The sequence below is a fragment of the Notechis scutatus genome, chromosome 4 (assembly GCF_049901735.1).
Source record: "Notechis scutatus isolate UNSWTSFEM ecotype Mainland chromosome 4, rNotScu1.2, whole genome shotgun sequence".
NCBI lineage: Eukaryota > Metazoa > Chordata > Lepidosauria > Squamata > Elapidae > Notechis > Notechis scutatus.
Genome location: NC_142012.1, coordinates 26987425 through 27059513, shown reverse-complemented (window position 1 = coordinate 27059513; position 72089 = coordinate 26987425). Strand labels below are relative to the sequence as shown.

The window sequence follows — 72089 nt, the reverse complement described above, 5'->3', positions numbered from 1 at the left end:
GATTTAAAAATCTACTTTCATTGTGACTCATAAACAACCTGTCTAATAAGAAAGGTGGAGCCAATTTTTCATACTCCTTCTTAGGTTATCTTCATAACTGCTTTGCTGAGTGAAATAGCTTTTTTCCCTTTTTGGATAACTGATGACTTTAAGATAATCTACCTTTCTTAGAACAGCATTTATATATTATCTCCATGCCTTTTAACCTTCAGGCTTTCCCTTTCATTTTGTAAGCAAAGTCATCAGGAAAATAAAGCTTAATATATGTTTGGCCCTGACAGCACATTTTTAAAGAATGTTCTTTTAGGGAAGGAAGGAAGGAATGAAGTTCTGAAGGCATCTCCTTATTTCTGTTGCATGGTTTTTAAAAAGAAAAATAAATAAAAGGAATTGGAAAAAAATCCAGTTTAATTTTCTTGAAATGCATGAAAGCAGCATCTTACCTTGATCAAATATCCGTTACTGGTTATCTGTTAAATAGGATTTGAGTTTGGAACCCAGTGTTCCAAAGGGCTATATTAATTGCAAGAACATATAGGAGGGTGTTATCAGTTTATATACCTCAGGGATAATTTCAGATGAGATTTCATGGTTGGATATCTTCTGCATCATTGTAGATAAAATGAAATATTGGGCAGGAAAATAATGAGCATGTTCTGTACTCCATTCCGTTCATAGAGAAATATTCTGTAATGGAATACTAGTGCTTTCAATCAATAATTAAAATTCTTTATATGGCAAGATTCAATATATTTGGTGCTTATTTCGGTTTTTGGGGTTTTTCTCCTCTCTTTATCATTTCACTGAACTAAGGGGAAGGAGGAGGCAACCCTTTGAGGATTTGTGTTTTGTGAAGAGAGGTATAATGTAATATTCATTTCTGAATGTTCAATGCTGGTGGCATAATGATATTATTGCCCATGAAGTGCCCACTAATTCTACTACTGTTTTGTGTAAACTTGTATCGCAGGTTTGTGCCGCACTTTAAAAAAAAAAAACTGCAAAACCTGTTTGACTGGAAGGATAAAAAGTTATATGTAGACCAAGGTGAACACAGCAACCGTTGTGCCAGTGCTATAGTCTATATAGTCTCTTGCTGCAGGTGACACTCTGGATTTCACTGGTTTTGAAATTAGCAGCTGCATGCATAGCACATAAGAAATAATCATTAATCAATGTATTTTGCTTTTATTTAAAGTTTGCTGTTAAAGAATTAAAAGAGCTCGACCATTGGAAACGGGATCTGATGAAAGAAGCACACGCCCTTATAGACTTTTTGTGCGAAGACAAAGAAACTATGAAACTGGAGGAATGCTTTCAGATCTTTCGAGATTTTTGTTTAAGATTCAACAAAGCTGTTAAGGTAACAACAACTCCAAGACTCAGAAATATCTATTGGCTTTGAGTAATAACACTGCTTTATTACTATGTTATCTCAGGTGATCCTTTGAGTCAAATAATGCATGATACCCTTTGGGTTATACTTCTTACCCTTGCCCAATTCCTGAAAGATCTATTTCTACAAAACTTAAGATCATAAAGTTCTTGGAGTACATAATCAAATATGTGTCCATACAAGTATGTGCGGCTATGATTATGGTTCCTGACAAAACCCATCAGGTGCACAGAAAGCTATATATATAAAAGTGAAATAACACTCACTCATCATCATAAAATCTCCAGAACCGTAAAGCCTACAAACTTGAACTTTGGCATGTATGTTCTGCTTGGCTTCTAGGTGCTCACTAAGAAAGGATTTTTCGAAATGACCATCAGAGCATTAGTATTTCCTATATTATTATTAACACGCTCTGATGCTAAGGAGTTCTACTCCCCCTCCCCACCTGAAAAGAAATTTGTTCCAAATGCAAAACACAAGCAGAGGAGAGGAGTTTCAGTTTCAATTTCAGAGTGCCAACCAGCTTTAGTACAGAACAGTTGAGCTAAGCCACACCCAGGCTCCTTGCTGTCTCCTTCTTGCTCACACAGCAAATACCATTTTAGTTTCCAAACAGCCCTCAACTCTCTCACACACTGACAGGACGCTAGCCAGATGAATACTGATGGATGCTGGTTGGAGAGGCAGAATTTTTCCCCCCTTATTTTCCTCCCCCAAAACTAAGCCCGATCACATAGTTTTGTAGCGAAGCACGCATATTCAGCTAGTAATGTATATTTTATAAAGTATTGTTATGTTTATTCATTCATTCATTTATTAACTTATATTGCTATCCAGTCATGAAAATCATACACAGAGAAAAACTATTTTTTTTTAAATAAAACATATTGCACATGAGACAATTTTATCCATCCAAAGCAGGAAAAAAAACCAGACAATCTTTGGATGGAATGGTGTAGAGTTTCCTCCAAAGTCCCTCCCAACTCGGTTATTCTGTTATTCAATCACAAAAACTCCCTACCTGGAAGAAAAGTCAGGGATTCATGGCTTTCCAAAAGGCAGGTAGAATTGTGGCTATCTGAATGTCTTGGATGAAGCTGTGCCTTGCAATATGTGCAGCAGTAAACAAGGCAAGATGGGATTCTTACATGATGGGACCTGGAGCATGCCAATCCTATCAAATCTTATCAGGCAGGCAGGAGTAATTGGAGAAAGGTGTTGTAGGTCACAATCAACACCTTCAAACACATGCTGGAAGTATATGATAACCAGCAGGTCATGGACTATTATATGGACATGTTGACTTGAGTAAGACCTTGTGGCCCAGGAATGAGCACAACTGGCATACAAGATACATTTGTGCAAAGGTTTTCACAAGTACAGCTATTGCCTGTTCTTCAAGCAGGACCCATTTTTAAGGAAACCCCCAGATTGCACTTTGTATCTATCTAGGGCAACATAACCCCATCCAGAATCATTCATTCGGTTTTGCTGGGGTTGAACTTGAACCTGTTTCCCCCTATCTAGATTCCCATGACCTCCAGTCACTGAGATGTAAGTTCAGAAGCATTGCTTGAATGGCCAAGCATTTAAATGTATTACTGGGAATTTATATGTATGGCTGATAATACCTAACCACTTGCCAATACCTGGGCAGGTATTAAGAACATTCTAGAGTTTATAGAAATTTGTTTGGTGGTAGCCCTGCAAAAAAATTGTCATGCGGCTGGGCATAGTTCCTGCTGAACACCATTTGTTTATTCTTGACCTCCAGAGCAGTAACACATTCACCTTTGAGTTCCTTGTTCCATCAGACTTGTATTATAATTTTATTGTATTTACTTTATTTCATTGTTACTCATGATCTCAACTCTCATGGATGCAGGGAGATTGGCTGTGTCTTTCATTGATGCGGATATTCAGCCTTAGGGTCTTCTCAGCACTGCAGGAATAATATATTTATACAATTTATGGGCTGCCCAATGACTCTGAGCAGCTTACAATTAAATGTTCTCTTCTAATTGACTGCACTGATGACCCTGCTACCTCAGTTTACCTTCATGTGAACTAGGGAATGACTTGTCTGAAATATTTTCTCAAGGTGTCTTGGAGAAAGGGGCTCATAGCCTATTTATCTCAGCTTTTCATTGGTTAGCTTCTTCCCGTCCTTCAAGGACCTTCTGTCTTCTTACAGCCACACTTCGTAGATTATATCAGACAGTTCTGCAGCAGTCCGGTACAAAAACAATCAAGATAGCACAAAATATGCCCCTTTTCTGTACCTGGTGCTACAGATATACTATGACACATCACTAAATCCATTTTCAATATTTTCCACCCACCTGCCAGGCCAGATCCATATTATATATTTCTGATTATTCTTATGCTGACTAGACTCCTAGTAAAAATCAGCAAGTCAAAATGAATTCTTGCCATACCTTAGTAGTTTAGACAATCTTGGTTCACCCCATTGTTTCGTGTCACCTCTTAAGAGTAGCTCTATCTGCCAAACTGCCCTTGCCTATTCTTCACTGTCAAGATCAAGTCTTCTGCCAGATTTTATTTCCTCCTCTTTTCAGTTTAGAGATTTATTTTATTTCAATCCCTCTTCAGTGAGATTGTACAAGTTATTCTGTCATCTTATAACATTTCCACCAGGGCTTTCTGGGAATTTTTGTAGACATCATTCATAGACAGCAGATCAACCCTTTACAATATCATGGGATATTTTGGCTTTTCTTCTCCAAGTAAAACAGCTGTTTGGCTTTTTCATCAGTAAAATATATATTTGGCTGCTGTTTTTAAAAAATCTGTAAGGAAGTAGTTACCATTTTTTAAACACTCAGATTTAAATGTTTGGTGAAAGGCTTAGCATAGTTCTATCCTCCAGCTACCCCACATGGAGCTGCTCCTTCATTCTCCATGTTAGTGTCAGAACCATCTGATCATATAGCTACCAGTTTATCTTATTTCACACTTGTTATGTTGACAATCAATCCTTAATCCATTTATTTAATGTCTTCCAAAATCAGCTTCTGCTTTTTGGTTAAATTAGACATAACACAGTCTACCTTTTACTAACCTCTAATCTCCTTTGGAAACATAATTTTATTCATCAGAGGTCAGTCGTGCCTTTACTGAATAATATGGAAATGTTCTCACACTTTTTAATGGCACCTAAAAACTGTGACCTTTTGCCTCAGTATTTTTTCAAATGATAATCATAATCAGCTATCCAAAATTGCTTCTTAACAGCATGTCAATATCAGCAGCATTCTTCCAGGGTGTTGGGTGTTCCCTTTATGTTACATGGATATATGGGCTCAGCCTCCTTCATCATCCAGTACTATAGGTTGCATCTTTGATCTCAAGAGTAGCAGTCTCCTGAAAGCAGCCCCTCTTCAGTTACTTTATGGCACCAAACTCCCTTTCAAGAAAGGCACTTGCCTATGTCTGTGTATCACAGACATAATGATGAAGAACTACAATTCTTTGAATGGTTATATATGCATTCACACATTTTATCCTCCAATTGACTTGGTTTCAAAAGATATCTCAGATCTACTGTTTCAGTCTTAGAATCTGAAGAGGTTCAATGGGAGTTTTATGTATGGAATAGAGCATCTATCAGATGTTTTTATAAGATGTAGAATATTTTAAATGTGCAAATATGTACTCACATGTGTGGATAACCCGATGACCACTATCAAACCAGCAGCTACATGAGATCAATTATCAATTCTTTCCAATCTGATTTGTGTGGAGTGTAGACTGGTGAAAGAGCATTGTTTTACTTGCAAGTGATAGTTTTCATTACAGTGTTTTTATGGCACAGAAAACCCAGGGTTTTTTTTAAAGGCAAGAATCACATTGGCATAAAACATTAAAAGAATTTAAATGCTTTATAAAAGAAAACTATATGGAAACAATGCCAAGTATACTGAAGCATTATTATCCTACCTTGTACTTAAAATGTGTTCACATTCATAGAAAACATATTCAAATCTGGACATGAATTTTACTGTTTGCTTTGACTGGTTTGCTTATGTTTTCTTATATATTAAATGACAACTTTAGAATTCTGCAGAATATTATGACTGAGTTGAATGTTTAAATAATGTTTGAGCATAATGGAATAAAATTTGAGGAGCATATAATAACCTTCTTGCAGTTAGGCCTACGAACTTGTAATGAGACATCCACAAAATATGTATTACTCCATTTCATATTCTGACAGAAAATTATTACAGTGCTACTTCGCTTTTTTAAAAAAAATCAAGGATAAAGATGGGGTACAGGTAAGGAAGATTAATATAAGGGAAAATGTAATGTAAGTAAGTAATTAATTCCATGATTATAAATATGTGTTTTCTGTACAGGAAAACAAAGAAAGAGAGGCTCAACAACTTCAGCAGCTACAGCGACTTAAAGAGCTGGAAGACAAACGCCGGTCATGGGTTGCTGCGGATATCAGTGCTTTTGGCAGGAGCAGTAGTGAAAATGATGTTGGTACACTAACAAAGCGAGGACTCGAAGAATTTTTACCCTTTTTGCAACAAAGACCCCAAAGTCCTTCTTATAGAAATACCAGCACAAGACGCTCTCGACATTCCTTGGGCGTGACTGCAGAAAGAGAACTCTTTACATTCCTGGGTACCTCAAAAGGAGAAGATCCGAACAGGTTCAACAGTCTCCCTCGTGAACATCCTTGTCCAACGAGACCAAATGTAGCATGGTCAGAAAATAAGGAGCCTGTGGATGTCAGTTTCACCCATTTGCGCTTAGACCAAGATTCCAGAAACAAGGACCACAGCTACCAGTTTTTCCCATCTCAGGCTCAACATGTGGAAGATACTGCCCATGATAACCTCTATAGCAATCAGGAGGGGTCAAATAATGACAAGTATAGGTTCAATGTGCCTTGTGTGGAATCCAGCGATGCAGTTCCTTGGAACCTATCTATGGAAGAACATGAACATATTCCAAGTTTGCATAAGTTTGACTCTCATGAAACAAATGATGTAGATGATTCATCTCCAATTCATTTTGTGGCTGGAATGCAAGGCTTAGATGCTCAGGGTAGTCCATTACACTCTCCTGGCATTACAGGAAATCCATCCAATAGAGAAAAGACTCATTATAAAACTGAACATTCTGCCAAAATGATGAGTTATGTTAATGAAGCTCTGGAACCTGATAACAATAGCCCCATATCTTCAGACGGTAGCATTTCAGGAACTAAAACTCAAGGACCAGTTTTCTTTGAATCAGATTTTGAATGTTCATTGACACTTGATAGCTCAGAAGAAAACAGTTCAAAGCTAGATGTCAATAAAATAGATAACAAAAGTGGTGCTAACTCCCCTTATATGAATGATCTGCAAACTGGTGATAATGCCATCTTTTCTAATGATAAATCTGACTGTAGCAATAAGCCTAATTTTCCAAAGGAGAAATCGGTAAGAAGCAAAGACACGTTAGGACCAAAGAGAAATTCCTTGAAAGACAAAACTTCAGGTACCACAAAACCTAGCACTGCCTCTCCAAATCATCCCAGACCTGTGAGAACTCTGAATTCATCAGAAAATGCAAGCATGAGGAAAGTTGTACCCATTTCCAGGTCCACTAAACCAGCATCTCCTAGTTGCCCCAAAAAACCAGAGGCTAAGCCTGCATCTCGAGACATGGCTGTTGCTGAAACACGTCTGTCACGTCGTAACTCCGTCCGGGGTATTGTAGACACAGCACCAAAACCTCAGTATCGGCAGAGTATATCAGTAGAAGAGCCAAAATTTCAGCATGGCACTACAAATTCAAGCGGTGGCCATTTTGAGAAGGAGCAGCTTCAGCATAAAGGCTCTTTCAAAAAGCCAAGCTGCAAACCAGTCAGGTATGTTCCCAAGTCAAAAACGGATGAAACCAAAATGTGCCGCTCCTTGAACAAATCTCAGGGCCCTGTGGATGCTAACAAAAGCACATCTGCCATAGCTCCCAAAGCACCAGCCCCTGTTCCGAGTTTTGCAAGAAATACAGTAGCCTCTTCGTCAAAATGTGCAAAGGTGGATTTGCCCCCCTCTTCCAGAGCTCTGCCTCTCACAAGGTCTTTGTCTCAAAGACTACCTAGAATGAAAGTAACAGCCACTTCTGACGATTCTAACCCAAAGGAAAACAATGGAAGCACACTGAAAAGAGCCAACAGTGCTAAAATTATCAAAAGAAACATGGACAACAGCGACCTTCTTAGTGTTAAAGCAGAGACTGTGCCAAGAGAACAAATAATAATGGAAAAATCAGGATCCTTTAAATGCAAAGATGGGAATCAACTTACAATTGGGAAACTATTCAATCACTTCTAAAACATAAAAGCATTTGTATCATCTGGCAATATGGAATGTGAAAATCAGGTTTCTCAGTGCTAACTATTTTTGTTATGAAAGATTCAAAACAGTCATGCTGTATTTTGTTATTGGATAGAAACTGAGGTACCTTGTGCAAATCCTGAGGGATGCCTGAATTGAATGTATTTCAAAACTACTGTGATGGAATAGCTGTAACTAAGACTCCTTGTCTTGGGGAGATGGTGCCTCTTCAGGAATTTTGCATGCTAAAACTGATTTCCTCAACTTAGTGTTCTGCCAGACGAGACCCCATCTCCAAGTTAGCTGGCTTGAGATGAGATGAACTAGAGTTAATTACATGTAAAAAAAAATAAGTTGGGGAAGATTCTGTTAACATTTTTTTTTCATGCAATGAAAGGCAGGGAATTCAGAATTAGGAATTATGGCCAGTTGTTGCATTGTCACTGCTTTTCTGAGAATGCACTCCAGTTTTGTTTTGTTTTTGCAAAAAGTATGAAATATACACACAGATCATTTTAAACACTTGGGTTCAAGAATAATTGTGTGTATTGCAGAGTCCATTGCTGGCAATTGGACACATGGAATTTCTGGCCTACTAAATGATAAAAAATGAACACTGCTGGCTTTGGAAGGGGTGTGAGCATAACTTCATCTAAAGAATATACAGCATGTCTTCAGTTGTATGTGTGTCTTTTGGAAGGAGGGAAAACTCTGCTGGGCAGAACTTTTATTCTCCATGAGTGTAACAGAGCTGAATGATTGGTGTTGAAATTAGTTGGTTTCAACACCAATCATTCTGGCTCTCAGAAACCACAAATAGTAGTTACAAAAATGTTTGTGGTTGATTTGGCTTGTCTCAGTCATGTGCAAACTTGCCAGCTTTAGGTATACATAAGTGCCACATTTATGATACCTATCACAAATGCTGCAGCTTGAAACCTGCAAGGGATGTAACCTTTTGCAGAGCACTTTTCCTATCAGTTCTGGTTTCCACTGATTTTTAACTATGCCACTTACTTGAATTGCTGCTCCAGTTAGGAAAAGCCTTCTGTTTCCTGATGCCATTTTCTTTTAAAAAACAAGTAGGCTTGAAATGTACAAATTTTCTTTAAGTAGGACAAAAGGCTCTTTTGCCTCAAGTGTGGGTTTTAACATTCCTTTTTGAACTTCACTTATAGGGGCGGGCGGGTGTGTTTGTGTGTGTGTGTGTGTGTGTGTGTGTTAGAGAAATAGTTCACTGCATGAGAAATAATATCAGGTCAAGCTAAGATACAGAGAATGAGGAAAAACCTGTTAATGTATATTTTGCATTCTCTTTGGTTGTTTTCCAAATAACTATTGGGCAGTGGGGTGAGGTTTATAGGGAAAGTGGTTATTCAGCCTCTTCATTTAAGCAGCTGCCATTTTATTCATTGATGAAATATTGTGAAAACTCAATAATATTAATATTTGGGCAAATAACATTAGTTATCAAGCCATGCTTTTAGCATTTTTAGCATTCCCTCTTTCTTCTATGTGTACATCAGTCCAATGTAATTTGCCCAGACAACTGAACGATTGAAAAGAATAATTTTACAATTTTAGCTCACGATATTGTGTTTTTCTGTGACTGAATTATTTTTTTCTCCCCAGCTTGTTTGCCAAAATGCCATCAAGTGTATAGTTGAGCCACCACTTCAGTAATGGCTGGCCAAACTTCCTTATGGTAAATGCCCTTTGAATGGTGTCACTACTTTTGATTTTAGCAGGTTCTTGAGTTCTCCTTCCTCCATAGATAAAATGCAGTAATCTTTCCCTTTGGCTTTACTTACATCATTTTATACTCATCTGCAAAAGCAGGTGGTGGATTTTTATTACCTTTTGATGGTAGTGATCTTGAAAAGAGAAAATAATTTAAATGTTACATGTTTGGAAGCTGTAAGTAAATTTCTATATAAAAGTATATGTAAAAATGAACTGGATGTATTTAATGGACCATTTATACATTTCTGAGTTTACCTTGCTAGTTTAATAAAGTTCCCATTTATGGGATTTGTGCTATATGTTTCCATTCTTCCACTGTAATTTTGCTTAGCATTTTGGTTGGTGTTTCAGTTAAGAACCATGGTGGGAAGATTAATCATAAAATGCCTTGAAAAAAATAAATATGATTAAGTGATAAATTGACCATTTTACATTCCGCATTTAAGCTGTTCTGAAACTAGATAAGAGATGTCCAAGGCAAGAGTGCCCAATGCCTGTCTTCTGAGCCTAAGGAACAGCCATCTTAGACTATCCAATGTTCCTGCTTCTTGCAAGCCACCAGTGCTTCTGTGGAAGGATCCCTGGCAGGATATAAGAGCAACTATCCATAACTGAAAACAGAAAATTTAAGAGGTTCTTAAACTTATTTTCTTAAACGGTTCTTATACTATTCAAGACATCATATTCTTTTAGGGAAATTATAGTGTGGATGGGATATTTTCCCTTCTAGTTTGAGGCTTAGGTTGCCTTATGAATATGTAAAAACTGACAGGTCTGAATTTGTCTTTGCATTTGTTTGTATTCACTTAGAATATTTTATCTATTGCTACATAATTTCAAAAAGGGGAATTACACACTTGTTTAGACAGGATTGGGACCAGCATATGACACAGATTTGGTTGCCCTTTTATAAAGAGAAATAATCCGAAATGCAAGTTAAAAACACAATTGTCTTATAAACAAGCACACAGAAAAATGGTATCACAAAGTAACAACAGCCGAATCCAGGGTATCCGGCACAAAAACACTGCAATTGGAAACACCAACAACTGATGAACAAAGTCAAACAGCCACAAGCTCTTTTAAAGAAGGTAGAGTTGTGCTCCAAGACTGCCTTTCTACTGCACATACTGATGTGGTACATACAGTTTGTTAACGCCAAAAAGTTTTTGACATAGAGTGTTACACGGACCCAACCAATTGTCGTTTGTTTTATAAATTATTTTAAGAAATCATGGTTTAATACAGTATGTCAGCCCCACAAATTACTTTGTTAATTAAAACTGATACAGAAATTTAACAGGGTTTTTACAAATTTTATAATAAATAATTATATAGAATAATTATGTAGAAATTATGTCAAAAACTTTAAAATCTATGATATTCAGATATTTTCCTTGTCGTCAGTTGTTTTGGTTTGGAGACATGTCAGTGTTCTCATTGCTAAACTGCTGCATAACAGTGATTACATTTTTAAGAGTTTTGTATTATTTTCTTAAAACATCAAGTCTGCCTTTAACTCTCTAAAGCAGGGGTGTCAAACTCGTATTGTCACAGTGGCGTCACGTGAGGAAGCAAGACTTTTCCCCCCTTGGGTAAACTGGGTGGGGGTGAGGGTGGCATGACATATCTGGCCCGGGGGCTGTGAGTTTGACACCCCTGTTCCAGGGATGGGATTCAAATTTCTTAACAACCGGTTCTGTGTTCTGTGGCCTAATTTGTGGGTGTGCCTTGGTGTTCATGTGACTGGCTAGGGGTGGCTTGCTGACTGGGCATGGTTTGATGGTCATGTGACTGGCTGGGCATGGCTTGTATATAAATATTATAAATATTTATGTTAATATTTAATTTTTTTATTAAAAAAAGAGTAACTTTTACCCAAAAACAGGCAAAGCAGGCAGGCAGATTGAGTTGCTCACAGAATCACAGATTCACTCAGAGATCTATCTTTCTGCAATCTGCTACCTGAGTCTGCACTGAAAAATAGAAGCTTCAATCCTAAGGAAGGTTCAGCTCTGCTTTTAGATTAGCTAGAAAGCAAGAAATACAATGATTTCCTGCTTTCTAGCTAATCTAAATCTCCCGGCACAGCAGAACAGCTGATGGTCAGGGGGAAAAAAAGGAAAAATAGCAACTTAGCAGGCAAGTTTGATGGCATGCAAGCCAAGTAAGGAGTGAGTTGGCGGGGCCAGCCAGTGACACGATTTGCCGGTTCTCCGAAATGGGCAGAATCATAACCGGTTCTATAGAACCAGTCCGACCAGGTAGAATCCCACCCCTGCCTGCTCTAAAGATTTCAGATATTGTTAATATATTTTTGGAAATTTCATGTATTCCATCCTGAGAAATCTGCCACAGAAGATTTCTTGAAATGTTTAACTAGCATCTCCCATATGATGACTGAATGCCATAACAGATTATACATTTTTTAAAATGTTGCTCTTTGGGGGAAAAAAGCCCCAATTATCAACTTTTTACTAATTGCCTAATTGTGTTCTTGTTCTTCGATAACATTTTATAATCCTATGTAAATACATATAGTATAAACATACACACACACACACATTCATATTCTTCTTTGAGTATTTTATTTATATAATTTATATGCTGTCCATCTCATAGATGGGCAGATTAAGACAGCAATATAAAAAATTAAAACATTAAAAGTTAGCAAAAAAAAAAAAAGATTAAAGGAACCAATACATAAACAAGGTAAAATGTGATCTTAGTATGCAGAAATATAGGCCAAAACTGCAACAAAATTAGTCCCATTGATCAGATTTTTTAAGTAGCATTCTTAGCTATTTTTTTAAAACTTTAACTATATGAGAAAATATAAAAGACAGCTGTCACTCACTATAGGAAACAGATTCCAGCAAAAAATAAAAAAGCAAAAAATGTTTCTCTGATCTGCTAACTTCCTTTCATGCACTTAGTTTATTGATTTTACTTCAGAGATAAGATAACCATTAGCATAATGACTTCATTTTGGGAGAGGCCTTGCAGATGCAGAATCATCTTTTAGCAAGGGTAGAGTTTTCAGGTGGATAGCAGTTGCATCAGCTTGTTAGCTAAGATTTACTCCATAGCAAAGAGTGTGGGATAATCCCATTTCAATGCTAATGCATCCTTAGAAGAAACATAACTGCATATTCATCCTTGGAGTGTTGCATAGGCTCCCGATATTGGCCATCCTACCTGTTTTAAGATTATTTTCAAGTAATCTGAGCTAAGTGAGACAGGTGATAAAGCCCAGGCAGTCCTCAACTTAGAATGCAGGTGAGCCCAGAATTTCCACTGCTAAGCAGGACAGTTATTTTTGCCCCCATTTATGCCACTGTTACATGAATCACTACAGTTGTTAAGGTAGTAACACTGTTGTTAGGCTTGCCCATTGACTTTGCTTGTCAGAAGGTCACAAAAGTTGACCACATGACCTAGGATATTGCAACCATCATAAATATGAGCCAGTTGCCAACCTTTTGAACTTTACTCATGGGATGCGACAAAGATCTTGTGAAAAACAATCATTAGTCACTTTTTTCAGCGCTGTTGTAATTACGAACTCTCACTATAAAATGATTGTTGAGTTGAGGACTACCATTTGTCCATTTTAAAGGTACTTTTGAATCCAAGCTAACTCAAACTCTGCATTTGCAAATATTGGGAGAAAATAAAACCCAAATTCAAAACTTCATGATAATGGCAAGATGAACTAATTACAGTTACCTTGTAAAATAAAAACAGAAGGGAGAATATAATTTTGACCAGAATATAATCTATTCTCTTTTGGTGATAAGGATGTTTTGGAACAGAAGATGACACTGACAATCACTTCTAGTCTTCAACTCATTTTCAGTAAAGAAAGAGAAAGATTATTATATAAATGGAAAAGCAACTACACACTGACTTTCTGTGAAGGCTGCATTTTATTTTTATTTATTTATTTGATTTGTCAATTGTTTACAAGATAATAAGTACAAGTGTATACATAGTTGTGAATATATGAAATGGGTACATATAAGAAAAATAAAAGAATAAGAGAAACAATAGGACAGGGACGGTAGGCACGTTGGTGCGCTTATGCACGCCCCCTACAGACCTTTTAGGAAAGGGGTGAGGTCAATAGTAGACAGTCTAAGGTTAAAGTTTTTGGGGTTTGGGGAAGAGACTATAGAGTCGGGTAGAGTATTCCAGACATTGACCACTCTATTGCTGAAGTCGTATTTCCTGCAATCAAGTTTGGTGCGGTTTACTTTGAGTTTGTATCTGTTGTGTGCTCTTGTGTTGTTATGGTTAAAGCTGAAGTATTCATTGACAGGTAGGACATTGCAATGTATGATTTTATATACCATGCTTAAGTCGGACCGAAGACGGCGTAATTCGAGGTTTTCTAGTTTTAGAATTTCGAGTCTGGTGGCGTAAGGTATTCTATAACGGGTAGAAGAGTGGAGAACTCTTCTTGTGAAATACTTCTGGACTTTCTCAATTGTGTTAATATCACGTACGTGATAAGGATTCCAGACTGATGAACTGTATTCGAGTATTGGTCTAGCAAATGTTTTGTATGCTCTGGTTAGTAGTGAGATATTACCAGAGAAAAAGCAACGTAGGATTAGGTTAACAACTCTTAATGCCTTTTGGCTATGTAGTTGCAGTGAGCTCTAGCACTTAGATCATTAGAGGTGAGTATTCCCAGGTCCTTTACAGAGCTTGGGTCATCAACAAGATCTTGACTATTCAGCTTGTATTTTATTTTCTGATTTTTTTACCAATATGTAAGACAGAGCATGACATGCTGGCTCTCACCACAATACTTGCATGACATGCTGGCTCTCACCACAATACTTTTAATTGGATGGGAGGAAACTTTAATATATTGTGGGAGGACCAAAGAAGGGTCATTCAGGAAACTAAATTTAGTCTGACCTATTTCCACATATGATAAAATTGTCCTGTTACAGGAGCACTTAAAGGTAAATTCGTCTGAATGTCACCTAACTGCTAAGGACAACATAGAGATATCCATATTGCTTTCTTGGCAGAAGTACAGAGTTGTATACTATTGCCTCTTTCTGGAATGTTCTTTTCCACTCTCTAGCCTGCAACCCAGGTTTTTTTTTTATCAGTTTCCCATTCCAGTATTAAGCAGATTAGAACTTGTTTGTTTGTTTGTTTTTTCACCTCTACAATCAGCAGAATTAGCTAGGTGCAACCACAAATCAACAACACCCTAACCCAATAGGATTTCAGAGGGAATCTGGGATATTCTTGAAATTGTGGCATAGTTTAGCCAAAGTCTGTTGCTGCTTGGGATGAGCATGCAGCTAGGTACTGGTTATATGAAATTATCTGTGCAGACTGTCTTTGTTTGTGAATCCCAGAGGTTCCCCTCATTTCCAAAGGAACTTCAAGAGATGAGGGGGCACAAGAGATGCTTAGAAAGCTGCTGGAGAAAGCTAGCAAGAATTTATGAAGGGCTGTCTTGGGATAACTATGACTACAACTACTTATTTTTCTGCTTTTGTTACACTCAGGGATACTCAGCTAGTGGACTTTGTTTTGGATCATTCAATCCCTTCTAGACACTGCAGAGTGGGGAAACCCTTGCAAACCACTGTGAGAACGTTTTTGTGTTGCTTGGATCCTCATGGAGTTGGATTCTTGTTGTGCGGGTCCTATCTTGTTTGATTATCTGGAAGGAATTCAAGCCTATTAGTCTTGATAAAGGGTCCTTGGGCTCTGTGTTCTGTCTCTTGTGTCTCAGATTCAGGTTGCACCTGACTGATCAAAGCCACTTGAAAGATGACATGTGGTTGAAAGCAGGTAGTGATGAATAGGTCTCTGATTTGAAAGAAGTGATGATGCACCCTCACCCTCAAAAGGCCATCACTGGATCCAACTGACTTTGGCAATTTTCATTCAGTCTCTATTTTTTTGTTCTTGGAGAAGCTTGCTGAGAAGATAGTAGGCATACAGCTGCTTACAGAAGCAGATTATCTGGAAATATTTCTGCTGGGTTTTAGTCTGGGTTACAATACTAAGATAGCATTGATCACATTTACAGATAGCCTCTGATGGCTTGGATGGAGTAGTGTGCCCTCCTTGATATCGCAATGGCTTTCTATACCATTTATTATGATATGCTCCTAGTGTGGAGGGGAGTGTCGAACACTGTTGTGGTGGGTTTTTTCCCCCCTTACTGTTGTGGTGGGTTCCTATCATTGGTGAGGAAGTCCTGCCCTAGACTCCTTCATTACAGAATGCCTCAGGGTTTAATTCTTTCCCCACTCCTATTTAGCATCTACCCACAGGAAGCTACTAGGTGAGGTCATTCATCAGTGCAGAGTTAAGTACCATTAGTATGCTGATGATTTTGAGCTATACGTTTCTGCCCCGAGGCTGCCTAAATCATGTGGTCAGGCTTCTTTGTCAGTGCCTGAAGGTTGTTGTGGTCTGGATGGGGAAGAAGACTCTGCATGGAGTTGTATTCTCTCAGATACCGTTGATACATAAGGGGTGGGGGGTGGGATTTCCTTCTGGGTTGATGACTCATTCTCCAAGATCAAGTGATGGGTGTAACCAGAAAGGCCTTTACACAAATTATCTAGTGAGTCAATTATGCCCATTCTGGAACTTCTGGTCACAGCACTACCTTGCTGGATTACTTCAATGACTCTTCAGGGGGCAACCCTTGAAGAGATGTACAAATCGCTGCTTGTCTAGGGTGCAGTGGCACTGGCAGATCAATCAGTACATGGGTCTCTAGGACAACTCACCATGGCCAATTCACTGCAGCACAACTCACCATGGCCAACTCGTCATGGGGCAACTCATCATGGGATAAGAGTTACACTAATATCATAGAAATAGCGGAATAGAATAACTAAAGGATTCCGAAGAAGGGATAAAATGAAATGTGAACAACAAAAGTTAAAATAACTTTTTAATTCTTTTAAATAATTAAACACAATTGTTTATTTGTCCCGCGGCGAGTTGGCCATGGCAAGTTATTCCATTCTGTCACTCCATGAGCTACTCTCACTTTCACTCACTTCTGGGTCACTTTAAGGTGCTTATGGTCATCTCTAAAGCCCTGCATGGCACAGGATCAGGTTATTTGCAGAACTATCTGTTCAGTTGTGTCCAACCACCCCACCAAATCCAACAGCAAAGAATAGTCACAGGGACTCTGAAAAAACCACCATTCCCACTATCTAATTATATTAAGACGTTTGGGGCACACAATCCTGCTACAAAGAAGCTCATGCAATTCCAGGGAAATTGAATGAGTATTCTCAAAAATGGTGAGTATTGCCACTGGTAAGGCAATTTCACTGGGCCAGTCAGGTTAAATGGATTATGGGGAAAAAATACAGTGAGCTAATCACATCCCAATGGATTTTAATTCACCCATCTAAATAAAATCATTTAGTGAGATTTCTCACTGAGGCTAATTTAACACATTGACCATTTCTCAAAATAAAAACGTCTTCACAAATAAATTAAGTCAATTAAGGCACTCAAGACTCATGGAACAAGCTATTTCATGACTGGTTTAACTTCCTAAATGTTTCTCCTCCTTCAACCAGGAAAAGGTGTTCCCCCACTAGATACTTATAAATGGGCTGGCTGGTATGAGAAGATTCACTGTTATTTTCCTATATATCCACACCCATGCTAACAAAGCTGCAAATGTTTTCATATTAATTTCCTCTTCCTGTTAAAGAGAGAGGAGTAACTGCAAATGTACATTGTGTGAAAGATACAGATGTCTACTTAATGAAGAACAGAAATAAAATACCAGTAGGATTTTTTTTAGCAGACATGGGAGGGTACAACAATTTGTAAATTAGTGAAATATTAAAATAGCCGTACAATTTACATGGGATCACCTATGAGCCAGTAATTGATTTAGGTTGCCTAGATATACTGTTTCTTTTTTCTTTTTCTCCCTTGTGCTGCTCATTCCTGGTGACGCTACTACTTGATTATGTTATCTCTTGCTTCAAATCCTAATCTATCCTTGCACAACAAATTAGGTCATTCCCTCTACAGGAAATAAAGCTAAATCCATATAAGTGAAATAACTTCATATTGTTCCTTTGGCTTTTTGATGACTATGATTGTGCTGGCTGGAGAAGTTACATTTTCAGGTTGTCAAGGTTGAGAAACATCGGTTTAAACTGCAGTGTGACTAAAGATGCTAACCCAGCAACTAACTGGCAGCTATCATCATCCATCTCACTGCAGGCCTGGATATGAACTTTTCAAATATAAAATTGCTACGTGTTCTATTTAAATATTGTTTTTTCATTCTCAAATTCAGAAATCCTATAGCTATATTTTAGGTTATATTTTTACCCCTCTGATATTTTCATTTACTTTTCTCCTATTCCAACCCTTCCTTTATTTTTGTCTAGAGTAATTTCCTCCCACTCCCATTCCATATATTGTCTTTTCTCCACCCTATCCTAACAAGCTGTGTTATAATTTGTTCTTCCTTTTTTTTTGTTCATATTGGAATGCTGTTTCCATTCCCCTCTCTCCCAACATAGTTAGTTACTCTTCATTTTTTTTTTAAAATTAGTATAGCCAGATCTTCAAATTTCAAATCTCTGAAACTAATTTTCTTCTTATAATCCTAGGGGATGAGAGAATATTGAGAAAATATTTTTAATAATCCTACAGCTGTGACAGAGTTCACTAGTATTGTTAGCATTTTGACAGGAAAAAACTACAAACAAATGGCCAAACCACTCATTTTCACAGGTGTGAATTTCTTTTAAAATTAAGATTATTTGTCATGTTATGTCCGCCTAAGGAAAAATTCCACAGATGCCATGTAGTCATGTAGATGCAGGGATAGAGGAAGCTTTATACATTAAGTATTTCCTTCTGACAGAGCAAAAAGACTTTTGAAAATAACATTCCAAAGAGTTCACATATTTCTTCAAGTGCAGGTTAACTCCCTGAAAAGATACTCAAATGTGTATTTCCTTAAAAGTTCTAGATTTTGTTTAGGACTGTGGAAAAACCACCTTTTGTATCAAAGGAAACTGTTTGCCCATCAAAGAACATTCCTCTCAGGGAAGTGGTTATGGGTCCTCCATGTTTCTTTCTCCCTGAGAATCTTTCCCTATTAATGAATAAAAAGGTTCTCCATCTAACCTTGAGCCTGCCTTGAACAATGTCAGGATAATATTTGCTATCCTGTTACTAATTTCTGTTCAGCTCCATGGTATTATTATTGAATTATTGGTTTTTTAAAAAGTTGCCTAGTTATAAATAAATTGATTTCTTTAGTGGATTCCAGCTGTCACAGCTAGTCACTAGTTGCCAATCAGGTCTGTGCAAGGCTGACTGTTCCCAACACTTATTCTAGGCTGCTTTTTCCTTATATCCTTCTTTCCTTATATCATTAGAACATCTTTCAAATTTAAATAAATGTAAACAAAGGAAATCATATAAAAATGCACCAAATCAGAAATAACACCAAAGTGAAGGAGATGGGTTCTGCCATGATTTACAGCTAGCTAGATATTGTAAGGAAGAAATACAGTAACCTTCTAACAGTTGGACAGCCAGTATCTTATGTTTTGATATGCTAGAATGGGCAGAGGGTGAATAACTGAAGCTAATAAATATAGGAAAAATAGTATGTAAGAAGAAATATGTCCCCTATTCTCCAAATGTAGTAGTAGAGGTCTGTTCTTGTCTTGACTGATTATGTGCCATCAAGCTGAGGTAATCTCTAACTTTCTCCCAGAAGACTTTGACAGTTGAAAGCCTAGGTAGAAGTTGATATCAAAAATGGCCTATGGGGGGAGAGAGATAATAAATCTGAATAGATCTCTTCTCAAAAATGGGACAGGAAATAATAGATCTGAAGGAAACTTGGGAAATAAAGTCCTAATAAGTAAAAACCTGAAGAAAAAACTGTGAGGAGAAAGCTGGCTGGTGAGATGAGAGGATGCCCATCAGTCACCTAATATGTTCAAATACATTTAATGTCATCTATTGAACATCTGACCTCTCTTGTATGTAAGAGCTCCTTTGTGTCCTATGTCTTTGGCATCTGCATAGTTGTAAAAAAAAGTGCAGTGACAATTATGCAGTCAAAGTTGTGTTCCTTTTTTACCTATGCCATAAATGTGCAATAGCATAAAAAGATACAAAATTCAATAACCTAGTTATGGCTACCATCTTGATTTTTCTAACTGCTTTGCTGACATTCCTACCTGTCTCTTCCTATTATCTCATTTCTCTCTCTCTTTCGCACCACCCTGTCTTTACCCCATTTTCCATTCCACCCACCCACTCCCCCCCCCCTCTCTCTCGGCAATTTGACATTACAGATCAGAAGTGCCACCAAAGACAATAAAATGCTCTATATTTTTGTGTGTTATTCTACAATTCTATAGATATTAAAAGTTTGTTTGCTGCCATGTTTTAATGTTATATGGAAATAACCTTGGAAAGCAGAAGAGCTACAGCCTAGACAACTGTCTGATAACAACATCTGAATCTGAAGGAGGGCTGGGGCTGGAGAAAGCACCTCAGAAGGTATACACCCTAGTTTTTAGGCGAGTAAAAGTAAGGCAGGGGAGGTTTGCAAGATTCCATTACTGTAACCATACAATACAATGTTGGTATTTGTTGGCACTTCTTGTCTGGGTTACCTAAAACACCTGACACATATAACCTGTTGTGCTTGATAAAAAAAATCTGCATTTTTATCTCAGGCTACCTAGACAGGTGTTCTATTATGGAATAATAGTATTGCCACAGCTGACTTTCAGCAATACAGATGAATATTAGATAGTAAAAAGGAGAGTTTTCTGTATCACTTTGCTGCCATTGTAATGGTATCCTATAAGAGACTGACAGCTGCCAATTGATACCTGGATTCTGGCCATATTAATAATGGAATAGATTTTTAAGAAATAAAAAATTGTGTACAGTTGGGGAGAATTATTGTTGAAGTGGATAGAAGAATCTAAAACTATAGTAAATAATTGCTAACATGTACGAATAAGTGGGATCATATCCTTGGACATTGTTGTTGTTAGTCGCGAAGTTGTGTCTGACCCATCGCGACCACATGGACAACATTCCTCCAGGCTTCCTGTACACCATCCCCGGAGTTCATTTAAACTCATGCCGACTGCTTCTTCTTGGACATAAGGAGATCTAATTTGATTGGTTATTCTTTTAATTATTGGCATATAATGAAGTCCACAAAACAAACATATTTTATTGCCTAAAACATATTTACCCTCCTCAGTTTATTAACAGTTTAATCAGTTTATCTAACAATAAAAAATAGAAATTTAATGTATAAACTTCTCTATAGTGTCAAAATATCAAAACAATCCTCTAAACAAGATCTCAGGCATTAAAATATTTGCTTAACATTAATATGACAACTATTAACAACAATATTAGCTTTTTATAAGACTCAACTTCATTAATATGATTTCTATGTCTTAATGTTTATTTAGCATAAAACCACTAAACAGAATGCTGTCTTTCACATCACAGTCATTGTCAGGGCTGCTGATTTCTTATATTGTTATTTCTTATGTAGTTGCTACAGTCAGTTTGATTTAGCGGTTAGAGCACCACAGTAGAAAGTGGGAGGCTGTGAGGTGCAGTCCTGCCTTGGTTATGAAAAGCAGTTAAGATGACTTTGGGCCAGCCACACTCTCAGCCCAACTTATCACACAGGGTAGTTGTTTTGTGGAAAATAGGAGGAAATGTGGTGGATATTTTTACTGCCTTGAATTATTTGTAAAAATAACAAAAGTGGGATACAAATAAATAAAAATAATAATGTTTAGCTGCTGCAAGAAGATTGCATAGTCTGACTACAAATAACAGCATGACAAAATAGCAACAATGGTACATTGGAAGATCTATAAGAAATACCATTTGTCTGCAAACAAGAATTGATGGGACCACAAAATAGAGAAAGTAATTGAAAAATGAAAAGGCTGAATTGCTCTGCCTGGCGACAGCAGAACAGAAGAGAAAGAATTGGAGAAGATGACAAAATACCAAGACCTGCAAATGGAAATAGGACAATTGTGGCAAAATAAAACAAAAATAGCACTAGTACTAATAGGGCCTTGGGTACAATCCCAAAACAACCTGAACACTATTAGCATTGACAAAATCACCATTGGTCAATTTCAGAAGGCAGTTTTACTTGGAAACAGCTATAATTTTGTGATAATATCTTTAATACCATCAAACATAAACCTGTCTCATCAACCTATCTCAGATTCTAGGGGAGCACCTATCTCATCAAGCTATCTCAGATCCTAGGGAAGGATTTAACAGGTAGATAGAAATGCCAAATCCAGTCACAATCCCTACTCACAGTCACTCATGTCCTAGTCACTTCCAGTCTTGACTATTGCAACATGCTCTATATGGGGCTTCCCTTGAAGAGCATCATGAAGCTCCAGTTGGTATAAAATGCAGTAGCCCACATGGTTTTGTGAAGACCTTGGTGTGCACATGTATCACCTCTCCTGCAGAAGCTGCATTGGTTGCCGATTTGCTTCCGGGTGAAATTCAAGGTACTGGTAGTCACCTTTAATGCCCTTCATAGCTTGGGATCAGCTTATCTGAGGGACCGTCCCTTGCCAGTCACATCTACCTGACCCACCAGAGTGGGGAGGCAAGGAATGTTGCAGGTCCCTTCCCCGAGGGAGATAAACCTGGTGGGACACCGCCATGATGACACGAGTTTGACACCCCTGCCATAGCACATTGGATTTAGTTCCAAAAATGTGCTTCTGAATACACAGTGACCCAAATAGAGTGCTAATCTACTTCTTAGCTTTATGTTTTTATGAGTTTGCCTGCATGATCCAGGAAAGGATTCAGCTGCTTTAAAGAATTGCAAAGAGTTGAAATATTGATCTTTAGGTACCACACCTTTTTACAATTGTATCCCAAGAGTTTATGACACATGTAAGGAATGGAAAAGATTCCTCTACAAATGTCTTGCCAAGTCTACCCTCCAGATGTGATGATCCACAATTTCAAAGCTTTGCAGCCAACACAGCCAAGGCTCAAATTCCAAGAATGATGAATTTTGGGACTGTAAGAAGGTCATTAAGTTGAAGAAGATCACTTTATAAGTGAAATATAGCCTGTATCTTCAGCATCTTATTTGAAGTATTAGGAAAGAAAATATGTGGATTTCTTCTTAGAGATCATCTTTTATATTGATATGACTTGTTATTAAAATCAATTTTGGATTAAGCTAATTTAAGACATTATGGCAAAAAGTAGACAAAGGTCCATAGATGTTTATGTGAAATGGGTATGTAAAGGGCTTTAAATCTGTTGAAAACAGAAACGTCAAGTAATATGTGGCATTACTAAATGCAGCAGAACCTGGAATAGTCAAATGCAACAGCTGTCAGAATGGAATCTTAACCTGAGGCTGTTCATGTAGAGTGCAAGCCTCTTGTTGTCTTTTTCCTTTCTCTGCTAGGATCAACATGAAGAGTACCTGTTATGTTGCCTCATCTTTCAGAACAAAGTAACTGCAGTTTTGTAAATTCTCCAAGTTTTATAGGCTTCTATAATTAGCAGACACTGTCCAAAAGATGAACTAATTATTATTTTGTTAATAAACCAGATGGATTATCTTATTCTTTCCTGTTATGGGTGAATACATGTAGCATTGAACTATATTGGTTAGGCCCAAGTGAAGGACTTGAAAATTATCTTGTCAGTTTTAACTCTAGCTTCTTGGTACTAATCCCCCACATTGATATTCATATTCTAATAAATTCTAATTTATCTTAGAAAACAACCATTATTAAAAAGTCTTATGTACTAATCAGCATACATTAAAATGAAATTTTGTTGCATTCAGCTTTCAAAAGATAATCATTATGCACATACGCACTTCGTGGTCTGTTTCTATTGAAAGGAGGTTTTGAAGTATCTATAGCAGGACTACCAGATTCTGTAAAAGCTTTGTTCCTTATGCCATCTGTCTTGTAAATTCACAGGATTCTTTTTCCCCACCAAGTATATGTATAAATTTGAATTAGACTGTGATGTTTCTCTGTGTCATATAGAATAAAGTAGAGTAGAGTAGAATAGAAAATATCTCTTCATCCAAATCATTGATGAAGGTATTGAAGAGTATTGGCCCTAAAACAGAGCCTTGGGGTACCCCACTGCATACTTCACTCCATGTAGATGCAGTTCCATTGAGGACTACTTATTGAGTGTGCTTGGTCAACCAGTTATGAATCTATCTGGTGGTGATGTTGTCTAAGCCACATTTTTCTCTTATCAAATGGTAGATTGTAGTCTACTTTGTCAAATGCCTTGCTGAAATCCAAGTAAATTCTATCCACAGCATTCCTCTGGTCCACTAATTTGGTCACCTTGTCAAAGAATGCAATAAGATTTGTCTGTCATGATCTGTTTTTGACACACCCATGTTGGCTTTTCATGCCAACATATGTGGGAGATATGCATCTTTTGAGAGCTGAATACAACAAAAATTCATTTTAATGTATGCTGATTAGGTTTATTTAAAATGACAATAAAGTTCTATTCTATTCTGTTCTGTTCTGTTCTCAACCTCAACCATTTTAAGATGCATAGGTTTCAGCTCCCAGAATTCCCCATCCAGTATGCTGGGGTGAGAACATATTATGTGGCTTCTGACTCAATCTGTTTCCTCAGTTACTGTTTTCTGCAACTCCTCTGGCATGTAAGCAGGACTGGGAGCTCAGGAATGGAATAGCAAAGACGACAAGGAATGATCAGGACACCACACTAATTGCTATTTTGGAATGCCTTGGCTTTGGTAAACATTCTGTACTAGCCCATTTCACTGCTAACACAATTTTATATCCATGTGTTTATTCAAGTGTGCGATGAGTAATAAGGGTGGCTTTCTTCACTAGAACCACACCAGGCATATTCAGAGTGACTCACTGCTGCTTGAGAGGACTTGTACTATTTCCTGGGCTACAAGAAAGATGATATAATTATCACTCAGTGATGGAACACGTGCCTGATCGCATGTATGAGCACTTTGACAAGCGGTATTCCAGAAGTCAGATTTTGCGTGTAATCTAGATAGAATGCAGTCTGCATTTTGCCAAACACCAAGCTAGCCCCATTGTAAGAGAAATTGGATTTGGGTAAGAAATGGAAGAAGTGTGAAATTGGGTAATTGCAGACAGGTATGTATCTTCTACATCACTATGAACAGTGATGGCATTCTACTGGTTCGGCGCCCGGTTCTGCTGAGCCGGAGTGCCAATGAGCAACAAAGACTGAACCAGTTCTATCCACCTCTCTGCTGTTGGCCTACCCATCCACCCAGGCTCCCATACTCACCTTTATTCTCTGCTTTTGAAGTGCAGCTGCTTTGCGCGGCACAGCAGAGTGTTGCACGGCAGCTGCTGAAGTGACAGGGAGAGTGCAGGCTTGCAGGAGGTGAGTTGCAATGCTTCCGCACCTGTGCAAAACGCCTCCACGCCTGCGCAAAGTGCACATTTGGCACATGTGCACTCATACAAAGCGTGTGTATGCACGCAAAGTGCGCCCACCAAGCCACACCCCCTGAACCCGTGGTAAAAATCTTTGAACCCCACCACTGACTATGAAGTATTGCCTGCAATATCCTGAAGAATTGAAACATGTAAGTCCTAGCTGGGTCCCTGGACCAAATTCAATGTATCAAGCTTGATAATATATGGTGTGGTCTCACACACCAACCTGTAAAGTGCTTTTTAAAAGAATTCCAACTTTATTTTGTTTGCAAGAAAATCAGTTCCCATGTTTTGCAGTGACAACTGTAAGTATGCATCTAAGTGAAATAAATAAAAATTTTGGCTGGGTGGAAATCAGGCTGGGGATAAGGAGCTAAATATGTGAATATGGTCTTGCTCATATTAAGGTTTTTCAGTACTGAATGTAAGATTTCCTGTGATAGAGCTAATCCACATAAAGCTTTCAGCGAACTTCCCATATGTCAATCAGCCAATGTCCCATGAATGATAAATAAGTCTTGACACTCAAAATCCTGCTGGGAAGACCTAATAGGCTGGTGCTTCTGGATATTTTAAAACTGGCAGATACGGTGTATCCCAGGTGATTGTGCAGTGCTTATTTCACCAAGTTTTGCAAACTATCCTTGGATGCTAATGAATACCCTGTTTCTCCAACAATATGGCCTCCCCCAATAGGAAGTCCCAGCATGTTTTATAGGCATGAAATGAAATTAAGCCCCTCCCCCCAAATTAAGGCCTATATTAAAACATGTGAAATGGGGGGGGGGAATGGGGGGGCTTGCAACTTTTGTTGCACACCCGGATATGGTGCTGCCTGCATTGACCCCAATATGAAGTGCCCCACCAACGCTGAGGTCAACATCCAAGCCATCGCTGCCCGCCCGCCTGAAGATGCAAGGGGGGGGAATTAAGTCACTCCCCCAAAAGACGGCCTAGCCATTTTTTCGGGGCTAAAAAAAAAAAAAAGACCCGGCCTTATTATATGAGAAACACGGTATCTATTATCCTAACTGCAGAATCTAGCTCTGCAAAACCTCCTAAAATTATGTTTTCATATTCCCTTGCTGTAATAGTTGCACAGGAAGTGGGTCCTATTTCCACAGATGTTAGCAAGATGATAATCTCACATTGTTCATGAAGTAGATCAGCATTTCTCATATTTGGCAACTTTAAGATGTGAGGACTTCAGTTCCCATGCTGACTAGGGAATTTTGAAAGCTAAAATCTGCACATCTTGAATTTGCCTGTTCGAGAGATACTGAAGTAAATTATAAATACTACTACACTGGAGTGTTTACTTCTGGTTCGTTCTAATGCTTTTGATATAAAGTATTAGGTCCTTCACTTAGAATAAGATTAGGACCAACTGTATCTTAACCATCAAATCAAGTTCTTTCTGAAATTCTAATAAAAAGTAAATATGCTGCAAAAATATCTAAGGAGATTCTAAGTCATCCAGGTCATGGTTGTCCCAATGATTAGAGCTGAAGAAGCTTCTTGGATGAGAAGCAAAATGTCTTCAAAGAAAAAAATAGAAAGTCCAGTTGCCTCTTGAAAAAGCACCTTTGCTGCAAAGTACAATTGTACCTCAACCATATTATGTTACAAAAGAGAAAATTCTGTTCCAGATATGTTGAAATAATTTATTTCCTATCTGGTCTAAAGTTCAGTAGTAAATCAGTGGTCTAAAGCTGATCTTCTGCCAAGACAAGAGGAAACATCCTGACTGAGTGCAACAAAATATTGAGAAGTTTGGGTGGAGTCCAGCAAGACAGAAGTGGAGATCAAGAATATCAGGAATGGAGTCCTCCCATTTTTCTGCCTATGCTTCAGATTGCAGTGCTATGCTCACTGTAATATCCAATGGGCTTTATTCCTACTCTGGTTCTTCCGCTACTTGGCCTGAGTTTGAGATTTAGGCATAGACTCGATCTCTTTTAAAGGAACTTCCAAGAAGAGGCTTGGTCAGGTCTCCAACTTCCTATCAGGTCATGACGACATTATTACTCATAATCTAGCTAAATGTTGCCTTGTTGCCGTGAGGATAGGCAGCAAGAAAATTGCATTTGTTTGATATTCAAAATGTTATTCTTTCCCATCCCTTGTTCTGTTTAACACCTTTAATAAATATTTTTATGATCTATATAGAACCTTATGTACACATCCAAACTTGTCCATTTAGTTACTGACCTTAGTAAAGGTTACCTACCAAGCAAAGTTGGAATATTTTTAATAAGCACCCTGTAGATTCCAGAACACTAAATGAAAATGTCTATTGTCTTATGATTTATGATTATTTAAACAATAGTCTTCTTGGTTTACCTTTGTTAATACAGGTAGTCTTCAACTTATGTCAACAATTGAACCCCAAATTTCGGTTGCTGTGAAACAGTTAAGTGGCCCTTGCCCCACATTACGATCTTTCTTATCATAGTTGTGAAATGAATCACTGTACTTATTAAGTTGCTAAGTAAATCAGGCTTCCCCACCGATTTTGCTTTTCATACGGTCACTTGGCCCAAGGACAGTGAAACTATCATAAATATAAGTCAGTTGCCAACTGTATGAATTCTGCTCACATGTCCATAGGGATGCTGCAACAGTCAAAAGTGTGAAAAATGGTCATAGTCACTTTTTAAGTGCCATTATAACTTTGAATGGTCACTAAATGAACTTTTGTAAGTCGGGCACTAACTCTGTTATGTTTAGTTGCAAAATCCTTGTGTACAGAAACCCACAGTTTGGCAGTAACCCATATTTACAAAGTTTGCATTACTATTATTATTAATCCTGCCATCCTTCCTTTCACCCACCTCCTCCCACTTATGACTGTATGATTGTAACCTTGTTGCTTGTATCCTTACAATTATATTGACTGTTTCTTAGTATGATTTGATTGCTTATTGTACCCTATGACTATTATTAAGTGTTGTACCTTATGATTCTTGACTCTCTGATTCTTGACTCTCTGATTCTTGACAAATGTATCTTTTTTTTTTATGTACACGGAGAGCATATGCATCAAGACAAATTCCTTGTGTGTCCAATCACACTTGGCCAATAAAGAATTCTTCATATTGTCCTGGGCTAGAACACAGCACAACCTTCTACAAGCTATTCTTATTTAAACTACATATTGTTAGTATTTCCAGCACACTTTAGTATAAAGACTATGGAAGCCTTTTCTAATTACTGTTTAATTTGGTTTATAAAGGAGTGAATTAAGGTAAATCAGGTTTAAACACAGACTCAAGTTTGAATATTTGAATGTGGACTTTAACAACATTTGAGTTTAAATTATTTATTGTACAAACTTAAGCAAATAAACATTGACCAGCCCTGACGTGCATGATACTAAATTCATCTTCAGTGGCAGAATGGATTATTCAGAATATTTAATAAATCAGTTCTTGTTTTTCTATTCATTTTTATGGCTGCCGGAAAAAAGATAGAATAAATAAAATGAAATCACAAGTTCTTAGTTCAGGTGTGTATTGAGTGACTTCAGCTTGTGTTTTGTTAGCTTCAGCATGCAGAGGGAATGCAATGTAGGCGTGTCTTAAAGACTCATTATGAAGAATATTTAAATAATATATATGCACTATTTTAATTTGTTAAAGAAAAGCGTGAAAGTTGATTGTATAGAACATGGGTGCCAAACTCATCATGTCACATTGCCGTAATGTGACATTTTGCAACGTTTTCCCCCTTCGTGGAGCTAGGGTGGGCATGGCCTGTGACGCATCTGGCCAGCAGGCCGCCAGTTTGACACCCCTGGTATAGAACTTCTGTCTGTTGAATCTTTGACAATCTCATTCCACATTAAAAAACTACTTTCCTAAAATTGTGAATGAGTTACAAAATCTGATGTTCCCTTCCATAATTCTTAATTTTATGTGAAAGGAGAAATTGCTCAATATCTGTCTCCAGAACAGTAATCTTAAAAGAATTATAAGGGCTGTCAAAATAGAGAAATATGTGAAAAAACAAATTATGATTTTCATTTTCCTGAGATAAAACAGAATTTCAGTTATAGAAAAATAAGATAGAGAGCTTTTCAGGAATTCTAAATTTCATTTTATGTTTGAATTATCTATTTTAATCCTTCCCACAGTCTTTATAAGACCATTTGTAGCTCTGTTTCTGTAGGCAATTAGAAGTTCTTCCATACAGATAGTCTCTGTATTATTCCTTATTGACCATTCAAGAGAGTATTGGCATAAAAACGTGAGCCATTATGTATCCACTCGCATCTTGGGTCAACCTTGCTGATAGGATTAGTTTACTAGTCAATGTGCTTTTCAGAATACTAGGCTGAACTAACAATGGTTTATCGTGGATAGGCATGTGTTATATAAATATAGTCATTCCCCTTCTCTAATATTCTTTAACTTTATTGGAATTCCACATGACAAAGGATCATTTTTGGATTCTGGCAGCATTCTAGATCACTTTTTGGCTGTTCCATTTGGTGAGATAGTTTTCTTAATCAATTCATAGGTTAAATAAATTCCAAGGTGTCTTAGCCTAAGATGTAGTTGGCTGGTTTATAAATCAATAAAAATGTGTCACTAACCATTTTCAAATAAGAATGACTCCAGAGTACAGGTAGTCCTCAACTTACAACAGTTCATTTTGTGACCATTCAAAGTTACAACTGAATTGAAAAAAAGTGACGTATGACTGTTTTTCTCAGTTACAACCTTTGTAGCATTTCCCATGATCATGTGATCAAAATTTAGAGGCTTGGCAATTGGGTCATACTTATGGCCATTCAGTGTCCTGGAGTCCTATCATCACCTTTTGCAACCTTCTGACAAGCAAAGTCAATGGAAAGCCAGATTCACTTAACAACCAGATTACTAATTTATCAACTGCAATGATTCACTTAATAACTGTCGCAAGAAATGTTGTAAAATGTGGGAGGATTCACTTAACAAATGTTTCACTTAACAACAGCAATTTTGGGCTCAATTGTGGTTGTAAATTGAGGATTACCTGTACTTAGGTTTTGCATGGAAACCCAGAAAATTGAATTATTCCATGGATTGAATTATTCCATGGCTACCCCGGTCGATTAGATGCTAAAGCAGCTTTTGCTAGGTTCTTGTCCTCCGGATGTAATAGTTGTGAGTCTTCCAGTTCCAGTGAGGATGATACAGTGGTCTGTTGGCTGGGAATGCTCATGTATAGGTTAGCAAGGCTGTTTTAAGACAGCTACAAGACTTCTGGGGTGTGGTTTGGTGACTTTGAAAAAGTTAGACAGGTTACAGAGTTGCTCTGGGTTAGTACGTTGACATCAGGAAATCCCAGGGCTATAGATTAGATGCACTGAGGCAATACCTCTGTAGGGTTGCCAAGAAAATAACATGGATGCATCATTTAAATTACCAGAGCATTACTCAATGAAAGCCAATTTAGTCTAGTAGTTAAGGTACCAGCCTAGGAACTAGGTGACAGTGAATTCTAGTTCCACTTTAAATATGAAAACTGGCTGGGTGGCTCTGGGCAAGTCACTCTCTCTCAGTCCAACTCTCCACACAGGGTTGTTGTGGTGAGGAAAGGAGGAGGAGGAAAAAGTATTATGTATGTTCACAACATTGAATTATTCATAAAAATAATAAAGATGGGATATAAATAAATTGAAGTTTTACTTTTAGGAGATCTTGACAAAAGCATTGGTAGGCAAGGGGATTTAGGGTTAGGGTTAGAGTTTCATGGGTTTATCTGACAGTTTTTAGTTTTGCTAGAACAATGAACACATGCTAAGAGTCTAGTTAATTCATACAGTTAGTAGTTCTTGAGGTTTAGATTTACTGCTTGTAGCAATGCATACATTTCTATTATATATGAAAAGAAGTGTTTGATCTTAATAACAGTGCAGATTTTAATTTAAATGCTTCTATAGAAAAATATAGAAAATAAAAGTGCATATGGTGTGATTGAGGTCTTACATTACACTAAGCAGTGGTTTTCAATTATAAGTTACTAAATAAACCACAATTCATAAACTACGATTTACAAATCACATTAGAACCAATCACATTATTGGTGTGTTAACAAACTCATATACTGTATATCCAATGCAAGTATAATCTGCTGCATGTTTACTCTGAAGTTCCCATGTAAATGTGTATGAAAATGCAATGCTTTCTACACTATCAAGATTTCTATTCCTCTGTACCTAGTTTCTTTTAATAAATTCCTGAGAACTGAAAGATTGATTATTTTGTCTTATGCATGAATATATACTTACACATGATATTGACTTTTGTTTTAAACACACAGAAATATATGCATACACAATTGCTTTTTTAAACGTTTTGTCTTATGCTACAATACTGCAACTTTCTTTTCCTTCAAGCCTAAAATTATGGCTTGTATGCCAGAGAAATTTGCTGTGGATAGTCCTGCCTGCAGCTCAGAAACAAGAAGGTAAGATTATAGTGAGGCTTTTTGTTTGCTCACTGACAAAGAGACCATGATGCAAAATGAATGTCTTTGTTTAATCAAGATCTACTAGCTTCCTGTCCGTTATTGATATGCTTCCACTTCTTGTTTATTACTCAATAAGTAACTGCGTACTATTTTTATTCTTAAGTAACTTCTACTCACATACAAGGAGAAAAAAATAAATATTAATTGGAAAAAGGCATATGTGTGTGTGACAGAGAGCGAGTAAGAGAGAAATACAGTCTGAATAGTCAAGACCTTGTTAATGATCCAAACTCTGTCAAGGATCTTGGAGTACTCATCTCAAATGACCTAAGTGCTAGAGCCCACTGTAACTACATAGCCAAAATGGCATTAAGAATTGTTAGCCTAATCGTACGTAGCTTTTTCTCTGGTAATATTACACTAATAATTAGAGCATACAAAACATTTGCTAGACCAGTACTCGAATACAGTTCATCAGTCTGGAACCCACATTATGTATCTGATATTAACACAGTTGAGAAAGTCCAGAAATATTTCACAAGAAGAGTTCTTCACTCCTCTACTCATTGCAGAATACCTTATGCCAGGGGTCCCCAACCACCGGGCCGTGGACCGGTACCTGTCTGTGGATCACTCTGTACCGGGCCGCAAAGAAAATAAAAAAAATGGCGGCTTTCTTCGCCTTCGGTGAATGCTGCTGGGATCAGGGATCAAGGACACAAATGAAAGAAGGGGAGGGAGGAAGTAACCAAAGCCTGTCCTGCTCTCCGGCTCAGTGGCTTTGGTTTCCTCCCGCCTCGTTCCTCTCTCAGTCGCTCTCTCGCTCCTCCACCAGCCCAGGAAGAAACTGCTTCAAAGGAGCCGGCAGGGTGGCTTTTCCTGTCGGCGCAGCTCCCCCAAAGCGCCCGTTCACCCCCACCTTGCCCGTCCGCGCGTGGTTCAATCCAGTCCTCCGTTCTGCCTGCCTGCCTGCCTTCGTTTCTGGTAGTTTCGAAGCAGCTTCGGCTGAGAATAATAACTATTCGCCTCTTTTTCTCAGCCGAAGCTGCTCCGAAACTACCAGAAACCAAGGCAGGCAGGCAGGCAGGCAGAATGGAGCACTGGATTGAACGCGTGGCGGCGGGCGGGGGGGGGTGAACGGCGCTGGAGGAGCTGCACTCCGAAACCACCAGAAATGAAGGCAGGCAGGCAGAACGGAGCACTGGATTGAACCGTGGGCGGCGGGGGGGGTGAACGGGCGCCGGAAGAGCTGCGCCGACAGGAAAAGCCACCCTGCAGGCTTCTTTGAAGCAGTTTCTTCCTGGGCTGGTGGAGGAGAGAGAGAGCGACTGAGAGAGAAACGAGGCAGACACCTGAGGGATGAGGCTGAGGGAGGGAGGGAGACACCTGAGGGATGGGGCTGATGAAGGCAAGGCCGAGAGGCGAGGCTTCTCAGCCGTCCTGCAGGGACTATCTGTCGCTCAGGGTTGCAATGAGGAGGCATTGGCATTCCCTGAACTTGGTGGTTTGCTGGCAGACGTTTTATTACCCGACTAGGTAACAACATCAGATGTTACCTAGTCAGATAATGAAACCTCTGCAAGCAAACCACCAAACTCGGACACCCCCCCGGTCCTTGAAAAAGTGTTTCTGGTTGAAACTGGTCCCTGGTACAAAAAAGGTTGGGGACCACTGCCTTATGCCACCAGACTCAAAATTCTAGACCTAGAAAAGCTAGAACTACGCCGCCTTCGGTCTGATCTAATTATAGTATATAAAATCATACATTGCAATGTCCTACCTGTCAATGAATACTTCAGCTTCAATCATAACAACACTAGAGCAAACAATAGATACAAACTCAAGGTTAATTGCACCAAACTTGATTGCAGGAAATACGACTTCAGCAACAGAGTAGTCAGTGTCTGGAATACTCTACCCTGACTCTGTGTTTTTTTTCCCCAAACCCCAAAAACTTTAACTTTTCTACTATTGACCTCACCCTTTTCCTAAGAGGTCTGTAGGGGGTGTGCAGAAGCGCACCAACGTACCTACCGTCCCTGTCCTATTGTTTCTTGTATATATATATTTTTATTTTTCTTATATGTATCCATGTATTCATAACTATGTTTTTACTTATACCTATTATCTTGTAAGCAATTGACAAATAAAAAAAAATAAAAATAAAAATAAAAGTACTATTAAGTGGCCACATTTGCACAATAATAAATCATAACCAATTATTAAGGCAGGAAAATTACTTTGGTCACATAATGTAATATGCCAAAACATAACATGGCTTAATATGATAGCCTAATTCATACAACATGCTAAATTATAATGTGGTTTGTTGGGTTATAGTTTAACCACTGTGGTTTGCAAGTCATGGTTTTTGATGTAGTGTATTATATGAATAAAACTAAAGTATATTTTTACCTCACTCTGCTGTGTACATAGAATGTTATTTCTCTGGGACAAATGGGTGATTTTCCTTTTCTGCCTTAAATGAACTATGAGGCTTTGACAATTTCATAAATGCAATGAACGAGATGATTGTGTACTTTCATATGACAGTCTGAGGCGATACTTTTCAATGTTTCCTATCTTAGGTTATATCAATATCCTTATCAAACCCCACTTCTTCCCGGAAGAATATTTGTATATTAACATACCTCTAAAATAATTTAAAGTGACTCACTCATTGTGTAACTATGGGAAACAATACATAATATAACTCTTACTGATGAATTAGATAGCAATTCCAATTCCATTTTTATTCATTCAAGTGGGTAACCATTAAATAGATTAGAATCACCATACACAAGGAGAGCAGAGTCTTGTCCTTACTCCTAGCACCATTTTTTTCAGAAGAATTTGCATGTACTCCATGTATGTGGATAGGTGTGCACATATGTGCATTCATGCACCATTTTAATCTATATGTACTTTGTAGGAGGGTTTTCATTTAGACATTTTAATAAGTAGATTCTAGATCAGCTGGCTTCTTTCCCATACATTGCATTCAGATTCAGTTACATGTATTTCAAAAGTAAAGTTTCTATACTGAGTTTGATTTCTGGTAATTCTAACATTATGGAAGGTGTCCCATTGCCCTCTCCTAGTTTTTACCAATATATTATGGTAATTATCAGAGGAAAAACATTGAAAGACATGTGTATAATAAGCTGCTTTGTTCTTTATCCCTTTTCAAATTGCTTCCGCTGTCAAACAGATGAGGCTAGGGACTCTGGAAGACAACAGATACATAAAACTATGACAGAATAGAATGAGTTTCATAGAAGCAAAAATGACCTTGCAAAAAGGCCTTGGTTGCTTACTTACCGTACTTGTTTTACTTGTTTTATATATGAGATCTTTATATTCCTGTAAGCCGCCTTGAGTCGCTATGTGCAAATAGGTAGCAATATAAATTTCATAAAATAAAATAAAATAAATACTTATTTATTTATTTACAGGATTTATGTGGCTGCCTATCTCATACAAGAACTTTAGGTGGCTCACAACAATTCATATCAACATGGTTAAAAACAGGAATACCATTCCATCCAGTCACCAGATCAAACATTCTGGTGGTTCACTAGTGGTATGGATGATCCAAATCTTAAATCATTTGTGGAAGTTTATCTACTTTCAATCTGCCTGATAATACATTATATGTTCCTGACTAGCTATGTCAGGATAATAGTTTTGGGAGATCAAATTACTGATATATGGAAATTTCAATGCTCCTAGTGAAAGATAAGCACTAAACATATCTCAATAGAAACAGGACAGGTGAAAGAGAGTTTCATGTAAATTCAGAACAAGAATATTGATGGATGGTTTAGCCTGGATTCTAATGGAGGCAATTGCTTTTGCAAAGGATTGCCAGGTTCTAGGGAATTGTAAATGAACTGCAAAAGCTTCTTGGTATGCACCAGCACAAAAATTTGGAAGCTGTTCCTGCATCATTACTCTTGTTTCAGCAGAGCCTGTAGAGGAACTCATTATTCATGATTTCATCTTGCCTATTTAAAATGTGTAATAGCTCAAAGATTCGGTTGATGGATTCCTTCCAACTCTTTGATGACTCAAAGATAAATTTTCAAGGTTCCCTTCTAACTGGTCCCACTCCCATTTTGTGGTTTAATGTTTACACTTGAGCTGCATGTCTTTACTAGACTGAAAGATCCTTAGGCCAGGATCTTATCATTTTTTGTCTTAAGTAGCATGCACACCCATCAAGTTATAGATAATAGTTGCAGCTGCAAAGGTATGGTGGAAAATTACTTAAGCTCTATATTTCATTCCTTTCCTTGGTGTCTTCTAGATGTATTAAACATCATGGTTAGGAATTATGACAGTTTAAGTCTAATACAAGAAGACTGGGAATGCTGGTTTATTCAGCTTTCTGAATTTGGCTTGAGCCAAATTCTTTAAATTAGGCTTAACAGAAATCTGAAGTCTCCATTTCCAACAATAAATAATCCTATTCTTTATCTGTTACCGCTGCTTTTAAAAAAATATGTCTGTATTTCAAAACTAAGTTCAAGTATGAAGAACTGAAGTTATATGAAATAAGTAAATAAAATCACACAATGCATTTGCTTTCCCATTTACCAAAAAATTAAAAATGCATTAATTAAATTTCAGGAGAAAGTAGTTTGTATATTTGTTATGAAACAAGATGTCATAACATCTTATGAAAATCAAGTTCTACCAGTTTTACGCTATGATCCTCATATTACTGTAATTTTAAAGGCTGGTAATATTCTATTCAGTGCACAATTTATTATCCATTATCTTTGCTAAATTTTGAGCTGAGATTAACAGCTAGATAGGTAAGAAAACTTCAGAATATATTACCCAATCTAAATCATCCTGCTCAGTCTGAATTTATCTAACAATCCCAAACTTCAGACAATAAATGACTACTGATTGATAAAACTTGACCAATGCACTAATTATCTGGAATTTGGTTACTTTTTCAGCACTGAAAGTAGCTATACAGATGTCGATCTTATTAGTTGGACAATTTAAATTTGATTTTTCTTGTCATGAGAAGTTAGAAATTGGGAATCTGGTAACACTTTTTCTAATTAACAAATGTTACTATTATTTGTTTAATTATTATTTAATTTAATTATTATTATTGTTTAATTATATTTATCATTAGATGCAAGAAAGCTGATGCCATTTGTTAATTTATTGTTTATTTATTCATTATTTATTTCCTGTCGTTATTATTTTTACAAATATATCAACACAAATTCCTCCTCCTAATTTGTCCACAACAACACTGTGAAATGAGTTGGGCTGAGAAGGAGTAAGTGTGCCACAGTCACTCTCAAATATAATTTAATTCAAATTAATTAATTTAATAAGTATTAGATAAATCTAATAAAATTAGTCCAAAATGTGCTATTTAACAATTCGATTTTGGGCTACCATAAACTAAGATGCATCCTGTCTTTGTCTGTCTGTCTGTCTGTCTGTCTGTCTGTCTGTCTGTCTGTCTATCTATCTATCTATCTATCTATCTATCTATCTATCTATCTATCTATCATCTATCTATCATCTATATCTCTATCATCTATCTGTCACATTTCTTAACCCTCCATCTTTCTCAGGCTTTCCTTCTACAGAGATACAGGGACAGTTGTCAAGCATCCAAATGTAAATCACATGACCTTGGGGATGCTGCAATGGTCATAAGTGTGAAAAAGTGGTCATGTCAATTTTTCAGTGCCATTGTAACTTCGAATGGTCACTAAATGAACTGTTGTAAGTCGAGAACTACCTGTACTCTGGAGTCATTCCTATTTGAAAATGGTTGGTGACACATTTTTTTCCCAAGAATATGTTCATAACAGAATCATCACTCTCAGTCAGCTATTATGTAATGATATCTTCAGAACTTTCAGGAGTTTACAAAAGGAATATAACTCATCTAAAAAGAGTAAATAGCTATACATTATCGACACATTGTTCAGTCCTGATGCCAGCACAGCCTTTAAAACACCACAGCTTTTAAGTTGTTGGAGACTGATTTTTACTATAAAAATATTTTTCATAAAATATTTTAAAAGCCAAATCTAACTTATCTAATTGTCAAATGCAGGGGTGTCAAACTCACAGCTCATGGGCCACATGTGTCACACATGGGCCACATGTGTCACACCCACCCCATTTTAGAGAAGGGGGAAAAGTCATGATACGTCACATGACAGGATGACGTGAGTTTGACACCTCTAGTCTAATGTCTCCTATCTGCTCTATGTGTCCTTGAATGAGAAGGAGGTGTGGACTTCATCTCCTTCATATTGCTAACAAGTGGCAGCTTCTCCTGGTCCTTGCCTGGAGCCTCCTGGCCAACTTGCTGCAGCTGTGGGTCACCTTCCTCAGCCTTTTGCTCATCCAATTGACCCAGCTGTGGCTGCTCCATCACTCTCTGAGCCCCAATCCTCAGTTCCATCTTTTCCTCCACTGACACAAACTCATCCTCATCCTCTGAATTTGCTTCAGGAGAAAGGTCCCGGAGCGGATCTATGACAGTGACTGAAGTTACTATGCGTTGTTCCTGAGGCAGTAACGATCACACGCTGTTCCCAAAAATCTTTTTTTTAATTTCAACAGCTGTAGATTAGATGAGTCTCAAACAGAAGTCTGCCATGGTTTTTTTGGGATAAGGCTGATAAGCACCCACCTTTATCTCCCTTGAAATGCTACCAATGACTAAATTGCCAATTAGCTGTACAAGGCCAAATGGAGCACAGAGTCAACACAGAGCTTCAGAGTTTAAACTGACCAGAACAAACAAAGTTGCTTCCTGCAAAGGCTCATGCCCCTTTGCTCCTCCTTTATGTCTTATGGGAGGGGCCAATCATCTCCAAGCCTTACTCCCAAGTCACTCCTTTTGTCTTAACTGTTCTTGCCTTCTGGCAATTCTGTACAACCGCGCACTAGGAACAGGCTCCCCCTGTTCCTCGCTGATGTCAGATTCTGGAGGCTCCAGAGTCAGCACATAACTCTCAGATGGCCCTGGCCCCATCTCTCAGATCCCTCAGATCCCTCGTCTGAGCCTCCCAGACTCCAGGACTGGCCCATGCTCTGCCTCACTGTCTGACTTTGCTACCAGCTCCGCAGGCCACCGGCGGACCACAACACCACGGTGCTGAACAAGGGGTACTTGTAAGACATTTCTGGACATTTCTGGGAGTATATTGTTGTTACTGTGTGCAAGTTGGGCAGCCATATAAATCTATTAAATAAATACAGTGAATAATAAATATTCTCATAATTGCAGCTGTCGGAAGAATCGCTGGAGTCATAGAAGTGCACTTTGGGCATTGGTAACCAGTTCACAATTATAACGCATAGTCCCACTTCTTTGAATGCCAATTGGGACCTTCATTGCTTCCAACAGTCAATGGAGAAACTAGAAGGAGGTTACATGACTGTAGGATTCATGCAACAATCTGCCGGAATCTATGCCTTACAACAGTGATGGTTAACCGTTTAGGCACCAAGTGCCCAAAGTGCATGTGTGCATTCCCAAAATGCAATGTGTGTACGTCCCCATGCATGCGTCCTGCCCCCCCAGGCATGGCAGGAGGGCCACGCACATGCGCAGCAGAGCTGAGCTGGGGTGATGTCTCGCATGCCCACAGTGAGGGCTCTGCGTGCCACCTGTGGCACACGTGCCATAGGTTTGCCATCACGGCCTTACAACCACTCAGCAATGGAGTTCCTGGTACTAATTACCATTACCACAGTTGCCAGTTTTTAGCTGATGGCCTTCATTCGCACCGAGTTCTTCCTCAGGTACAGTACATAAGGGCAATGGAGATTTCCATCTACCAATATCACTTCAGTTCTGCATTAATAATACTGAAATTTCTATTGGAAATATACTTTGGGACGATAAGTTTATTAAACAGCAGAATCACTGCTGGAAGACGGTTGACCATATATGTAATTTAAATAAATATATACACTGCTCAAAAAAATAAAGGGAACATGAAAATAAGACATCCCAGATCTGAATGAATGAAATATTCTTATTAAATACTTTGTTCATTACATAGTTGAATGTGCTGACAACAAAATCACACAAAAATTATCAATGGAAATCAAATTTGGCAACCCGTGGAGGTCAGGATTTGGAGTTACACTCAAAATTAAAGTGGAAAAAAACATTACAGGCTGATCCAACTTTGATGTAATGTCCTTAAAACAAGTCAAAATGTGGCTCAGTAATGTGTGTGGCCTCCACGTGCCTGTATGACCTCCCTACAATGACTGAGCATGCTCCTGATGAGGTGGCGGATAGTCTCCTGAGGGATCTCCTCCCACACCTGGACTAAAGCATCCCCCAATTCCTGGACAGTCTGTGGTGCAACGTGGTGTTGGTGGATGGAGCGAGACATGATGTCCCAGTTGTGTTCAATTGGATTCAGGTCTGGGGAACGGGCAGGCCAGGCCATAGCATCAATGCCTTCGTCTTGCAGGTACTGCTGACACACTCCAGCCACATGAGGTCTAGCATTGTCTTGCATTAGGAGGAACCCAGGGCCAACCGCACCAGCATATGGTCTCACAAGGAGTCTGAGGATCTCATCTCAGTACATAATGGCAGTCAGGCTACCTCTGGTGAGCACATGGAGTGCTGTGCGGCCCCCTAAAGAAATGCCACCCCACACCATGACTGACCCACTGCCAAACCGGTCGTGCTGGAGGATGTTGCAGGCAGAAGAACGTTCTCCACAGCATCTCCAGTCCCCGTCACATCTGTCATATGTGCTCATTGTGAACCTGCTTTCATCTGTGAATAGCACAGGGTGCCAGTGGTGAATTTGCCAATCTTGGTGTTCTCTGGCAAATGCCAAATGTCCTGCACGGTGTTGGGCTGTAAGCACAACCCCCACCTGTGGACGTCAGGCCCTCATACCACCCTCATGGAGTCTGAGCAGCCACATGCACATTTGTGGCCCGCTGGAGGTCATTTTGCAGGGTTTTGGCAGTGCTCCTTCTGTCCCTCCTTGCACAAAGGCGGAGGTAGCAGTCCTGATGCTAGGTTGTTACCCTCCTATGGCCTCCTACACATCTCCTCATGTACTGGCCTGTCTTCTGGTAGCGCCTCCATGATCTGGACACTACACTGACAGACACAGCAAACCTTCTTGCCACAGTTCGCATAGATGTGCCATCCTGGATGAGATGCACTACCTGAGCCATTTGTGTGGGTTGTAGACTCCATCTCATGCTACCACTAGAGTGAAAGCACCGCCGGCATTCAAAAGTGACCAAACCATCAGCCAGAAAGCATAGGAACTGAGAAGTGGTCTGTGGTCACCACCTGCAGAACCACTCCTTTATTGGGGAGGTCTTGCTAACTGCCTATGCTTTCCACCTGTTGTCTATTCCATTTGCACAACAGCATGTGAAATTGATTGTCAATCAGTGTTGCTACCTAAGTGGACAGTTTGATTTCACAGAAGTGTGATTGGCTTGGAGTTACATTGTGTTGTTTAAGTGTTCCCTTTATTTTTTTGAGCAGTGTATAATGACTCAAAATATATATCAGTGAAAATTAATACTTGAGTAAGCTTACAAGTTTATATATTATTTATTTTTATTTCACCTTAATTACTTTATAGGTAACTCAAAACAGTGAACATACACAATACTTTTTCCTCCTCCTGTTCCCACAACAATCCTGTGAGGTGGGCTGGTTTGAGAGAAAGTGATTTGCTCACAGTCACCTAGCCAGCTTTCATGTCTAACACAGAACTAGAACTCACAGTCCCCTGGTTTCTAGACTAGCACCTTAATCACTATGCAAACTGACTCTCTTTAATATCTATCCCCTCCACCTGTGATGCTCTAACGCAGGGGTGTCAAACTAGATTACTTCGAGGGCCAGATCAGCATTGTAGTTCTCCTCCATTGGCCGGGCGGGCAGGGGAGAGATGGGAGGATGCCTCCTGCAGCACCTGCTGGCCAAAATGGGGTGCAGGGGGCCACTTACAACCCCCTGAGCACCGATTTGGCCCTCAAAGTGGTGCAGGAGGCTGTCCAGGCTGAAAATGGGCTGCATGGGGGCAACTTGCAGCCCCCAACATCCTGTTTTGCTGCCAAAGGCATCACAGGTCAGATTTAAGCACCCCGCGGACCGGATCCGGCCATGGGCCTTGAGCTTGATACTCCTGCTGTAATGTGTTAAATCAAGGATTAGGCAGAAATTCAGTAACCAAATCCATTTTCCAGTATAGAAATAGTATAATGAAAAAGCAAAACAACTTAAAGATTGTCTAAGAAAAAAAATACAGCAAATTAGCCACTAAACAGGAATTAATGATTAACATTTACTGCCAATAGCTAAAATTAAAATTTAAAATAGGTTTACTTCTTAGCCAAAAAGCTTTAAGCATTTACTGTTGCCCAGATGATGCACATCTGTGCTGATCATTTGTAAATCATTTTCTTTTAAGGGGTTTTTTTCTACTCCTCCATATGCATGTATCTTGTGAATATTTGGCTGCTTAGAATAAAGTGGGATGAGTTTGAGGCAGCAAGAAAGACTGTCATTAATTGCTTTGTGGTTTACTTGTATACAAGTTCCTTCAGGTGCAGATTACAACAGTTTTATTTTTTTTCTTACGAACTCTTTGTGCTGTCTCAGCTAGCTTTACTAATGAATTCAATGGGAGGCCCATAGAGCATATGCAGTACCAAAAATTAAAAATATAAAATAAAAGCAGGTTGCCAACATATTCTAATAAACTTTCTCATTTGCTCAAGATGAGCAAATCTATGGGTATGGGCAATTTTTAATAAATGATATCTTGGCTTTGTATCTTTGCCAGAAGCTGAAAACTTCTTTTTTTTCTGCAACAAAGGCAGTCTAAAATAGAAAATATAAATAAAAGTTATATTACTCGCACTTAAAAATTCCCACTTAAATGTTTGAGGTTTATGAGAAACTTCCCAGACTTACTGGGATTCAGGCAGCGTATAAATTTATTTACAATATATTGTTGTATCATATAAATTATTATTACTATAATATATACAACATGAAATCATAATTGCCATTTTTTAGCTAATGGTCTTCATTCACACTGAGTTCTTCCTAAGAACCTAGGATATTGTACTGTGTTGGTGTAGCATATGGACACATCCAAGCAGTGTGCATTTTATAATCAACAGGTGGAAATTTTGTCAATGTTTGTACTACTTTGAATTCTTTATCTGGTTTGCTATTGGAATTATGCAAAACATTATTCTGGATTCAGGGTTGTTTCATTTAATTCCTACATAAAATCAACTTTATAAATTGGATTGTCAATGTGGAATATGTTCAACTGAATGGTTGCTTCTGAATTGATCTGATAATATACATTTCTTAAATAGATCAGATAAATATGGTAACCAAACTGAAAGTCCACATCAAATCAATATTTTAAATTGAATTGATTCCACTATTAAGACATAATCATCAATTGATGTTATCTTTTTGACAAGACAACCTTAAACAGACAAGTACTAGAACTCTAGACACAATTACACATGCATCTATCTGGCTCCTGAAACATTCTTTATTATGGCTGCATATAGTAGCTTGTAGACATTAAAGGGCAAAATATGTACAGTATCTATAAGTAATATCTGTGTGGTAAGAAACCAGAAGAGCAAGTAAGTATAAGTTAATTAAAATGCAATTAGGAAGCAATCTTGACAAGGCAGGAATAATATGTTTAAAATAGACTTAGAAAAGTTGTGAAAAAACTGCAGCTACTTTGCCCTCATGCTCATATTTTGCAAGGTACAAATAAGTGTAATGCACTCAGTAGGTCATACACAATTTCCAGGTTTAACTTTGTTGTTTTTGTGTTTTCTTTCGCTTTTCTATTTAACCTTAAAGTATAGTTAACTTAAGATGTCCAAACAGCTCCAAGGAGGTGAAAAACTGACATCTATATTTTAGTTTCTTATTTATGCACAAATCTAATGTAAATATGGCACTTTTGTGAATCATTGTATGAAGCCCCAAAAAAGAAAAGTGTTTCTTTGCTACTCTTAGGACTCAAAATCTGTGTTGACGTATTAGAATGTGTGGAGAAGCTCAACTAAACCAGCATGTGCTTTGCTTAAGTTAGTCTTAAGATATTGAGCAAACCCAACAAACGTGTTTCATGAGCCCTGGCTTATGGACAAACTGAATCACTTTTGAGAAACCCATTAAACAGCAGCCCATGCCCTGAATCTAGTAGGTCAAAGTTCAATGCAGTTTAACTTAGAGCATCCTACTACGTCATCCTTCATTTTTGCCTCTATTCATCTCAGCAGAGAGGCAGCTTTCAGGGATAACTCAAGCGAAGAACAATATTCCCAGCAGCTTGCATTGTAAGTAGAGCTGGCGGGTTCTTAACCATTCAGCCACTGTTGTCTTGCTAATTCACAGTAGTCCTTTTCTCTCAAGCTTCAAACACCTGCAACTTAATGAAAGCGTACATTGTTACTTCAAGTGGGGGACAGCACATGCTGTGTCTACTTCAGCAGCAAAAGATGAGGGGGGTGACTTCCCATTTATTCACCCCACTCCCACAACACTGTAAGGGAGCATTGCCATTTCCGCTCATCTGCAGACTGTAGGTTTTCCACTAGATCAATGAGCTTAGTATGACACAATTTGCTTTTGAAAAACGAAAAACATTATTCATGTTTTCCTGTGAAAAAATGTTCAAAATTCTCTTATTTCTATCCTGAAAACAAATCATGCAGTTCAAAATGCAGTAAAAGCCAAACACTATGTTTGAGATCGAGTAAGCTATATCCAAGCAAAAAAGTGACATGAATTATTTTATTCTTGGATTCAAACAAACTTGTGCTATTCTTAAGTTTTCTGATTGCTTCTTTTTAGGCCTATTCCACAGAAGAACATTGAATTATTTACTTGAAGATGTAATAAATATATTAAAATAAATTGTGTTGGACTAATAATTATTTATAAAAATACACAATGCACACATGAAGTACTGAATTGGTTTTATGTGTAAAGAATGCTATATACAAGTGAGCTCTTGATCTCTCCTAGTTCTCCTTTATGGTCTCACTACTACAGTACTACCATCACATCGACTCCCACTATGGAAGTAGTCATGAGGACAGAGTAAGACCTTTCCAGGTTGAGAATAGGAGATATACTTCTTTTCACTGAACTTTTTCCAGTAGTTGCTGATGTGGCCAACTCAATAATTAAGATGCTGAACTGGAATCAGGAAGATTCACCTTGTCCTTGTGAACGAAGAAATGTCTCTCAGCCCAACTTACCTTAGAGGATTGAATGAAAAAAAAAAATGGGTGGAGATCTTCACATAAGATGTCTTGATCTTTCAAAGAAAAGACTGAACAGAAGTCTATTAAACAAACCTGCTTTGATAATGTTGTTCAGCTTAATTATGTCTATCTTTCAGAACTGATGAATAATTTCATTTAGAACAACCAGTTTGCAAATATTTGAATTCTCTACAACTCTTCATCCAACAAAATCAGGGGATAAAGAAGAAACATTACATTATCCAATAATTATAAGGAAGGAAGATAAGGAAGAAACATTACATTATCCAAATAAGGATAAGGAAGAAACATTACATTATCCAATAATTAGGTTAGCAACTTTAACCTAATTAAAATAGGTTAAATAGCATTTCTCTTAGTTCAGAAAACAGAAACATTATGTTTTCATGAAAGTGGAATCAAAGCTATGGCAGTTTGTGAATTCTGTGATGGAAAGCCGAAGCTGTAGGCACACTTACAGAATTTTGATATTTGTTTCCAGTAAAATAAATGCTAACTTTGACATTATTCGCAGTGCAGAAGTATGCTTATTTCTTTTAGAAATACCCCCAAGTTTTACTAATGATTGTTCCTAAGTGAACATGTATAGAATTGCATTCTTATTGGTTTCTCTAATTCTTCCAAGACAGAATGCTTTGCTTTTCATAAAAGCCGTGATACGCAACTACATTTTTCATGTGCCTTTTTGTTGTTTATAGTTAGTTCCAATGCTTTTCTTCTTAATATGCACTTCATCCATTATCTAATGAGTAATCTAGAAAAAATCTGAAATAATCAAATGTTGTAACTCTGCCTGAATTAACATCATAGATCTCCCTTGCAGTATCTATCACCAAGTACATTATGAGGGCATATCAGAATAACGTATGATTGACTAAGCCAGATTTTACCTCTGATACACTGTTTCTGTGCTAACCTGAATTTGTTTGCATAAAAAGAGTTGTCCAGAAACAAAGTTAACCTTGCCTATTCATCTAGCTCCAGATCTGGTCCTACTGGTAACTTTATCATAATCCTATATTTGCGATTGGTTTATTAATACTTGCCACTTTGCTGGAATAATGTAAAACACTGAAAATACCAACTGGCTATTATTAGAGAATCAATTATTACATAGAATAGAATAGAATAGAATAGAATAGAATAGAATAGAATAGAATAGAATACAGCGATTTACTTTATTGGCAAAGTGTGATTGGACACACAAGGAATTTGTCTTGGTGTAAATGCTCTCAGTATACATAAAGAAAATATACATTCGTTAAGAATCAAGAATCATAACATACAACACTTAATGATAATCAACAATCAAATCATACTAGGAAACAGTCCATATAAATCGTAAGGATACAAACGACAAAGTTACAGTCCAACAATCACAAGTGGGAGGGGATGGGTGATAAGGAGTGATGAGAAGATTAACAGTAATAGTAGTGCATACTTTGTAAATAGTTGAACAGTGTTGAGGGAATTATTTGTTTAGCAGAGTGATGGCTTTTGGGGAAAAAATGTTCTTGTGTCTAGTTGTTCTGGTGTGCAGTGCTCTATAGCGTTGTTTTGAGGGAAGGAGTTGAAACAGTTTATGTCCAGGATGTGAGGGGTCTGTAAATATGACTATGAATTGAACCTGGATTGCAAAAGTACTAATGGTCCAACAATAGGGTGTGAGCGCAATATAGGCTTAATATATTGCGTATTTACTTAGTGTTAAATTCACACAGTAGCTAATTCATTGTGTCCTGCTATTTGTTATATAACATAGAAACTTAACAAAAATATGATGTATTATGTGAAAGAATAAAATTTTAGATGTATTTATGTGAGGGATTAAACTGTTACAGATTATTATTCAGAAGACCCAATTTTTAATATTTATAAGAGGATTATTAACCTCATTATTTGAAGCTTTTTACAACTGCTCCTTGTTTCTGTTTAATTTTTGTGGAATAAGGCAGATGTTCATGTCAAAGAAAAGAATGCAAAAGTTGGTACATTATATATTTGGTAAATATCAAATCATTTTGTCTCTTAACATAAATACTGGTTTTAGGTTATAATAGACAATTCTATTTATTGTCTATTTTTCTTTCTACCAATAAATTTTAATTTGTTTTTCCATTGTAACTTGTTTATTCAAGTCTATAATATATGTATGATTATTCAAATACACTTTTTGCAAACAAGTAAAGCTTTCACCTAGCAACTGCTAGCAATGTAGAGAAAAGTAAAGTCCTACACTTAGGCAAGAAAAACCAAAAGTACACATATAGACCGGGTGAAACCAGGCTCAATAGCAGTAACTGTGAGAGGGATCTTGGAGTCTTAGTGGACAACCAGCTAAATATGAGCCAGCAGTGTGCAGCAGCAGCCAAAAAAAACCTAATGCAATCCTAAGGTGCATTAACAGAGGGATACAATTAAGATCAAAGGAAGTACTAATACCACTCTATAAAGCCTTAGTAAGACCACACCTAGAGTACTGCATCCAGTTTTGTTCACCACATTATAAAAAAGATGTTGAGACTCTAGAAAAAGTACAGAGAAGAGCAACCAGGATGATTAGGGGACTGGAGGCTAAAACAGACAACAAACGGTTGTAGGAACTGGGCTTGGCTAGTCCAGTAAAGAGAAGGACCAGGGGAGACATGATAGCGGTCTTCCAATATTTGAGGGGCTGCCACAGAGAGGAAGGGGTCAAGCTATTTTCTAAAGCACCTGTAGGCCAGATGAGGAATAATGGATGGAAACTGAACAAGGAGAGATTCAACCTGGAAATAAGGAGAAACTTTCTGACAGTGAGAACAATCAACCAATGGAACAGCTTGCCCTCGGAACTTGTGGGAGCGCCATCACTTGAGACTTTCAAGGAGAGATTGGACTGCCATTTGTCAGAAATGGTGTAGGGTCTCCCGCTTGGGCAGGGGGTTGGACTAGATGACCTACAAGATCCCTTTCAACTCTGATTATTTGTTATCTGTTAATTTTCCTTTGTCAATTTATAAATCCATTTTTCGTACTTTTTCATGATGTTTGCATTTTAATGCACACTGTTCCTTAACAGTAGATGTTTTCTCATGCATTTTAAAAGGAAAACTTCATCATCAAATTCTAACAATTTTGTTTTGGATTCCTTTCTACTTTGGGGAGACTATGGGAAAGGGTCTGGAAGATACATTTGGAGGAAAATATGAGGTCTGGATACTTCAGCTTCTGAAACCCTCATCACTGGTTCATACTTATGATAGTTGCAGTGGCCTGGGAGTCGTGTGATCAACAAATGTCTCACTTAACAGAAATTTTGGGCTCAATTGTGGTTGTAAGTTGAGGACCACCTGTACTGTTTCAAAAAAATATTCTTAGTATAATATGGGAGGGAATTGCTAATGACACTATCAAGAACTGCATCTAATTCAGATGCTCTAGTCCAGTGGTGGCTAACCTTTTTGGGCTCCTGTGCTAAAAATTGTGCGTGTGCTTGCATGCTCATGTTCGCGTGCAAGCACTTAGAAGGCAATGTGCCCCCACACACCCTCTACATGCGCGCGCAATCGCACCCCATCCCCCACCGCCCCCTTACCTGCACTGCGCCTCAAAGCTGATTTTTCAGCTGGTTTGAGGCCTTTTTCAGCCTCCCAAAGGCTTGAGGAAGGCTTCTTCAGGCTTCTACAAGTTTTGTAGGAGAAATCTAGCCCTGTAGTCACTTCACGTTTTTCCGAAAATATCGGAAGTGACAAAACGGGGCTAGATTTCGCCTACAAAACTTGTAGAAGCCTGAAGAAGCCTTCCTCAAGCCTTTAGCAGGCTGAAAAAGGCCTCAAACCAGCCGAAAATCAGTTATGAGGCGCGCATATGCGCAGTGAGGTAAGTTTGCCTGCAGCTCGTGTGCCAGCACAAATGGCTCTGCGTGCTACTTGTGGCACACGTGCCATAGGTTCGCCATTACAGCTCTAGTCTATCCCACAGTCCAGGACTTTATGCACACATGAGATATCACTGTATTGGAGTAACACAAATGTCAGTTTTGCTTTGCATGGGACATTTATGTCACTAGCACTACATTGTATCATTCATAGCTATTTCTTTAAGCCACATACTTAGTCCTTGACCTACAACCACAACTGAGCCCAAAATATATGTTGCTAAGTGAGAAATTTGTTGAGTTCGGCCCCGTTTTACAAGTTTTCATGTCACATTTGTTAACCGAATCACTGCAGTTGCTAAATTAGTAACATGGTCGTTAAGTGAATCTGGTTTCTCCTTTGACTTTGTTTGTCAGAAGGTTGCAAAAGGGGATAATATGATGCCCCATGACAGCAACAGTCATAAATATGAGTCAGTTGTCAAGCATCTGAACATAAATCACATGACCATAGTGAAGCTGCAATGGTCATAAGCATGTAAAATGGTCATAAATCCCTTTTCCAGTGTCGTAACTTTGAATGGTCACCAAATGAACTATTGTAAGTCGAGGACTAACTGTATTTTCTAAACTTGCCCCTAACTCCAAAAAGACTTACATCAGCTCACTAGTTATGGTGGATTGTGCCTTTGTTTTGATTCGTGAAATGCTTAAAATGTTGTTTTTGTAGATTGTCTAGGTGGAGAATTATTTACAAAGCCAGAGACATTTGCAGATATCATACAACTTGAGGAACAACATTGGGATTGTAGACATCACTCTCAATGACAGCACACTTGGACGACAACTTTTAGGCAAGACTGAGCGAGCTTTTCTCATCAGCTTCTCTTTTATCTGAAAACAAACAACAGTGAGCTGCTTGACAAGTTTCAGTGGGAAATAACAAATGTTTTGTTCACTGCAAATCATGCTTTTTATTTCCCTAATACAGTTGTCTGGTCTATCCAGTCATTTTTACAAAAAAAAAAAAAAAAACAACTTTGTTGCTGCTATTTAGATAACTTTGCCTGCTCCCTCCCAATCTTTTTCTTCTTTGATTTTGCTCATGTTTTCCCTATCCCTTGTCATAGTCTTTTTATCCTTCACTGATTTTTTTTCTCATTTCCTATTCGCCCTTAGGCCTGACTCACTTGTACAAGCAACTCCCAAGACAAAACCAGGTTCCCTGAATCAGCAACCTACAATCCTGGCGCCAAAGGGAAAGAGTCACAGCAAAATCCTTAGGTAGTTAAGATACACATGCAAGCATTTTACATACCTAGCATTTCATATGTACACGTTGCATACATTTTACAACATACAGTAGCTGCACAAATATTTGTTAAAGCAGCTGCTAAACATCTGAACATATAAAAAAGGATCCACTCAAAATACTTGCCTTGCCTGTTGATGGTTTTAGGTGTGAAATTGGGTTAGGATCATTTTTCAGGATGAAGGGCTCACATCACAGTATTGAATGCCATGCTGGCAACTACATTCCATAAAACTACGTTGGGTGGGCCAGGGCAAAAACTAAAATTGATTGTATTTAATTTGCATAGATTTAAATTTTAATCAAGTCTATGCAGTTAATAATTTACACCTTACAATTCAGTGGAAACCTGTAGAGCAGCACTGAAGGGTTCAATGTTGCATGGAATTTGGAGAATTCCATGCAACATTGAACCCTTAAGAAGGGAAAACTTTTCACAAACACACACACACACACACACACACAATTAATGGGCTAGAAATCACATCGTTGTAGTTCTGTAACATCTACTATCCTAAATACTTAGTCTAAAAATTTAGTAAACCAGATTCTTTTTAAAATATGTTGCTTAAAGCTCATGATTTGCACATGCTTCGAATTAAAATGCCATTTGAGAACTATAGAATGCCAATTGAGCAAGCCAGCATGGTGAACTGTGAACCATGATTTCTAGTTTAGTGCATTGCATAAACCTAGTCAGTTTCAATAAACTAATATTAAACAAAGCATCTCCAAGCACAGTTTTTAAAGTCACAATAAAGGCATAAATAAAACATTTACTGTTCTTAAAGTCTAGATTACAAGCACATGTGTAAGCAGGATGTTTCTTCAGCTGATTAAGGGTACTGTGTGAAAGAAAATGAAAGAAAACGTGCTAGGGCAAGGATCAAGGCAGTAAAAGACTGTTTACTGTGCTGCATCTGGCATAAGGGCATCTGGCATCTGCTTTATGGATCATCAACCTCCACATCTGCAACAAGTAAGAGAAATGTTGATCTCTTTAATATTAGCAAAGCTGCTGCAATCCAATTCTTTCAGAAACACTTCAGTGCAATGGATTAAAACATGAGGTGTTCTTATCCCGTAAAGATCACTTCTAAGCATTTGAAGGGGTCCTTCTACCTTGTTGTTGATAGGCCACCCCAGTCATGGCTGAAGCAGATGAAGGACAGATGACTGGTGGATGGATCATCAAGGTTCCTTGATTTTTATCTACAAAGAAAAAGGTCAGGATTTGGGTGAAGCTGAGGAAGTTTACCTGCTATTTGAAACCAGCAGGACATTTAGAAAGTGATCCTTCTGGTCAAAAGAAATCTTATTGCTCTTTTCCGCGTTGGTTAAGTGGCCTGCTAAGAGAGTTGGTATAACTAAACAAACCCCTTATTGGCTTAGTTCCAACACAGAGAAAGTCAGTATCAGAGTTGGCTGATTCCCATTGTCCCGTAAGCTGTTCGATCCCAACTTTTCCACTATGGGTTTACCCTTAAACAACTGGAGAAAAATGCCCATGACATGTCTTAGTTTATTTTCACCAGCTGTTTGTTCAACATAAATATTTAATTACCATCTGAGTTAAGAATTACCATCTTTTCTTTAAAGTTAACATAAAATTGTTAGGTGAAACAATGATGAGCTGCTGTATGTAGTCCAGAGCTGGAATACTTGGGTAGTGCAGTGTGTGGCACAAGTTCCTGATTGCACTTGATTCCAGCAATATAGCCACTTTTTATCCAGTGATCTGCTACTTTTATTTGCAGTTGAGGTAGGTCAAGTTATGATTGCTAATTCTCAGGATTAGCAAAGTTTTCACATAGTTCCAAGCCATAGGATGTGTTTTCACAGCTATATTCAGTGGTGGGATTCAAAAAAATTTAATACTAGTTGTGTGTGTGTGGCTTGGGGGGAATGCCATGGCTTGGTGGGCATGGCAGGGGAAGGATACTGTAAAATCTCCATTCCTTCCACACTTCATGGGGAAGATCCCCATTCTCTCCCCACCCCACTAACCTGCTTTCCAGCTCCGTTCTCCTGTGCAGGGCAACAAAAGAAGACCCAGCCAATCAGGTAGGACTCGGGAGGCAGAGAATGGATGGGGGTGGGGCCAATCAGAGGTGGTAGTTGCCGGTTCTCTGAACTACTCAAGATTTCCACTACTGGTTCTCCAGAACTGGTCAGAACTTGTTGAATACTACCCCTGGCTATAACTAAACTCAACCAACCATTTTAGCGACTATATTATAGCAGAACCTAGCCTGAATGGTTCATTTATAATTTCCTATATTGTATAAACCCTGGGGAATGGGTTATTTGAGAAAACTATGTTTGAGCTCACAGTGGATAAGTGTACCATGTAACTGAACTCCTTGATTCCTTCTTTGCATCTATCATCATGTAAAAGGGGGAAATAGTCCAACCTACCAAAAGCAGGAAACAGTAGGAACTGTAGGAAACAGAACAGGAATGCAGCTCAGAATAGGCACATAGCAATAGCAATAACATAGCACTTAGACTTATATATCTCCCCATAATGCTTTACAGCACTCTAGATGCTTTACAATGTCAGCATATTCCCCCCAACAGTTTGGTCCTCATTTTATCAATTTTGGAAGGATGGAAAGCTGAGCCATCCTTGAGCCCTGTCAGGATTGAACTCCAGATTGAGGGCAGAGTTTGCTTATAATACTGCATTTTTGTGCAGGAGGGAGAAGATAGGCTCAAGAAGGACCAGAAGGATCTTGACACTTGAGCATTGGGCCTAGCCAACAAGATGTAGTTCAATGATGAGAAAAATAAAGTCTGCCAGTGACAGGAAAAATGTAAATACAAATATATAGAATAGGCAACATCTGGATCCACTGTAGTAACTCTGAGAAGGATCTAGGTATCCTACTGGACAACCACTTAAATTTTAGTCAGCAGTGTGTTGCAGCCACCAAAAAAGGCCAAAACTGCATCAGTACTGTAGATCAAAGGTGTCAAACTCGCAGCCCATGGGCTGGATGCATCACATGCTGGCCCCCACACCCGTCCGGGTTAGCAAAGGGGGGGAAAGTCCCAATACATCACGTGACGACGCTGTGATGATGCAAGTTTGACACCTTTGCTGGAGATGATAGCATAAGCTTATGAGAGGTAATAGTACCACTAGTGAAACTACACTTGGAATATGGCATCCAATTCTGATCACACGGTATAAAGGCAATAAATGGACTGGAGACTAAATCATACAAGGAATGCTTAGGTATGTCTACTCTAACAAACAGAAGGATTAGGCAGTGACGTTATAGCTGTCTTTTTGAACTTGAGGGCCTGCTACAGAGAAGAGATGATCAATTATCGAAGGCATCAGAGGGTAAGATAAGAAATGATCGGTAGAAATTCATTAAAGAGAAATACAACCAAAACGAAGGAGGAATTTCCTGACAGTAAGAAAAATTAATCAATGAAACAGCTTGCCTAACATCTGTTGTTCTTATCACAATCACTTTTGCCCATGATCCACCCCCAGAATTTACAATTTTACATTCTGCATATTTCATTTTCATATTCTTATTAATTCTCTTAATCTTACATCTTAAACAATCAAATCAGCTATACTTATATTTATATTCATTTTAATTAATTAATTAGCCATGAATATGTATTAATAGATGTTTAAATTTGAAACAATTTTTTTTCTAAGCATTCTATTACTGAATTTCCAAATTGCCAGATTTTTCTGTACTCTCTGATTTTGTTTCTACCTATTCATTCATGTCACTTAACAAAAAACTCTTTTTTGTTCTGGATTGCATTCACTCAAAATATTGCACATTTTTTCTGAAAATTCTTATCTTGTTCTTCCATTATTACTGCAATTCAAGTATATATTTATCACCAACCTATTTATTCCTACTTTAATACATGCTCAAAAGGAGCACAGTGGCTTACATAGTTAGGATGTTGCGCTGACAATTTGCAAGCTTCTGTTTGAAGCCGGGTGTTGCTGTATGATGGAGGGTGAGCCCCCATTTTTCGGTCTAGCTCCTACCCACAAAGTAATTTGAAAGCATGAAAATACGAATAGATAAATAGATACCACTTTGATTAACAGGAACATTAAAGGAACCCCCAACTGGGCATCCCCTTGGCAACAATGATGTAGTGAGTTAATCCTTTAATCACAGAAGTGCTTCGGTGTTTCCGACACGCAGTGGTGGGATCCAACTAATGTAAGCTCTGTAAAGGACCTTGGAATACTCACCTCTAATGATCTAAGTGCTAGAGCCCACTGCAACTACATAGCCAAAAAGGCATTAAGAGTTGTTAACCTAATCCTACGTAGCTTTTTCTCTGGTAATATCACACTACTAACCAGAGCATACAAAACATTTGCTAGACCAATACTCGAATACAGTTCATCAGTCTGGAACCCACATTACGTATCTGATATTAGCACAATTGAGAAAGTCCAGAAATATTTCACAAGAAGAGTTCTCCACTCCTCTACTCGTTGTAGAATACCTTATGCCACCAGACTTGAAATTCTAGAACTAGAAAACCTTCGGTCTGACTTAAGCATGGTATATAAAATCATACATTGCAATGCCCTACCTGTCAGTGAATACTTCAGCTTCAACCATAACAACACAAGAGCACACAATAGATACAAACTCAAAGTTAACCGCACCAAACTTGATTGCAGGAAATACGACTTCAGCAATAGAGTGGTCAATGTCTGGAATACTCTACCCGACTCTGTAGTTTCTTCCCCAAACCCCAAAAACTTTAACCTTAGACTGTCTACTATTGACCTCACCCCTTTCCTAAGAGGTCTGTAGGGGGCGTGCATAAGCGCACCAACGTGCCTACCGTCCCTGTCCTATTGTTTCTCTTATTCTTTTATTTTTCTTATATGTACCCATTTCATGTATTCACAACTATGTATACACTTATACTTATTATCTTGTAAACAATTGGCAAATCAAATAAATAAATAAAAATAAATAAAAATATATAACAACCAGTTCATCCTAAAGACCAGATGGGCATGGCTGGAGGGGTCATGTGACTGCAAGTGTGGCCAACTCGATGTCACTCACTTCAAGATGGGGCGGCAGAGGCGGGCCGAGGTGGCGGTGACAGTCAGGGTTTTTTAAAAGGGTTTTGCAGCAGGAAATGGCGAGTGGCTACTTCCGGCCTTTTTTGGTGCAGCTGGGCACACGACCCCACCCTGAGACACTGCCCTGCAGCCACCAGACTTTTTCGGCATGAGAAGCCTGCAGCCACCGGTCTTTTTCAGTGTGAGAAGCCTCCAACTGCTGCCTCTTTGCTGGCATGAGGGGCCTGCAGTAGCCACTGCCTCTTTGCCAGCATGAGCAGCCTCCAGTCACCTCTTTGCCAGCTGGAACTGAGCCAGCAGTGGCAGCTGGAGACTGCAGGCTTCTCATAGCAGCAAAGAAGTGGCAGCTGCAGACTTATCAGCGCTTATCAGTGGAGGGGGGAACACAGTGAGTAAAGAAGTGCTGACCAGGGTGTGACCTGGGAAAAGGTGTATTAGGTAGCAGTATAGTCATATCAATGATGCAAGCATTCCCTGGGTAAGACCAGATCCACAGCTCCTTCTTGCTCCATGAGCACAGGAACAAATGGGCCTATCTTTCATTCATATGCACTATCTGTGTTTTGATGTGTTGCATTTTTACTGGTTTTTGTCTCGAGCTATCTGAAGACCTTCCAAGTATTTAATCTACTGTACTTAATTCCAGTCTAGCATCATCCTACCTCTGATTGTCTACAGCATACCCCCTCTTTTCCAGTTAATGATGACTACCCAACCTGGGGTCTTCTCAGCTGATTGCAGCTTCCTCTTTCTTTTCTAGTTGATTCAATAACTCTGTAAAGGCCAAGCTGTCCAGAAGAGTCCCAAAGGTTCTTTTTCAAGAAGCAATTGGACTTTCTGTTTTTTTTTGTTTTTCCTGAAACCAGAAGCTGAAGAAACTTCTTGGATGAGAAGTGAAACGTCTTCAAAGAAAAACCAGAAAGTCCAGTTGCCTCTTGAAAAAGAACCTCTGGGACAAACATGACCTGGATGATTGAGAATCTCCATAGGTGTGTTTTGGCCACCAAGTTTTTCTTACATTTTCCCAGTGAACATCCTTTTGATTTCTGCCCGGCCTGATGAAACAATCCCCTTTCTTTCTCACCATATGCCCACTATATTGCAATGGTTTCATCTCTCTATGATTGCTGTTCCTTTGCTTCTATTAACCTGAAGCATGAATTCTTCATAAGGGGCGCAGTGGTTAAAGCGCTCAATCAGAAAGGTCAGCGGTTTGAATCCCTAGCACCACGTAACAGAGTGAGCTCCTGTTACTTGTCCCAGCTTCTGCCAACCTAGCAGTTCCAAAGCATATAAAAATGCAAGTAGAAAAGTAGGGACCACTTTGGTGGGAAAGTAACAGCGTTCCGTGCACCTTTTAGTCTAGCCGGCCACATGACCACGGAGACGTCTTTGGACAATGCTGGCTCTTTGGCTTTGTAACAGAGATAAGCACCACCTCTTAGAATCAGAAATGACGAGCACATATGTGCAAGGGGAACCTTTACCTTTACCTATGAATTTTTCATAGCCACACTGGCAGGTTTCTATAGAATAAAGGACATGATTCTCCCTATTAAAGCACAATGTTACAATGGGGGAGAAGGAAGGGAGGGAGGGAGGAGGACGGAAGGAGGGAGGGAGGGTGAGGGAGGGACTGTTTAGTTTCAAATGAAAAAAACATGGGGAATGTGAAGGGGATCTGTTTGTCCAAATAACTAGGAAACCAAAGGATAAGTATAGGGATTAGTGAGGAAGGAACCATCTCTAAAATTAAAAAATAAATAACTATAGTACTGATAGACTCGCCCACACATAGAACAGATAGCAAGGCTTTCTTTTGGATAGAGGGGAAAAAGCAAGCGAATGACTAATCAAAGTTTATGGTTATCATAATCTGAACGGATCCCCTGTCTAGTCCATTGCTAAACTATTGCAGTGCAATGCAGATTGGAATTCAATAAAATCAACTTTAGGTACAAGTAGGAGAAGAGTTCCTGCTCTTAAGTCCCCAATTAAATTTTATGAGTTTGGCCATATTTTGGGCAATATGCCGCAAGGGCAAGCAACATCCATTTTTATTTTAAAACTATTCTATGCAAATTAGAATTTCTAAACTAGAAACTATCAAGCCAACGTAGTGTGGCTCACATTCTACTAACTAGGAAGTATATGGAACATACTTAAATACCCTTACGGTGAATGGGAATCTTTATTCATAAATAGTTTGCTACCAGAAAGTGGCTGCTGCCAAGATGCTTGACATCGTGCAACTCATGTTTACCTATTGAGAGCAAAGATAATACAATAAATAGTTATTTGTGAGAGCTGGCTGTGTGCAGTTTCTAAGAAAGGGTAAGAGGGCATAATAATTTTTGAAAACGATGATTCAGGTGAGCACATTGAGTCCAGAAAGTGTCAAATCTTCCTTCCTATTGCATAACCTTCTTTTTGGTATGAGCTACTTAGAAACAATGGTGTTTCCACCAACTTTCTATTGCAACCATGTATATATGTTAATATATGCAAAGGTTTACATATAACTTGACAGGTGATAAGGTAGAACAGGGATGGGGCAAGGGGGTAGGATAGCTAGATTTTTTTAGATCGTTAATGAGCCATGATTTCCTGATAAATGCTGCAAATTGTTCAATGGACAAGCAGTTATACATTGTTTCTTGGAAGTAGTGTGTATTTACAGATTGTGTACAACTATTTGCAATGTACATAAATGCAAGTTAAAGTAGAATTAAGTTTGCAATCTTGTGATTTATGAACGGAAGTTCCTTAGCATTTATGTAATAAAGTAGCACACATGGAGTGTGTCATAGATTACTTCATTAGGGTTACAGAAGTCTTTCTCAACCAGGGGTCCTTTATATGATTAAGACTGTTAACTCCCAGATTTCCAAATCTGAAAGTAGAATAGACCTTACATGAAACAAAGATCCCAGTTATTACCTTTTTACTACAGGTTTGAAGTATGACTGAAGCTAGAATGTAGAAACAGGCTACATCCATCTTCTACGTGAGTGGCAGAAGTGGCAGCTTTGGCAGTTCAGAAATTACTGTTAGCAATTACACTGTGAGATTTCACCTCTACTTACAGCTAGTTTGTTATATTTTTATGGTATGGAAAAGTTCTATGAAAATAAATGATCAGAAAAGAAGTTCAGACAAATAACTGATGGGCGGCCAATAAATTTTATAATAAATTTTAAAATAAATAAATAACAGCAAGGTAGAAAACACCTTTTCAAAAGAAAGAGGAAAAACAAGAAAAAGTTACTCTGATTCTAAATGCTTTACTTACATTCTATTCTGATTTCTCTGATTCCAAAACTGAACAAACTGAACCTTAGTTCCTGAAACTGGAGGGTGGCATTATTTTCTGAAAGCAACAATCATTTGTTCATATATTTAAGACTGGGTTTCATTGAAAGTAACTGAATTTATTTCTTAGTAGATAGGTATCTCTCCTGCAATTTTTTTTATGAGCCTTATATGCTGACATTTACATTCTTCATGTGTAGAAACTGGGTTTGTCTCAAATATTTTGCAATAACAATTAATGCTGTCACCCAGTGGTTTGCAATTAGCGACTGACAAGGCATTGCAATACCATTTGTGAACAGTAGCAATGGTAAGAAAAGATCAACATCCAATAAATAACTTCTCAGTAATTATTTTCCACATCTGTGAACATCTTCACAATAAATAAACATTTTACTCACCTTAATACTTCTTAAATAAAACCCAGTATTATATCTTACTTTTTCCTATGAGTAAGGAAAAATACTTATTTAATTAATTCATAGTTACCCTAGTTTTAACCCATAGCACAATTCTCACTAGTATTGCAATCCTTCACCTTTTACTCCAATAATTTATCATTTATTAAAAATAATTAAGAAAATTACCGAAAACAAATTAGAGATAAGACTTTAATTTTTCCTGTAATCAGACCAATGTGATTAACAAAAGTAAAGCTTCACTTAATTCAAGAATTTGTTGAATTGGTTTTATAATAACAAAACTGAGTAAGGTTTTAGTAATGTCACTCATACTGAGTGGAATTGGGACACAGAAAGGGCCTTTGGACAAATCCAGACAATCACATCTGAAGTTCACATAGGACCAATGATAGAGGTACTCCACTGTGTCTTTCATAATATCTCTTCCTCCAAGCCAGAGGTCTTCAAATTTGGCAATTTTAAGACTTGTGGAGTTTAACTCCCAGAATTCTCCAGCCAGCTATGCTGGGAGTTGAAGTCCACAAGTCTTAAAGTTGCCAAGTTTGGGGACCCCTGCTCCAAGCACATGTTTGATTATTACCAAAAGGAAGTTGTATTCTTCTATATGAAAAAACCTCATCAAATATCACCCATCAAAATGTATGGGTTTGTTGGAATATTTTATAGAATATAGTATTAGAAATTTCACCTGAGCATTTACACTTTTATTAAGTCTCAGAAACCATGTGTCCTTTTGCTGACTTTAAGATTTGTTGGCCTTCATACATTTTATTGTTCACAGACTTTGAAAGAACCAGGGAAGACTTTACCCAGGGAAGTGAGTGAGACAAGGTGTACATTCCAAGGATAGTTTCCCCTTAGGTAAATATTCTCAAGAAACCTAGAAGACCTGGTGAAGAAGGAAGGAAGGAAGTTCCTTATATGGATTGATGCAAGGAGGGATATGAATGATTGGGAAAGGTGGTATTCTGTATGAGGGGCTGATTGTATTGTATATAGCCTGTGCTGGATGGAGGGCATATTTGGGATCACCCACCCAACACCTTATTGTCATGGCTGTTGGGTGAAGAATAAAGAATTTAATTTAATGCAACTGCCTGTTTTTCCGATCCATCTCAGAAACAAACTTACTAAGGAATAAATATTTCAACAGGTTGTATAAAGGTAAAGGTTCCCTTTGCACATACGTGCTAGTCGTTTCTGGCTCTGGGGGTGGTGCTCATCTCCATTACAAAGCCAAAGAGCTGAAGATGTCTCCGTGGCCATCTGGTCAGATGACTTAACGCCAAAGGCGCACGGAACACTGTTACCTTCTCACCAAAGTGGTCCCTATTTTTCTACTTGCATTTTTACATGCCTTCAAACTGCTAGTTTGGCAGAAGCTGGGACAAGTTAATGGGAGCTCACTCCATTATGCAGCGCTAGGGATTCGAACCGCCGAACTGCCGACCTTTCTGTTCGACAAGCTCAGCACCTTATCCACTGATCCTCTGCATCCCTTAACAGGTTGCATACAATTATGCTACTGAGGGCAATCTCAGTAAATTTTCTGCTAGGATTTTAATTTAATTTTATTAAATATGCTGGTAAATGAAAAGAAAGAAGGGGTAAGAATAAGTGTACCAGAAGAATTAACAGCCAATTTGATGCTGCTTCCTTCAATCCGTGATTTTCTTGATATGGAATGAAAACATTTCCAACCACACCTACAAAATGCATAGAAAATTTCAAGTGGGATTGCAATGGTTATGTTAAAAAAGTTAAATTTCTGGCTGTCCCTTTTAGGCCCTAATCCAGGGCAAGTGGTCCCATGTTTAAACCGTAAGAAAAATCCATCAATTTACGGGATTCTATGTATGTTTGAATATCATTTGGCCCTAATCATATTGGCAAGATTCATAGCAAATTCATCATGTGATTTAGATATCATATTTGACTTGGACATAAGTTTCATGTTTAAGCATGTATTGCAATTGCTGCTTCCGCCTGTAAAAAGACTTTAAGCTGCAAGTTCAGACATGTTTTATGAAAATTGGTTTGTGGTGCCACCAACTGGAATTATTTTTTCATGACAAGAGCAAGGTACTAATGAGAAGAGATTTAATTATTCACATTTAAAAGTTAATTAGCCACAATTAAATAATCCATGTGATACAGAAAACCTTTCTCTCCACTGTTCTTAAAATGACAAAAAAGAGTTCTTGTTCTATGAAATATTTAGAATTAGATCTTCACCACAGTTAGCTTACAAATTGCTCACATTTATTTTCCAGATTAAATGGGATTGCTGGCCCTTTGCCCAGTGACTGTTCCTATTCCTTTAAGAATTTTCCCCTATTTCCTGCTTTCTAGTTATGCTGGAGTATGCTGCCAATTTTCCCTGCCATTTTAATTTTTCTTTCTGGAAATAATGGCAGTCGGGCATATTTTGAGGTCATTAGGTCGGGCAAGAGAGCTTCTAATGGTGTATCAAGAGATGCCATTTTCCTGTATTATGCACTTTGCCTGCTCAAGAGACACTTCCTTTGCTAACTTCCTTTGTTCTAGAAGTGGTTTCTGTGGTGTGGGAGCTGTATTGTTGGTCTGGCAATAAGAGGTTACAGGAATCAAGTGATGATGAAAGCCGATCTATAGAGATCTCCCTTTTTTAAAGAGCTTTTCCATACTGTGGCTGGAAATGAAGCGGTCCTAAATCCTTTCCTGATTTCAACCCTTTCCTCCTCTTTGGCTATGATAATGGGCTGATATTCTGCCTGGACCACAATGTCCATAGCAGAGGTGGTATTCAGCAGGTTCTGACGAGTTCTGGAGAACCGGTAGCAGAAATTTTGCGTAGTGCAGAGAACCGAAAAATACCACCTCTGACTGGCCCCACCCCCATCTATTCTCTGCCTCCCAAGTCCCAGTTGATCAGCTGGGTCTTCTTTTGTTGCCTTCCACAGGAGAACGGAGGAGGGAATGGGGATTTTGCAGTAACCTTCCCCCAGGGGTGGGGTGGAAATGGAGATTTTACAGTATCCTTCCCCTGCCATGCCCACCAAGCCACACCATGTCCACCAAGCCACACCCACAAAACTGGTAGTAAAATTTTTTGAATCCCACCATTGGTCCATAGCCCCGATTTTGAGTTTCCTTGCTTCTTTACCCATTCTGAACTGAACAAGGAAGGAATTATCACTCTTTTACCGTTTGGGCTGCCAGGACAAATTTTCCCCCCAATTTTATCTCTTTTTTTTAAAAAAAAACTTTTTATTGTTTTATAAGTAAATTTGTAAGACAACAACAACATAGCTACACTGCTTCAGTTTAATGCCTGAATTTCCCAAAGCCAAACACTCCAAACCCAGCTTTTCACTACTCCACTAAGTAAGCCTGTAAAACAAAATGGCTGCGAAAGGCAATATAGTTAGTGACTGGAAGGGAAGGGCAGGTTCTACTACAGTTCATGGCAGCCAATTACAGGGAGAGGTTTACACTGTAATGAAGCACAGCAGATGAATCGCTTAGCACATTTGAGTCAGCACAAGTCAGAAAGCCTTTGGCTTTTGATGTGTAGCAATAAAATATAGACATAGGTTGCCTTCGCTTTACGCTGAATATAGAAAAAGATTATCACTGTGACCAGATCCATTATTATTCAAAGACCAAAGAAATAAACCTGCAGACTTTTAAGACAAATCTCTTCAGTGTAATAAGTTTCATTGCTAACAAAACATGGATAGGATTGCATCAAAAAGTAAATTCCATTATGCACGTTCTTTCTAGTTAAGTAAAAGCATTTTTTTAAAAAGACACAGCCAAATGGAGTAACTTATTGCTGTCTGGTTCTCTCACAAAGTGAACTTAAGTTAATAAAAATATTGATCCTACTGTGTATTTTGCATAACTGTACTGGCCGTGCTACAGCCACACAACAAACTACTTACATACATTATAGCACCAGCAAATCATGCAACTGTCATGTGGAAATGTCACTTCAATCAGACGTGGACAGACATGTAAGCCTTACATTTATTGCAATGATTCAATTGTGTGTCCACTTTACAGAAAGTGTACAATTTTTCAGTGTCAAAAGAAGAATAAATAATTTTATATAGTATGATTCGGTTTGGAGCAGTTTTTGATTACAACTTTTAATTGTAAAATGCTTTGTTTCCAGGGAATAAGTTTGAGAAACACAGTAGGTTTATAAAGCAATAAGTTTGGTGTGGTAGATGTCATTTTTCTTATCAACCCTTTAACTGTATTTCAAAATTTATACATGTGAGCAAGAATTATTTCTCCTTTACTTACCTATACTAATGATCCAGGATTTGGGGGTATAAGTGATTGTAGAAGTCAGCCTGACCTTTTGTACATTGGATGATGCAAGATTTGGAACAGCCGCACTAGATTAAGATGACAACATCTTGGAAGGTTGCTGAATGACAGTGAAAAATCTTGATATTTTAGTTGATGAAGGGATCTGAAGAAAGGGAATTACATTTCATAAAATTCCGAAGGAATAAGATCATTACTGCTTGAGTTGTATTAGAAAAAGTTGAACATCTGGAAAATGTAAAGCCAATAAAACCATCTGTGATTTTTATTAGAAAATATGTAAATTGTAGAGTAAAATGATCTATTTGTGACACTATCAAATTAATAAGAATTATTTCATATGGTTTCAAATCAGTATAAATAGGGGATTCACAGTTACCCACAAAAGGAAATAGCATGTATCTCATTCACTTTCTTCCACTTCATCTAATTTTTCATTGTTATATTTATGAAACTCTTTTTTCTTGATAATTTTCTTACCTGTTTTTTTTTCCCCTTGGCTTCTGTTCCAATTCATATCCCAGGATATAGAATGGATAGATTTTAATGTAACTATTCGTAATAGAATTGTTAGAACAGGAATAAAATTTACACAGATTCCATAGAGTTTTGAAAGAAAGATATATTTTATTATTATCCCATTTTATGTTCAATACATGCAAAATTCCTTCTCAAACTTCAGTGAGTGCTTTATCATTAAATTCTAGTGTAAATATTTTGTTCTACATAATTTCTTTTAAATCTGTAATTTATATTTTCTCAAGAAAGTTTTACTAAATTTGTCTTCTCTTTAGAATGTTTTTATAAAAAAGATAGAACATTAAGATACTATTTTACAGTATTAATAAACTGATTACAAGAAAATATTAAATTTATGATCTTTGATATTGCTTATGAATTCCAAACCAGAATTAAGCCAATGCACCAATAATTGTTCCAGGCAATAAAAATAGCTAATGCATTTATTTACAGTTATTTTGAGCTTGTTCTGTAAACTAAAGCAGTTTGTCTTATAGTTTAACTAATTAAATGTTTTATACAATGTTTTGAAGTAAACATTACATATTATTAAGTGTTCTAACATCAAAAACATCATCAAAAAAGCACAACAAAGAATGTTCTTTCTGCACCAACTCAGAAAGCTCAAACTGCCCAAGGAGCTGCTGATACAGTTCTATAGAGAAATTACTAAGTCTGTCATCTGCAGCTCTATAACTGTCTGGTTTGGTTCTGCAACCCAACAAGACAGACACACACTCCATAGAGTAATTAGGACTGCAGAAAAAACAATTACTACCCACCTGCCTTCAATTGAGGACCTGTATACTGCACGAGTCAAAAAGAGGGCTGTGAAAATATTTACAGACCCCCTCACATCCCGAACATAAACTGTTTCAACTCCTTCCCTCAAAACAACTCTATAGAGCACTGCACATCAGAACAACTAGACACAAGAACAGTTTTTTCCTGAAAGCCATCACTCTGCTAAACAAATAATTTCCTCAACACTGTTCAACTATTTACAAAGTGTACACTACTATTACTGTTAATCTTCTCATCACTCCTTATCATCCATCCCCTCCCACTTGTGATTGTAGGACTGTAACTTTGTCACTTGTATCCTTACGATTTATACTGACTGTTTCCTAGTATGATTTGATTGTTGATTGTACCCTGTGACTATCATTAAGTGTTGTACATTATTATTCTAGATTCTTAACGAATGTACCTTTTCTTTATGTATACTGAGAGTATTTACACCAAGACAAATTCCTTGTGTGTCCACACTTGGCCAATAAACCTATTCTATTCTATTCTATTCTATTCTATTCTATTCTATTCTATTCTATTCTATTCTATTTTTTTCTATTCTATTCTATTCTATTCTATTCTTGGCATGGAGGACTTGCTCCTGGCAGATAGCAAAACTTTATATTTCCATTTGCAATGGAAGACTTTTTTTTCTTTTTAATTGAAAAGTCTAAAAGATATAAGTATCTTTTTAGCAGTACAGATGAACAAATTAAAAATAAGGGAAGGGGAACAGCATAGAATTGATTTGATGGTTCGACTTTTGCCTGGCATTGCATGATGGAATACTTAAATATTTCTGTGCCTTTGATTGATTTATTGTTGTCAGATCCTGATTCCTGAACCTACAATTTTCTTTGAAATATCAGACTTAAGATCCTTGGAATATTGTCTTGATTAAACATTACTGTATATGGTAGAAAGAAACAAATAAATATGTGTATTTGTAGCTATTATTTTGAAAGTCAAAGATTCCAAAGAGATTTAGATTATAACAATGAAATATGTGCATCAAAATATAGCAATATTAATCCATATGAAAATGAGATTAATTTAGGACAGGACATTTTCTCATAACTTTAATATATGCATTTTTCAGCGATGAAAAAAAATGAAAAGCCTGTGTTTTAAAGTTAGTTATAAAATAGAATTGAGAGTCCTAACTGAATAGAAAGTACTGTAGAATATGCTGGCATCACATCATATAAGCATTGCTATGTGGTACAACTCATATGAGAGAGGGTGAAATTATGACCATAATCTAATGTTAGATCATATTCAGTTCCATATACTAAAGCAAATACAATAGCTATTGAAACACATAATTTTGGTTCAGAACCATAACTCCCATGGTTTTGAAACTTTTGATACACAACTGTCTCCACAAATCTATTCATATTTAAGTTGTACCGTGCTTCTCCAACAATACGGCCTCCACCAATAGGAAGGCCCAGTATGATTTCTAGTCATGAGGTGAAATTAAGCCCCACCCCCAAAATTTAGGCCTATTTAATCCATGTGTTTCCCAGCCATTTCTCACATCGTTCGTTAGAACTACACGAGGTGAAGAGAAATGGGGGGAAGGGCGGGGGATGGGGAGAAAACTTGCCTTTAGGAGTGCCCTGCAGGTAGTTAGAATACCCCGATCTACCAATAGAACATCAGCCGATAGAAGCTCCCCGAAAGCAGACTCCACAGCTGCTTCGGGGCGAGACGTGGCTACCTGTGTCCCCTCACCATTAGGCAGTGTCTTTCGGGCGATGGAAGCTCCCCAAGGGCAGTCACCAGCCACTTCGATCAGCCAGTAGAAGCGGCTTCGGGGCGAGTGAACACGCACACTCCCCTTGCCGCAAGGCCACTTCTATCGGCCGACGAAAGCTCCCTTGAAGGGAGAGTCCCCAGCCACTTCAGGGCAAGGCGTGGCTGCCCATGTCACCTCGCCATTAGGCAGTGTCTTTCGGGAGATGGAAGCTCCCCAAGAGCAGTCACCAGCCACTTCGATCGGCTGGTAGAAGCGGCCTCGGGGCAAGCAGCGCAAGGCCGCTTCTATCGGCCGATCAAAGTGGCTGGTGACCGCCCTTGGGGAGCTTCCATTGCCCCAAAGACACTGCCTAATGGTGAGGGGACACAGGCAGCCATGCCTTGTACCAAAGCGGCTGGAGACCCTGCCTTCAGGGAGCTTTCGGCGGCCGATAGAAACGGCCTCGTGGATAGGTACGTGCGTATGGGCTGCTCTAGGTGAGGGAGGAAATTAAGTCACCCCCAAAAAGATGACCTAGCCGTTTTTTCAGGGCTCAAAAAAAAATAAGACCCGGCTCTATTTTGTGAGAAACACGATATGTACAGTATATGTCCAAAAATATATTGCTCCTCTTCCATCCTTTATATCTTTTATGCATATTAGTTAATATAAAGATAGATTCACTGTTTTAATTGGAAGCTAATAAAGCAATAAGATGCTTATTTTTTGATAGCAACTAGATGAGTCTTCCAATTACTGTGCTTCTTTCTATAGTAGAATTATAGTCTGCTTTGAATAAATCCAGAAATAAAATAAAATAAAATAAAAGGGCCTGTAAAGTATGTAAAGTATAAGAAATATTCCTATCTCTCTGAAAAGAACCTGTATTTATCCAATTATATGGTCAATTGTGTCTTTGTCATCTGGATAAAAGAATAATTGAGCTGTGCTAATTGTTGCACAGGTTTCTTTCCCATCATGAATACCAAAGCAGTGTTGCCTCATTGGTGATATCAGCTTATCCTTGTGTATATGTTTTGATCTCTCTGAGCAGCATCAATTATCTCCTGATTCATCATTACAGGAATCCACATAAAAAAATTTAGGCACACCCAAATATGTAGCATACCATATGGCAGTATTTCTCAACCTTGGCAACTTGAAAATGTGTGGCCTTCGATTCCCAGAATTCCCCAACCAGAGGTGGTATTCAGTTCTGGAGAACCGGTAGCGGAAATTTTGAGTAGTTCGGAGAACCGGCAAATCCCACCTCTGACTGAAGATTTTACAGTATCCTTCCCCTGCCACAACCACCAAGCCACACCCACAGAATGGTAGTAAATTTTTTTGAATCCCACCACTGTCCCCAACCAGCATGGCAATATATCTTCAAGTTGACAAACAGTGCCATATTAAGTTCCTTTTTCATTAAACATCATACTTCTACCCTTGTGGTTTATGTTCTGTATGGGATTGTTCAATAAACACCCCACCTTGTCTTGGTTCGGCGCAAGTAACCGGATTGGAAGATTGCTTGCCGCGAATCCCAGCGATGGGAATACCGATGTGGGATCCTGGTGCATTCTGCAGCGGTGAGCCCTCGTTATGTTCATCATCCGGAAACCCGTCGATTGCGAGTTAAAATTAGTCACTGACTCCTGGTCATGAGTAGGTACAGGCAATGTTCAATAAATTGTCTTGGTGCCAAATTACGTGTTTGTGCCAACAAAAAAAACCTTATTACCTTATTATATCTTGATATAACCAGTAAAATATAACTTATTACAATCAAGTTATATTTTGCTATATCAAGATTACATTCTAAAATGTCTAGAAATAGATGGACCAGTGTTTGCAATTTTGTGATTATTTCCACTGGTGATAGTTTTCAGTTTTTTGTTTTTTTTCAGAGGCTTGGACAATATTTTTTTCCTTTTCTTTCCAATGCAGTGACATTCACTGCAGGTCAAAAATATTTCTGCTCTCTGTGGCTTCCTGCAGTCTATTTCTTCCTTCGCCAGCTAGTGTGATAATCAATAGAAAAACAGATTAGAAGTGAAAATCTGAATTCATGTATTGACCTTGGAACAAAAATTGTTCCAGACAAGGATTTTAATTACACAGTCATTCTTCCTTATTCAGAGAATTCCAGCATTGAGGTGAGATGATTTATGCTTGTGTTTGTTGTTTATAATTTCTTCTGTTATTTTCTTCCATGGAAAACGTATGGAATGGAATGGAACGGAACAGAACAGAACAGAGTATTGGCCAGATGTGATTGGACACACAAGGAATTTGTCTTCAGAGCATAAGCTCACAGTGTACATATAAACAGCAAGTAATAGGTCATAGGTCATAAATCATAGTTATAGTTATTAATCATAAGTTACAAACAACAATTGGTAAATCATAAGAAACCAATAGGAGAAGATAGTAGGGAAGATGAGGAGGTGAGAAAAGATGAGAAATGAGACAGTGCTGTGAGAATTAAGGGTTCAGCGGAATGATGGCACAGAGGAAAACTATCTTTTTGTCTGGTTGTTTTGGCATGCAGTGCTCTATAGCAGCATCTTGAAAGGAGGTGTTGAAATATTAGTTAAAGATGGAATGGCTGCAGACTGCCTTTGAATGTCTAATACCAGGAAGCAGCCTGGGGGGGGGAGGGGGAATTTGGAGAAATCTTTTAGCTGGTCCTTAAAGTGACAAACACCTTTATATCTCACATAAAAGTATTAGGAAGATGAAAGAAATAAAAAACAAACGGAGGTACGTAAATGGTTGGGAGGCATGAGGAAGCAGAATGGAAGGAGGAGGGATAATTGGTTGAGAACATCAACCATCAGTCTGGAATCCACATTGCATATCGAACATTAATACAATAGAGCGAGTCCAGAAGTATTTAACGAGAAGAGTACTACACTCCTCTGCTCGCAACAGAATACCCTATATCACCAGGCTTGAGATTTGGGGCTTGGACAACCTTGAACTATGCCGCCTAAGAGGTCTGTAAGGGGCGTGCATAAGTGCACCATCGTGCCTACTATCCCTGTCCTATTGTCCCCATTTATTTGTACCTATTTCCTGTATTCTTACTCATGTTTATACTTATACCTATTATCTTGTAAGCGATTGACAAATCAAATAAATAAAATAAATAAAAACATCTTTTATTACCCCATGATAGCTTCCATCTTGCTTGCAGTTCTGACCCCCCCCCCTCCTCCAAGGCTGCGACAATCATTTTGGAGCCAAGATGCAGGTAACAAGCAACCATTCTGCAATTTTATACAGTACGTAATGGCAGCTGTTTAAAAGCATCGCTTCTCAACTTGTTGCCTTTCCTTTTAATTAGTGTTGCTTTCCATCTATCATTTATATGTGTGTATATTTTAAAGTCAATTACATGAAAGCTCTGATTGCCAGAAGTGAGACAATAAAATATTTAGGTTGGTAACTAAGCAGGGCAAGTGCTCTTTGAAGTAAAAATGAATTTTACATGTTTGCTTCTGTTGTACTCAGTTTTAACTTTCTTCGTAAGTTATATAACTGTTCCCTTTGGCCTGTTGTCAAGGTCTCACATTAATGATAGGTTTGCTGCACATGGCTGAGGAAACTGACACACAGAGTGCCCACGTGCCAATTCCCAGCTACAGAATAATTTGTTGGCTGAATGTTTCTATAGAAGAAGGTGGAATATCTCTGCATAAAGTTGCAAGAATAGTCATGATGAGGCCATTGCCCTAGCATAGAAAATATGAGTTTTGATTTTAAAAAACTAACAAACCCTACTTTGTACCACAACAGGTGCTTTCTTGCGCCTCCGTTTGTTTTCCCATCTCTCTGGGGATCCAGCACATCTCTGTCTGGCAGCCTCTGAGGAAGGGCAGGGTGGAGAACTGGTAGAAGACTTCATCCTTCCCGATACTTATTTGTATTAAAAATGCTCCACTATATCTTTCCTTTTATTCATGCTTTGGCACTCCCATATTTGCCAATAACATAGGGTAAGCTCTGAAGACATCTAAGATAGAAAAACTATTTAATGCCTGTCTAGGTCAGAAGTCTCCAACCTTGGCCACTTTAAGATTTGTGGACTTCAATTCCCAGAGTTCCTCAGCCAGCAAAGAAATACAGAACAGGGTTGTGTTCAAGCTCTCAAGCGCTTGCCTTCCTTCGCTTTCAGCTGGTAAAATATGTGTCATGGGGTAGCTTGGCTTCCTTGAGCCAAAGCAAGAAAGCATCAGGGCAGCTATCTTCTTCTTCCTTGCATATCTTTGTGGATGGTGTCTTGCCATCTCTGTTTTGTGAGGTTGCCAGCTATTGACTTTTAGTTGGTAGGCAGTCTTGGCAATGGTGAAATGTGCTGCACAACCGGCCTTCTCTCATCTTCTCTATAATTTGTGCCACACCAAAATGTTGTTCAATGGTGTCATTTGTGATGTGGTCAAGAGGGGAGATACCTGATGTCCAATGGAGCAAAGCTGGCTGAGGACTTCTGGGAGTTGAAGTCCACAAGTCTTAAAGTTGCCAAGGTTGGAGACCCCTGCAATGGAGCATTCACATTTCCATGGCATCTACAGCTATACAGGACATAATTGTTTTCTGCTGTTCCGGAGGACTAAAAGGTATAGCAATAGCACTTAGACTTATATATCGCTTCATAGTGTTTTACAGCCCTCTCTAAGTGGTTTACAGAGTCAGCATATTGCTCCCAACAATACAGGTCCTCATTTTACTGACCTGGGAAGGATGGAAGGCCAAGTCAAACATGAGCCCATCAGATCAAACTCCAGACTGTGGGCAGAATCAGCCTGCAATACTGCATTCTACCCATTGTGCCATCATGGCTCTGGCAAGAAAGCAAATGTTGCCAAAATATTAGAAGAAATGTCCTAATGGTGAGAACAGCTATCTTGGGCCAGCCATCTGATAAAATGTAAAGAGGCATCCTGTTTCCCAAACACTCTACCAACTCAGTGGCTGGGTTCTCATATCATACTAATCCGTAAAGCACTGGTAATCTTAGTGTAGGTAGGGGAAATAATCTTATTTTATTTCTTTTTAGTTTCTGATTTCTGAGAATTGCATGTTGTACGGCCAGTATTTTGATGAAACCATCAGATGAGACAGAACTAAATTTTCCTGTTCTTTAGAGAAGCTAAGAAGAGTTCTGGGTGTTTCAAGTCTTGAAGAGTGTTCGGTGATTTCTGTACTAGTGATTTGTAATTTATTCAAGACTCTTCTAACTACAGATAATCCTCAATTTATGACCACAACTGAGACCAGATTTTCTGTTGTTAAGCAAGGTGGTTTTTAAGTGAGTTTTGCCCAATTTTACAATCTTTCTTTTTTGCTACAGAAAAGATTTGCTTTTGTTAAGCAAATAATTGAAGTTGTTAAGTGACTCATGCAGTCATTAAGCAAATCAAGGTTCCTCCATTTATTTTAGATTGCAAATGATGTTCATATGAGTCTGGGACACTGCAACTATTGTAAATACATGGTGGTTGCCAAGCATCCAAATTTTTGACCATGCAGTTGATACATCAGTTGTAAGTGTTTTTCATATGTATTTGTTTTTAAGAAATGTGCAACATGGTTGGCTTTATACACTCATACACATATTTCTTACAAGTACATTTTTAAAAGACCAACAAAATTTGAAATGTTACTGCTTTCATCTATCATATAATCCTGAAATTTAAAAAAAAATTCCTTGAGTGTATGTAACTGCTAAATCATCTCAATAACCTTTCTTCATCCCCTCTGATTTTTGTACAACCTTAAATAGATTTTTAAGTTTTAAAAATCATTTATCATGAATTAGTTGATCTCACCAAATCATCCTATTTTAATGAGTATTTT

At 38.2% G+C, this 72089-nt stretch overlaps 1 protein-coding gene and 1 long non-coding RNA gene across 4 annotated transcripts in view; one reads left to right on the top strand and one right to left on the bottom strand.

Annotated features, from left to right (window-relative positions):
• FHDC1 (FH2 domain containing 1) overlaps window positions 1-9917 on the top strand; it is a 53562-nt gene extending 43645 nt beyond the window's left edge. The window contains exons 11-12 of one of the 3 annotated variants that reach the window (XM_087963006.1): window positions 1199-1363; window positions 5779-9917. In XM_087963006.1, coding sequence (XP_087819132.1) covers window positions 1199-1363; window positions 5779-7755 — 2142 coding nt within the window. In that variant the 3' untranslated portion in view covers window positions 7756-9917. The remainder of the gene's footprint in view (window positions 1-1198; window positions 1364-5778) is intronic. The other 2 variants (XM_087963008.1, XM_087963007.1) reach the window with 2 other exon arrangements.
• Window positions 9918-48575: 38658 nt separating this feature from the next.
• Window positions 48576-71076, bottom strand: LOC148130680 (uncharacterized). The gene is made up of 4 exons (XR_015749591.1): window positions 70965-71076; window positions 63146-63317; window positions 51140-51229; window positions 48576-49599 (listed from the first exon to the last, which is right to left on the bottom strand). It is a non-coding gene; the product is annotated as an uncharacterized LOC148130680 (long non-coding RNA).
• Window positions 71077-72089: the final 1013 nt, after the last annotated feature.